The 72,089-nt window shown below is 46.4% G+C and overlaps 2 protein-coding genes and 1 long non-coding RNA gene across 4 annotated transcripts; 1 reads left to right on the top strand and 2 right to left on the bottom strand.

Moving 5' to 3' along the window:
• Positions 1-9,248: 9,248 nt before the first annotated feature.
• Positions 9,249-10,202, top strand: LOC141046794 (olfactory receptor 8U9-like). The gene has a single exon (XM_073541420.1). It carries the CDS (start codon positions 9,249-9,251, stop codon positions 10,200-10,202), a length of 954 nt encoding a protein of 317 aa, XP_073397521.1.
• An 11,689-nt stretch (positions 10,203-21,891) lies between these two features.
• LOC141046723 (olfactory receptor 1f45-like) lies at positions 21,892-24,344 on the bottom strand. The gene has a single exon (XM_073541349.1). It carries the CDS (start codon positions 24,030-24,032, stop codon positions 23,091-23,093), a length of 942 nt encoding a protein of 313 aa, XP_073397450.1. The 5' UTR covers positions 24,033-24,344; the 3' UTR covers positions 21,892-23,090.
• Positions 24,345-31,280: 6,936 nt separating this feature from the next.
• Positions 31,281-35,952, bottom strand: LOC141046724 (uncharacterized). Of its 2 annotated transcripts, none has more exons than XR_012219638.1 (3): positions 35,715-35,952; positions 34,682-34,770; positions 31,281-34,048 (listed from the first exon to the last, which is right to left on the bottom strand). It is a non-coding gene; the product is annotated as an uncharacterized lncRNA (long non-coding RNA). The 2 variants fall into 2 exon arrangements; XR_012219639.1 differs by having other exon boundaries at positions 31,281-31,798; positions 35,715-35,950.
• Positions 35,953-72,089: the final 36,137 nt, after the last annotated feature.

Here is a 72,089-nt window from a genome sequence, read left to right on the forward strand (position 1 = left end):
TGGTCTTGCTTTTAATGTATCTTGGAGGCCGTAATGGCACAGTGTTTATTAAAAACGTAGAGTATGACCCCCTACATGAGATTGCCTCGGCGCGGTGGGGTGGCCCAATTGAATTGATCAATTTTTTTTCCGCTAAATATCTCATTTTGAATACAGTTTGATGTTATGTGCAAATGCACTTTATGTTATGCGTTCTGACCTTGGCAACGCTGGCTTCTCTTTTCTTTTTTTGTACATTGGTATGTGGCTGACCACCACTGTTGCCGTGCGCGCTGGGTTATGTTCGCCATTTTTTCTGTGTTCACTGTGATGGATCTAGGCTGCTGTGCACACATACACAGCAGCCCCACCCTGCCCCAAGCTTTATTTAATTGTGCACCTGTATCTGAACCTGCATTGCCCTTCATCTATGCTTGCTAGTCAGGCAATGTGTGGAGGCTAAACCTGACACGTCTGCATTCAGACCTGGTTGGCCTTCATCCGCACTTGCCTTTTCTGGCATCATGGGAGCGATCCAGAAATGCTCAGGTACGGATTGCATTTAAAGTGGTCTTGCTTTTAATGTATCTAGGAGGCCGTAATGGCACAGTGTTTATTAAAAACGTAGAGTAGGACCCCCCACATGAGATTGCCTTGGCGCGGCGGGGTGGCTCAATTGAATTGATCAATTTTTTTGCTAAATATCTCATTTTGAATACAGTTAGATGTTATGTGCAAATGCACTTTATGTTATGCGTTCTGACCTTGGCAACGCTGGCTTCTCTTTTCTTTTTTTGTACATTGGTATGTGGCTGACCACCACTGTTGCCGTGCGCGCTGGGTTATGTTCGCCATTTTTTCTGTGTTCACTGTGATGGATCTAGGCTGCTGTGCACACATACACAGCAGCCCCACCCTGCCCCAAGCTTTATTTAATTGTGCACCTGTATCTGAACCTGCTTTGCCCTTCATCTATGCTTGCTGGTCAGGCAATGTGTGGAGGCTAAACCTGACACGTCTGCATTCAGACCTGGTTGGCCTTCATCCGCACTTGCCTTTTCTGGCATCATGGGAGCGATCCAGAAATGCTCAGGTATGGATTGCATTTAAAGTGGTCTTGCTTTTAATGTATCTAGGAGGCCGTAAAGGCACAGTGTTTATTAAAAACGTAGAGTAGGACCCCCCAAATGAGATTGCCTTGGCGTGGCGGGGTGGCTCAATTGAATTGATCAATTTTTTTGCTAAATATCTCATTTTGAATACAGTTAGATGTTATGTGCAAATGCACTTTATGTTATGCGTTCTGACCTTGGCAACGCTGGCTTCTCTTTTCTTTTTTTGTACATTGGTATGTGGCTGACCACCACTGTTGCCGTGCGCGCTGGGTTATGTTCGCCATTTTTTCTGTGTTCACTGTGATGGATCTAGGCTGCTGTGCACACATACACAGCAGCCCCACCCTGCCCCAAGCTTTATTTAATTGTGCACCTGTATCTGAACCTGCATTGCCCTTCATCTATGCTTGCTGGTCAGGCAATGTGTGGAGGCTAAACCTGACACGTCTGCATTCAGACCTGGTTGGCCTTCATCCGCACTTGCCTTTTCTGGCATCATGGGAGCGATCCAGAAATGCTCAGGTACGGATTTCATTTAAAGTGGTCTTGCTTTTAATGTATCTAGGAGGCCGTAATGGCACAGTGTTTATTAAAAACGTAGAGTAGGACCCCCCACATGAGATTGCCTTGGCGCGGCGGGGTGGCTCAATTGAATTGATCAATTTTTTTGCTAAATATCTCATTTTGAATACAGTTAGATGTTATGTGCAAATGCACTTTATGTTATGCGTTCTGACCTTGGCAACGCTGGCTTCTCTTTTCTTTTTTTGTACATTGGTATGTGGCTGACCACCACTGTTGCCGTGCGCGCTGGGTTATGTTCGCCATTTTTTCTGTGTTCACTGTGATGGATCTAGGCTGCTGTGAACACATACACAGCAGCCCCACCCTGCCCCAAGCTTTATTTAATTGTGCACCTGTATCTGAACCTGCATTGCCCTTCATCTATGCTTGCTGGTCAGGCAATGTGTGGAGGCTAAACCTGACACGTCTGCATTCAGACCTGGTTGGCCTTCATCCACACTTGCCTTTTCTGGCATCATGGGAGCGATCCAGAAATGCTCAGGTACGGATTGCATTTAAAGTGGTCTTGTTTTTAATGTATCTAGGAGGCCGTAATGGCACAGTGTTTATTAAAAACGTAGAGTAGGACCCCCCACATGAGATTGCCTTGGCGCGGCGGGGTGGCTCAATTGAATTGATCAATTTTTTTGCTAAATATCTCATTTTGAATACAGTTAGATGTTATGTGCAAATGCACTTTATGTTATGCGTTCTGACCTTGGCATCGCTGGCTTCTCTTTTCTTTTTTTGTACATTGGTATGTGGCTGACCACCACTGTTGCCGTGCGCGCTGGGTTATGTTCGCCATTTTTTCTGTGTTCACTGTGATGGATCTAGGCTGCTGTGCACACATACACAGCAGCCCCACCCTGCCCCAAGCTTTATTTAATTGTGCACCTGTATCTGAACCTGCATTGCCCTTCATCTATGCTTGCTGGTCAGGCAATGTGTGGAGGCTAAACCTGACACGTCTGCATTCAGACCTGGTTGGCCTTCATCCGCACTTGCCTTTTCTGGCATCATGGGAGCGATCCAGAAATGCTCAGGTACGGATTGCATTTAAAGTGGTCTTGCTTTTAATGTATCTAGGAGGCCGTAATGGCACAGTGTTTATTAAAAACGTAGAGTAGGACCCCCCACATGAGATTGCCTTGGCGCGGCGGGGTGGCTCAATTGAATTGATCAATTTTTTTGCTAAATATCTCATTTTGAATACAGTTAGATGTTATGTGCAAATGCACTTTATGTTATGCGTTCTGACCTTGGCAACGCTGGCTTCTCTTTTCTTTTTTTGTACAGCAGACAATTACTCGCATTTTCCATTGACTTTCATTGGACTCGCTATTCGTACCAAATACCCGAGTATTACGGTATACTCGGTACGAGTATAGCGTCCGAATACTTCAGTACTTGCTCATCCCTAGTAACCACTTGTTGATTTCTGATCACTTGAATCTCCAGCCCAATCTGCATCCACATAACCTCTGAGAGTGAGATCTCTTGATGCAGATATCTTAAGATTTAACCTTTGAGTTTCTTTAAGATATTGAAGAATTTTCTTAATTGCATTCCAGTCTTTTAGACGTGGCTTGCTTACATGTCGGCAGAGAATTCCGACTGTGACTGTGATATCTGGACGAGCTGTGGTTGCTATGTACAGAAGTGCCCCCACTGCTTGTCTGTAACTCTCATTGCTGGGTAGCAGATCTCCTTCTCCTTCCAACTTTAAGTAGGACGGATCCATTGGTGTTGGTGCATCTTTGGCTTCTGACATTCCAAACTGGTTTAGGATTGCGGAAATTTTAGAACTTTGGTTGAGAAGAAAACTCCCATCTTGCTCTCTCTGTATTTGGATTCCCGAATAATATGTCACATTTCCAAGGTCCTTAATCTCAAAGTGCTGGTTGAGAATTTCACCTAGCTTTGCAATTTCCTTTTCATTGTAGTAGCTCAGTAAGCTCCCATGTCTGGAGTTGGTGAAGAGACTCCATCTCTTCATTAGCGGCATTTATCCACTTCTGCTTCTCGTGAACAGGTAGTTTTTGCATCTCTTGCCATGAGTGTGGCTCTGGTTCATGAAGTGTTCTGACCATATAGGAAAGGTGTCTAGCTGGGATACCTTTGTTTGTCCTTTCTGATCTCCTCACTGGAGGTTGATTTTGTTCTTGTGTGTCTTCCTTGCTGGCTTCAGAGCTTATCCAAACTTCAGTATTTTCTTTTTCGGTGTCTGGGTTTGGTGATTGAGATTCTTGTTATTGCTTCTTAGGTCGAATAACTGGTGTAACTTCATGGAAGTTGAGTGATAGAGAGTTTTCATCAATCACTACATCTCTGCTAATTGTAACTTTGTTGGTTTCTGGGTGCAGGATTCTGTATCCCTTTTGAGTTTCGCTATAGTCCACCAGGACTCCTTGCTTTTCATGAGAATCCAACTTGGAACGTTTTTCTTTGGGAACATACACAAACGTTTTGCATCAACACATTCAGAATCTTCCTTTACAGCTGTTTTAACCCTTTGATGACTGTTCTGCTTTTTAAGAGACAATTCTACAGTGTGATATAAGGTGGCCACTGGCCAGGCTTTTTACAGACAAAATATTGTCTCTTAGATTGCTCTTATATTTAGGTAAATCCTGTGTCTGTAATGCTGTTTCTGCTCTGGATTCATTACTGCTGCTTACATGCTGCATTTTTCTCTTGAATTCATCCACAAGTTTGCCTTTAGCATAAGCCATTGTCAGCTCATCATCTGGCCTTGCATCTAGTGCAGTCACAAGTGTGTCATAACTTTCTGGAAGACCACTTAATATATTTAATCTTTATCTGGAAATCTTTAATTTCTTCTACAATACCCCTGAGACTCTTCACAATCTCTAGGGTGTTTCTTATATAATGCTGCATATTCTGTCCATCACTTAGCTTAGACTAAAATATATAAAGTGCTCTCAGTGAGATAAACAAAATAGGAATCTTGTGGGTGTGATACCTTTTAATGGCTTACAAATAATAGTGAACGTTGTTAAAAAAGCAAGCTTTCGGGTCTGCTTATGTCCCTTCATCAGGCTGATATGACAAAATATTTGAAGAAACCTTATTTATATACAGTTTAAAGCACAACATTTCAATAAACAAACAATGAGCTTGAAGAGAGAATCCTTAATTAGGTAAGATCAGATAGATAGTATGAAAAGTTCTGAAGATCAAAGGGCTGCTTGGACTAGATAGCTCAGAGATGGTAATGGGTCATAAAACCTTCTGACAAATTGAGTCCTGTGTGAATAGAATCAAAGATAGTAATGAATTTATGCTCCCACACTCTCCGATGTGTCTGTGATTTAAAATTGCCTTTTAAAATGACAACTTTCATATTGCCTATGTTGTGTTCTGGACCACAGAAATGTTTAGCCACAGGTAAATGGGTTTTTTTGACTGATACAGCTTCCTTATGAAATAAAGCTTACTGCTGAGATTTGATCTTTCATGCACTTTCTGTAACTCATCCCACATCTTCTTTGCAGTTGCACACTTGCATATTTGCACAATCTGATTATCATATGCAATGAGGAAGATTGTGCTTTGTGCTTTCTGATCCTTCTCTAGCCAATCATCTGGTAATGGATGAGGCACTTGTTCCTGAGTATATTTCCACGTACCTTCTCTTATGAGCAGCATCTTCACCTTGAATTTCCAGGACTGGTAGTTCTGGTTAGTGAGGCTTGGCACTGAGAACTTGACAGGATTGCTGCTAGTAGACATATTCTCTCTTGATCTGTGCTGGTTTTGCTCTGGGCTTGTTGCTGTGTTACTCTGGAGTTGTGGGTCACTCTGGTCCCATAATCTGTTGGCAGCGGATTACTCACGATACTCTCCAAGCGTGTGACAACAGAGCCTCTTTATTCAGGAACAGACAGGAACAATTTATGATAAGCTTAATAGATCAAGAATAAATCATTTGTGTGTCTCTATCTGTGTACCATCTACAGCAGGCTGCTTCTTTCATACAAAGACACAGGAAAACAATACAGTCACATGCTCTCCCTGTGTGAGCCTCTGTGAGGTTTTTTTTTGTTCTAACTTTATGAACAGCATACAAATCTAGCAACTAAACACTCATAGACAGGAATAGAGTTGTTGCACTAAACATATTCCAACACCGGACCACATATTACCATCACATATAAATAATACAATGTACAAGAGAGAATACCACCACACCATGAACAGACCACATATTACCACCACAAGCTTCCTGCACGGTAACAGATTTCAACTGTACCGGTATAGACTGCTCCCCACCAAACTGACTGTTCCCCACCATACTGACTGTTCCCCACCATACTGACTGCTCCTTACCACACAGACTGCTCCTTACCACATAGTCTGCTCCCCACAACACAGACTGCTCCTTACCACACAGACTGCTCATTACCACATAGTCTGCTCCCCACAACACATACTGCTACTTACCACACAGACTGCTCCCACCACACTGACTGCTCCTTAGCACACAGACTGCTCCCCAACACACAGTCTGCTCCCCAGCACACAGACTGCTTCTTACTACACAGACTGCTCCCACCACACAAACTGCTCCTTACCACACAGACTGCTTCCCACCACACAGACTGCATCTTAGCACACAGACTGCTCCCACCACACAGACTGCTCCCTACCACACAGACTGCTCCCCACCACACAGACTGCTTCTTAGCACACAGCAGACTGCTCCCTACCACACAGACTGCTTCCTACCACACAGACTGCTTCTTACTACACAGACTGCTCCCACCACACAGACTGCTCCTGAAGCGATGGCCGGGGGAACCACCACAGTGCAGGGAGACTACGGTACACAAGATGAGGTGGAAACAACAAAGAGTAAATTTATTGAAAGGCAAGGAATGAAGTGGATGAGGAAGGTGCAAACAGGGGTATGCAATGTCAAAAGATAATTTACAATAGTTGTATTCTTTAGCTGGGCCATCAAATAGCATGGTGCTCCAACTATTGCAGATCAATATATTTCAAACAGGCAAAACAACACAATGAATACAGGATGATGCTACTCTAACTGTAGCCTCCCTGGCCTCTGCTACACAGGCCACACAGCTGCTGTGCCCTGTCTATTGAAGCCTATTCTAGGCCCTAACATGTGCATAAACAGGGTTAAAACTCACAGTAACATTGGGGACTCCGTCCAGTCCCAGGGGGCCCCAGCAGTCCTGTATGATGGTGCGCATGTCTGTCTAGAAGATCTGTGAAATGTGGTCTTCTCCTTGCTTGAGGATCCTGGAGATGCTCCTGGAAACTGTAGATTCCCTTCTGGATCTCATTGTGGCTTCTCACAACAGCACAGGACAGCCACCTTTGTTATCCTCAAAGAGTCTATGCAATCTCACAAGTTCAGTCAGTCTCAGGCTATGCATCCTCTTTTCACAGCTCCATGCACCACAGCTCTCTGCAGAATCTTCAACTCAGGATGCACACACAGGTTCAACCCCTCCCCTCTTGGCAGCACATCACAGTCTTTTGCAGGGGAGAGCGGACGTACCATTAAACCAACCAAGGGGGTGCTGTCTCTTAAAGCAGCAGCGTGTCTCTACTGTCCATAACAACACCACCCCCTTACACTCCCCACCACACAGACTGCTCCCCACCACACAGACTGCTCCGCACCACACAGACTGCTCCCCACCACTCAGACGACTTCTCACCACACAGACTGCTCCCTACCACACCGACTGCTCCCTACCACACCGACTGCTCCCCACCACACAGACTGCTTCCCACCACACAGACTGCTCCCCACCACACAGACTGCTCCCTTTGACTCAACTCTCCTGACTCTCTATAGCAGGATACAGTTCACCCATTGTTCAGATTTTTGCTTCCTCTCTGCACTTGTCATAGAGATCTTTAAGTGCAGAGAGAAAAGAAGACAATAGAAGAATCAACATACATAATATTTTATCGGTTTAACCGTAGCTCAAAAATAGGTCTTTTTGTTGCTAAAAAGGACCAAAAAAGGAAGGAACAAAAAAATCTAAAAAGAAGTAAAAATAAGAAATATATATATACTGCTCAAAGAAATAAAGAGAACACAAACAGCCTGTTGCAAATGGAATAGTTACCTTTTTTTTGAGCAGTATACATTGTATTCATATAATTCTATACTTTTTATAAATTAAATTTACAGTATATTTTAGACATTTCAATAGGTACACAACATTGAACTTTCAGACTTGGAAATCCAGGGAGAACAAATCCCAATGAGATGCCAGATTAAATTAATATAATTTGCGGCACCATGAGAAAAGGAGACGTGAGTATAAAGGGTCGAAAATAGCTGCAAAATGTACCTATTGTGATGATGATGAACAATTCAAAGTGAGTGTAATGTTTTATCATTCTTTTCCTATTCTATAGCAAATATGTCTGTTTTTAGGCTGGTATGTTTTTATTGTTTTTTTCTTTCAATCTTTGATATATTTTATTTTTTAAATTTTATTTTTTAAAGATTGGACCTAATTAAGCAAAGAAACACATTTTTCTACATGTTTTCAATTTTGTTGATATGGAGGTCATTTTACAGGAAATATTCCCTATTTTTGTAAAATGAATTCCTGTAATTTTCCATAATTCTTATGTTTTTGGCCACAGATAGGTGCATTGTATTTGTATTACGGACATTTGGCTTCACGATCAATGTTAATTAGTGTCGTAGAACCACAGGAGGTGACATCCGTAATCATGTTTGGGTCACTGTTTTGGCTGGCCAAAATAATACCTACCTCCTTGCAAAAATAGTAGCAACATACAGTGCACAAAGTAATACAGTGTTTGATAGTGCCTATACAATGACTCCATTGCTGCATTCATACAGGGCCCCTCAGAGCTGCATTTCAAAGATTGGTGAGGATTCTATTAGTTGGTCCTCCAAAAATCAGAAGGTGACCGCCTATCCTGTGAATAGGAGCTAAATTGCTAAATTGATAGGGATTAACCCTTTCATTTGGATGATAATAACCAGTTTATCAACATCCATCTGAAATGTGTCCTGTTGTAACTGGTAGTAGTCAATATCGTTGTCTTGTTTGTGTTGAATACGAGTCCCATGTTTGAGCTTTCCATCTTAATACTCCATAATAATTCCTAATTCAAAAGATTATAAAGCCAAGTAATAGTGGCCATGTGCATGTACTGTATAGATAGAGGATAGTCCTCATCTTCTCTGGTGGGGGTCGAGGAACCAGTCTGACATTGGTCATGACACACCTGCTAGAACTGAATGAGTAGTTCAATATTAGCAAGACATTGATGTTACTCTAGAATTTTCACAATGGGGTTCAATATTTTGCTGTTCTTATGTTGTACATGTGACGCTGGCAGTCAATCTAACTAGTTTTCCTTCATACTAAATAAGTTTAATAGTTTTTCCGGTTGAAGGTAGCCATAAGTCTATTGAGTTTAACTTATCGTCTAATATGTTAATCCAGTTCTTAAGCATTTCCTATTTGGTTGATAGACCAAATATTTGAAGAATAGCAAATGTCATATTAGCCAATTATTCTTTCCTCCAGTGACCGATCCATGGCGGACAACTATCCAGCCAACACCACAACAGTCCTATTTGTCCTTTTGGGTCTACCTAACACTCCCCAGCTTCGTTGTGTGTCCTTTGTGGTCTTGTTCAGCATATACCTGATGACATTATGTGGGAACTTGATTATCCTCACAGCCATTGTCTCAGATTCCCGTCTTCATACTCCCATGTACTTTTTCCTGGCCAATCTTTCTTTCTTAGAGATGTGCTACACGACTGTCACTCTACCCAATATCCTCAACAACATAGTAAGGCAAAATAACTTTATTTCCTTTCAGGCATGTTTCTGTCAGATTTATATCTTTACATTCTGTGCCACTTTTGAGTGCGTCTTACTTGCCATCATGGCATATGATCGGTACATTGCCATCTGTATTCCATTAAGATATAAGATCATCATGAACCAAGCAATGTGTCTTCAGCTGGGATCTACCCCATGGATCACAGGCACCTTAAATTCCATCATCCAGACCATTCCAACATCTCTCCTGCGTTACTGTGGTCTAAACAAAATTGACCGACTCTACTGTGAGGTCCAACCATTGCTACAGCTATCCTGCAGTGACACAACCCTCAACAAAATGCTGACCACTGGGTCTGCCTCATTATTTGGGGTCGGGTTTATGGCTTTTATTTTAGTGACCTATATCTTTATAGTTTCAGCCATTCTTCGAATCCCATCACTGTCTGGGAGGTTAAAAGCCTTTTCCACCTGTAGCTCCCAAATCACAGTTGTCATCATGTATTATGGAGCCGTCATATTCATGTACTTGAGGCCAACGTCTAGTGATTCCTGGGGATTAGATAGTGTTATCTCCGCCATGTACTGCATGGTCATCCCTGTCTTGAACCCCATAATCTACAGCCTGAGGAACAAAGATGTGAAACGGTCCATAAAGAATTTCTTGGTGTGGAAGAAATTCACAAGAGGGAGGTCATGACTACCTTACAAATTGTTCAATAGACATGTAGATAAAAATCATTAGGTACAAATATAAATGTTCTAGAAATCTTATTAATTTATTACCTAGATCTACTAGGATAACATCCAGAGCATTTCAATTAATCTCTTTTGGTTTGAAGCTTTGGGCACATTTGTGAGAGGCCCACCATGTTTATATTTGTGCATTTACCAAATGGTTCTACAGCCATGCTTTTCCATGACATGCCCATTTAAAATGGTTATTAGTGTTGAGTGATACCGTTCGATACCCAAAAATATCGTATTGGATGGTATCGCCCGATACGAAAAAAATATCGGGTATCGCCGATTCCGATACCGGAAGTCCCATTCAAGTCAATGGGACTTCCGGTATCGGAATTTAAAAAAGCCCTTTATTTCCTTGTTGGCTAATTCTACGTAATTGAAAACAAATAAGAGTCATGTAGAATGTATTGTGGGAGGTGGAGGAGACATTAAAGGCATAGTGGTTTATTCAAATCACATGGTATAGCATTAATTCCATTTTTTTTTTCAAGACGTTCGGAGTTAAAAAGATATTGACTATGTTAACTTTTTTATATTTTGTCAGATATGTATGTTTCACAACTTCCATGCTCTTCACCTTCTTTTGTACTTCTCCCACACTTTCTCGTTCATGATCCGCAGCAGTAGCATTTTTTTATCAAATTTTTCTTCACCTTATTCATCTTCTTCTTTTTCACCTTCTTCCCATTTTTTTTTCCATTCTTCATATTCTTCTTATTCAGCTATTATTAATTTTCATATGCTATTTCTTCATCTTCTTCCTATTCTTCTTTTTCTTCATTTTCTTATGGTGACAGGCATTCCTGTAGTACTTATCTATAAAAGTTATAAGATTACACCTTACGTTCTGCCTGTCACAAAAGATTTACAACAGGATTTGTCCGCGTTCAGTTTGGCCTGCAGCAGCAGGCATTTTCCAGGGGCACCACGAGGAGGAACAGACTCACCCCATTTACTGCTTAGTCTTCTTCTGCTTATAATTTTGATTTCTTCTATGCTGATTTTTAGTCTTATGCTTAATGTTCTTCTGCTTTCTGTTCTTCTGCTTTTGCTTCTTCTGCTTCTTGTTCTTCTGTCTTTTGTTCTGTATCTTGGTGGTTGTCTTCATGTTCTTTGTCCTCTTGGTCTTATTATTTAGGGTCATATTTCTGGTCTTCTTTGGCGTGGTCTTCAGGGTCGTCGTCATCAGGGTCGTCGTCATGGAGATCAATAAGGATTACCAAAGACAATTTCAAAAAGCTTGATCTTGGAAATGTAGCAGAAGGTACAAGAAGGCTGAGAAACTGGCGAGAACCAGCTGACAGTACTGGAACCCGTAGTGGCAGCAGAAGGAACAATAGCCAATGGCACTACTGAGGAACAGCTGACGGTGCTGGACCCCGGTTACTATGCATTAGGTACCTGTGCTAGAAACCACTACCAAGGACCAGCTGACGTTGCTGGACCTCGGATACCGAGATGGAGGCACCTAGGCCAAAGGCTCTGGCGAGAACCAGCAGACAGTGCTGGAACCCGGATGGGTAGCAGAAGGAACAAGAGCCAATGGCACTACCGTGGACCAACTGACGGTGATGGACCTCGGTTACTAAGCAGAAGGTACCTGTGCTAAAAAGCACTACCAAGGACCAGCTGACGGTGCTGGACCTCGGATACCAAGATGGAGGCACCTAGGACAAAGGCTCTGGCGAGAACCAGCAGACAGTGCTGGAACCCGGATGGGTAGCAGAAGGAGCAAGAGCCAATGGCACTACCGAGGACCAACTGACGGTGATGGACCACGGTTACTAAGCAGAAGGTACCTGTGCTAAAAAGCACTACCAAGGACCAGCTGACGGTGCTGGACTTCGGATACCGAGATGGAGGCACCTAGGCCAAAGGCTCTGGCGAGAACCAGCTGACAGTGCTGGAACCCGGGTGGGTAGCAGAAGGTACCCATCCAAAGCAAAGTAGCCAGGCCGCAAGCCGGCCGCAGTTACCGAAACCCACAGTCCTACAGGGGGTCCATGTCCCATTGGCACTACGGATCCAGCCTTCAGTGCCAGTTCCCGCAGCCCACATAGGAGTCACCTAAACTGCAGGCACCGTAGAGTCGGCTAACCCGGCCGCAAGACGACAGGACAACGGATTGGTGGCATAGTGACCTTGACACTACCCCGAAAAAGCTGGCATGCTGGAACCAGGCTGGGCAACAGGGAGTACCCATGCCAAAGACACTGACGAGAACCAGCTGACGGTGCTGGAACCCAGATGGGTAGCAAAAGCTACAAGAGCCAATGGCACTACCGAGGAACAGCTGACGTTGCTGGACCACGGTTACTAGGCAGGAGGTACCTGTGCTAGAAAGCACTACCAAGGACCAGCTGACGGTGCTGGACCTTAGGATATCGAGATGGAGGCACCTAGGCCAAAGGCTCTGGCGAGAACCAGCTGACAGTGCTGGAAACCGGTTGGGTAGCAGAAGTTACCCATCAAAGTAGCCAGGCCGCAAGCCGGCCGCAGTTACCGAAACCCACAGTACTACAGGGGGTCCATGTCCCATTGGCACTACGGATCCAGCCTTCAGTGCCAGTTCCCGCAGCCCACATAGGAGTCACCTAAACTGCAGGCACCGTAGAGTCGGCTAACCCGGCCGCAAGACGACAGGACAATGGATTGGTGGCATAGTGACGTTGACACTACCCGGAAACAGCTGGCGTGCTGGAACCAGGCTGGGCACCAGGGAGTACCCGTGCCAAAGACACTTCCGAGAACCAACTGGCGTTGTTGGAACCCAGGGACAATCATGGTGAAGGTCGAGGCCTACTTGGTGGCAGTTTTAGATAGTTTGTAGGCTACAACAGACTGTCAACGTGCTCCAATTAGGCATCTGTCTCCACTCTGTTTCCAGGATTTCACATGACCACCAACACCGCCAGTTTATGCGTACAGTAGCCGTCTGCCCAATCCACATGTGTTCCTGTGTTACTGGGGTTCTGTAATGTCAGCAGATCCCCTGATGTGTGTCTGCCACTGTCTCCTGCTCTGTCCACATTCCCACCGCTGCAATGGGAAGGTGGACAGCGCAGGAGACAGTGCCAGACACACATTGGGGGAACTGCTCATGTAACAGAACACCAGGAACACAGGAACAAGTGTGGAATGCGTGGACGGCAACTGTGAGCAGGAACTGGCGGTGTTGGAGGTCAGGGGAAATACTAGAGACAGAGTGGAGACAGAGGCCAAATCAAAGAATGTTTAAATCTGAAGTAGTTACAATTTGGAGGCAGCAGCAGTTTGCCCTCCACACAGCATGGGATCAGCTGACGTTACCGACCCCCACTTTCATCTGAACGAGTGTTTTTTTCTGTGTGGACAGCACTTCCGAGCACCATCTGGCGTTGTTGGAGCCCAGGGACAATCATGGTGCTGGCCGAGGCCTACTAGGAGCCAGGTGTAAATCGGAGGTATTTTGACTTTGGAGGGAGCAGGACACTTTGCCCTCCACACATCAGGGGATCAGCTGACGTTACTGACCCCCACTTTCACATGAACGAGTGTTTTTTTCTGTGTGGACAGCACTTCCGAGCACCAACTGGCATTGTTGAAGCCCAGGGACAATCATGGTGCAGGCCGAGGCCTACTTGGTGGCAGTTTTAGATTGTTTATAGGCTACAACAGACTGTCAACGTGCTCCAATTAGGAATCTGTCTCCACTCTGTTTCCAGGATTTCACGTGACCACCAACACCGCCAGTTTATGCGTACAGCAGCCGTCTGCCCAATCCACACGTGTTCCTGTGTTACTGGGGTTCTGTAATGTCAGCAGATCCCTTGATGTGTGTCTGCCACTGTCTCCTGCTCTGTCCACTTTCCCACCGCTTGCAGTGGGAAGGTGGACAGCGCAGGAGACAGTGCCGGACACACATTGGGGGATCTGCTCACGTAACCGAACACCAGGAACACAGGAACATTTGTGGAATGTGTGGACGGCAACTGTGAGCAGGAACTGGCGGTGTTGGAGGTCAGGGGAAATACTAGAGACAGAGTGGAGACAGATGCCAAATCAGAGAATGTTTAAATCTGAAATAGTTACAATTTGGAGGCAGCAGCAGTTTGCCCTCCACACAGCAGGGGATCAGCTGACGTTACCGAACCCCACTTTCACATGAACAAGTGTTTTTTTCTGTGTGGACAGCACTTCCGAGCACCAACTGGCGTTGTTGGAGCCCAGGGACAATCATGGTGCAGGCCGAGGCCTACTAGGAGCCAGGTGTAAATCGGAGGTATTTTGACTTTGGAGGCAGCAGGAGAGTTTGCCGTACACACAGCAGGGGATCAGCAGACGTCACCGAACCCCACTTTCACATGAACAAGTGTGTTTTTCTGTGTGGACAGCACTTCCGAGCACCAACTGGCATTGTTGGAGCCCAGGGACAATCATGGTGCAGGCCGAGGCCTACTTGGTGGCAGTTTTAGATTGTTTGTAGGCTACAACAGACTGTCAACGTGCTCCAATTAGGCATCTGTCTCCACCCTGTTTCCAGGATTTCGCGTGACCACCAACACCGCCAGTTTATGCGTACAGCAGCCGTCTGCCCAATCCACACGTGTTCCTGTGTTACTGGGTTTCTGTAATGTCAGCAGATCCCCTGATGTGTGTCTGCCACTGTCTCCTGCTCTGTCCACTTTCCCACCGCTTGCAGTGGGAAGGTGGACAGCGTAGGAGACAGTGCCGGACACACATTGGGGGATCTGCTCACGTAACAGACCGAGGCCTACTTGGAGCCAGGTGTAAATCTGAGGTTGTTTGACTGTGGAGGGAGCAGGACACTTTGCCATACACACAGCAGGGGATCAGCTGACGTTACCGAACCCCACTTACACATGAGCGAGTGTTTTGTCTGTGCGGACAGCACTTTTGAGCACCAACTGGCGGTGTCGGAGCCCAGGGAAAATAAGGTAGTAGGCCGAGGCCTACTTGGAGCCAGGTGTAAATCTGTGGTTGTTTGACTGTGGAGGGAGCAGGACACTTTGCCATACACACAGCAGGGGATCAGCTGACGTTACCAAACCCCACTTACACATGAGCGAGTGTTTTGTCTGTGCGGATAGCACTTCTGAGCACCAACTGGCGGTGTCGGAGCCCAGGGAAAATCAGGTAGTAGGCCGAGGCCTACTTGGTGGCAGTTTTTCGATTGTTTCTAGACTATTAACTGTCAACGTACTCCAATTAGGCCTCTGTCTTCACTCTGTTTCGAGTATTTCCTCTGGCTTCCAACCACGCCAGTTGCTGCTCTGAAATGCCGTCTGCACAACCCACACTTGTTCCTGTGTTACTGGGGTTCTGTAACAGCAGCTTCTCCCTAGAGGTGTGTCAGGCAATGTCTCCTGCTCTGTCCACATTTCCACTACAAGTAGTGGGAATGTAGACAAAGCAGGAGACATTGCCGGACTCACCTCTGGAGATGAGCAGATGTTACAGGACCCAGGTAGCACAGGAACAAGTGTGGATTGTGCAGACGGCACTTGAGAGCAGAAACAGGCGGTGTTGTAGGCCGGAGGAAATACTCAAAACAGAGTGGAGACAAATCAGAGAACATATTAAATCAGAGGTAGTCAGAAGTTGTAGGCAGCAGGAAAGTTTGCCGTACACACAGTAGGGGATCAGCTGACGTTACCGAACCCCACTTACACATGAGCGAGTGTTTTGTCTGTGCGGACAGCACTTCTGAGCACCAACTGGCGGTGTCGGAGCACAGGGAAAATCAGGTAGTAGGCCGAGGCCTACTTGGAGCCAGGTGTAAATCTGAGGTTGTTTGACTGTGGAGGGAGCAGGACACTTTGCCATACACACAGCAGGGGATCAGCTGACGTTACCGAACCCCACTTACACATGAGCGAGTGTTTTGTCTGTGTGGACAGCACTTCTGAGCAACAACGGGCGTTGCTGTAGCCCAGGAAATAAAGTTCAGGTCATAGAAACATGAACACAATAGGAGACCTGGATCCTGTTGCCAGCCAATTATTTATTCTGGAAGAGGACTGGCAAATTCAGGTGAGATCCAGGCCTTGTTCATTTTCAGAAAAGTAAGCCGGTCAACATTATCGGCGGATAGTCGCGTGCGACGGTCTGTTACCACACCACCTGCAGCACTAAAGACACGTTCCGATAATACACTGACAGCAGGGCAAGCCAGCACCTCCAATGCATACTGGCTAAGCTCTGGCCATGTATCCAGCTTAGAGACCCAATACTTGAATGGGGAAGAGCCATCTGGGAGTACACTAACAGGGCAAGACAAGTAGTCTGTCACCATCTGACGGAAACGTTGCCTCCTGCTGACTGGAGCCGTCTGTGATGGTGTAGCCATTTGTGGCGGTCCCACAAAACTTTTCCACATTTGGGCCATACTGGCCTTGCCTTGTCCTGCGGCACTGCCTCTGCTACCTCTTTGTGTAGAGCTTCCTCCAATGCCTCTACCCACATGGCTGCTTTGAACAGCACTACCAGCAACACTTGCGGGGGGAATGGAGAACATGATGGCCTGCACAAGTGTTTCTTGGTACTCCCGCATTTTTCGCTCCCGGTTCAACTGTGGTATGAGACTTTGTAAGTTGTCCCGGTAGCGAGGATCTAGGAGGGTGTACACCCAATAATCAGCCGTGTGGAGAATGTTGGCGATGCGGCGGTCATTTAACAAGCACTGCAGCATGAAATCAACCTTGTGCTGCAGACTGCCAACTGGACCGGAAATGCTGTCCCCAGCTTGAGGCAGCATCTCAGCCTGCTCAGCATCACCCCACCCTCGCTGTACACACTGACTCCTCTGGAGAGATGTGTTCCTCCTCCTCCATTGACTCCTCGTCATCCTCCTCACTAAGTGTCCCCTGCCTGGGCCTTTGTGTGGAAGCACGTTGCGCAGACTTGCCAAAAGCAGATGGCATTTCTGACTCCTCATCCTCGACCTCTTCAAAAACCTCCTCACTTAGTGCTTGTAAGGTTTTTTGAAGCAGACAGATAAGGGGGACAGTCATGCTGATTAGTGCATCATCTGCACTGGCCATCCGCGTGGAGTCATCGAAGGCACGCAAAACTTGGCAGATGTCCCTCATAGTGGCCCACTCAGTGGTGGTGAAGTGTGTCCGGCGCACAGTGCGACTTGTTTGCGCCTGATGCAGCTGGTACTCCATTACTGCTGCCTGCTGCTCACACAACCGCTCCGACATATGTAACGTTGAATTCCACCTGGTGGGGAGGTCACATATGATGCGATGTTCTGGCAGGCGGAATCGGCGTTGCAGAGATGCAATGCGCGATCTTGCCATGCTGGAACGCCGCAAGTGAGCACACTCTAGGCGAATCTTGTGCAGCAGTGCATCAAGATCCGGATAGTCCCTCAGAAAGCTCTGCACGACCAAATTGAGCATGTGTGCCAGACATGGTATGTGAGTGAGGTTGCCTAGGCCCAGAGCTGCCACTAGATTTCGGCCATTGTCACTCACTACCAAACCTGGCTGGAGATTCGCTGGCACAAACCACACATCGCTCTCCTGCTTGATGGCATTCCAGAGCTCCTGTGCTGTGTGGCTCCGATTCCCCAAAGAAATTAATTTAAGGACGGCCTGTTGACGTTTGGCCACACCTGTGCTCATATCTGGCCTAACAGGCTCATGCAGTGCTGATTCTGAGGAACTAGAGTAGGAGGAGGACTCAATATGTACAGACTGCATTCCTGCAATCCTTGGAGTTGGCAGAATACGTACAGAGCCACTCTCCAGATCTGTACCCGGCTCCACAACATTGACCCAATGGGCAGTGAGGGAAAAGTATCGTCCCCGTCCATGGCTACTGGTCCACGCATCGATGGTCAGGTGGACCTTGCTACTGACGGCGTTTGGTAGCGCATTTTTAATTTTTACCTCCACATGCTTTTGCAGGGCAGGGACGGCTTGCCTGCTGAAATAAAAGCGGCTGGGCACATTGTATTGTGGAACTGCCAATGACATCAAGTTCCGGAAGGTGTCAGTCTCCACCAGCCTGAATGACAGCATCTCAAGGGCCAGTAGTTTGGCAATGCCGGCATTCAGAGCCAGTGTTCGGGGATGGTTTGCCGAGTATGGCCGCTTTTTCTCCCATGCCTGTGCTACCGATTGCTGGTGAGTGGCCTGGGAGTGTGCTGATGACTGAGAACGTGGTTCAGTGGGTGGAATTTCACTGGGTCTCTGGACAACAGTGGCAGTGGTTCTTCCATGGCGTTCCAGTGAGGAAGCCGAACCAGCTGTGTGTGAGCTGGAGGAAGAGGCCCCAACACGAGCTGAAGAGGTGGTAGGTGCTGCTGAAGGTTGGCCTACATCTTCAGTGTGTCTGTGTAACTCCACCTCGTGCTTGGTACGCACATGTTTCCACATATTTGTGGTATTGAGGTTGCTCACATTTTTCCCTCGTTTAACTTTCTGATGACACAGCTTGCATTTGACAAAGCAAATGTCATCTGCAACTGTGTCAAAAAAAGACCACTCACTGCAAGTCCTGGGAGCGCCCATTTTGTGTTTTGGAAGAGGATTGCTCCTCACGGGTGCCAAAGTGGAGGCTACAGGCAACCAAGTCTGCCCCCGCCCTCTCCCTCCTCTTTTGGCCGTTCGGGGAATCTCTTCCTCAGAGCTGCTCCCACCACCTTCCTGTGGCTGACGCCATGATGGGTCAAGGACCTCATCATCTCCACTCCCCTCTTCAAGCACCGGCTAGTCCTGGGTTGTCTCGCCAGCACCGTACGCACCAGAAATTGGCAGCTGAGTCTCATCATCATCAGATGAGCACTGAGGTGTGCTGACAATAGGCACTGGCCCACCCGCCTCTTCAGATTCAGAGGGACAAAGCAGTTGCGCATCACTGCATACTCCCTCTTCTTCACGCTCTAGAATGCTGCTTGGCTGGCCACCTCTTTCCAAGCCAACAGATTCTGAGAACAGAAGTAAAGATTGAGATGGCTCCTGTCCAGGGCTCTCAGACTGCCTGGGCAATTTGGCAGGTGGTGAAGAGACAGATGGTTGCTCTTCAGTGCTCTGGCCCTGGAAGGATGCGGAAGTCATTGAAGTGGATGCGTTAGCTGCCATCCATCCGACAACGGATTCAATTTGTTTGTCACGCAGCAGTGGGGTACGGCGAGGTCCTACAAAGCTGCGCATGAAGGACTGTTGCCTGGTAAAAGTGGGGGATGCCGGGTCACTGGTGGCCGCAGCAGACACCGAATCCCCACGTCTTCTCCCTGCTGAATCCCCCCGTCCTCTCCCTGCTGAAACTCCATGGCCACGACCATGTGCCTTACTCCCTGCCTTCTTCATCTTGGTAGACTGATAAAGATAGGCAGAAAAGTAAAAAAGGGGTGGCTTAGTGTTCTTATTCCTGAACACCTGCTAGCCAGCATAAGAAACACTAATTTGGCTAAGAGTGTGTGTACTACACTTTAATATGATCTAATGTGGCCTACACAACTGTAAAGTGGAGTGTTTGGTGAACTTTATTTCCTTTTTTTTTGGGGGGGGGAAAGAAAAGGATGTGACCAAAGTTTGAAAGCTATAGTATCACAAACTTTTTGGAGCGATTACAATGCAGGAAGCTAACCTACAATGCAATTGATGAGGCTCCAAAAAATAGGGTGATACTAGTCTGGCTGGCCCTGAAGGGCACAAGCCAGCAAAAAGACTCCTCTATCTAATCCTATATAGTGTTTGCAACCAACCAACGACAATGGATGCGGATGGAAGCACACTAATATAGGAGCAAAAATCTGGATAAATTAGCTGCAAAAAAAGGACTATGTATGAGGCAGTGACGCACGCTGAGCGGACTACAGCTAGCGGTGGCTGTAGAACACACTGTAACGTGAGCTGCACTCACACACAGAGAGACTTATCAGACAGCCAAAAACAGTGCAGAGAAATGGGCTATAGCACTGAAAGGCTGCTGAAAGGCTCCGCTGTCCAATCCTTTAGTGTTAGCAACCAACGTATATGGATACGTATGGAAGCACACTATACAGGAGAAAAAAAAAGCAGCAATAAAAGAAAAATGTGTATGAGGCAGAGACACACGCTGGGCGGCCTACAAGCAGATGTGCCTGCAGGACACACTACACAGCGTGGGTCTGCACTCACACAGTCCTTGCAGACAGCTATTAAAACAGCGCTGCTGGGCTACAAAAATGCTACAGTGGTGGATTATGTACCCTGGGTAGAACAATAGATATGTTTGATGATCGCTATTTCTAACTGTCCCTCACAGTCTTCAACAGCAGCCTGTCCCTAACTGAATTCACAGCAGAGTGAACCCGAAATGGCGGCTGCTGCGGTTTTTATAGTGTATCATGACATCATTTCAGCAGCCAATCACAGTGATGCCAGTAGTTAACATGCCTACATGCCTAACAGGATATGCCCACACTTCTGAGGATCCCCATTGGCTGAATCAAATCGAGCGGGCTCCTAGCATTATGGGAACTTCCGATTCCGGTATTCGATATGAAAAAAGTATCGGAACTAAGTATCGGAATTCCGATACAGCGAATATCGGCCGATACCCGATACTTGCGGTATCGGAATGCTCAACAATAATGGTTATACATTAGCTGTCACACGGCAGCAATACAACCCGACTCCACCATAAACAAGTGCATTGAGCTTTGTTGAGCATTCAAGTTTATCCCAGTATATTGGCATTAGCACTTGCAGTGGATTATTTAATCAGTCTGTGTATTTAGGCAGCAGAAGAGCCCACTCCTGCCACCATTGGGCACCCTTGGAAATTATCATGTGTTTTATGAATTTTTGGCACAAATTACCCTCCAAATTTTTGAGGGTTACATTGTAGAGAGTTTTTGTGCTGTTTTGTTAGTTATAACCTCAATTTCAATATTCTTTTTGTTAAAAGTACATAATTGGTTTTGAATGGGCTTCATAACAGACCGTGATTTTTGCTATAATCTGCAATACCGAAGGTCCTATGTTCGTATGGGGGATTAAAAATGACCTTAAATACATTAAGAAAAAATTATTGAAAAAGCTAAACAAAAAATCCAATCATCCTCATTCTTTGAAATGATAGAAACAAGAAACACATTTTACATATATGACCTCAATTAAAGATATAAATGTGAAAAAAATATTTATTAAAATCAAAGAAATAAAAATATAAAAAATAAGCATATTCTGTATTGCTGCATCCTCAAAAACCTACACTTTCTCACCCACCTCTTTTGCGCCCATCTTTCTCCATCCCCCTCTTCCTTGATTCACAGTTTCAGCATTACAGGAGCCAAGGAAGGATGAGGTTAGATGGAAAACAAATAGATTGGAAGGTGTACTGAACTGTTTGGAAATGACAAGGGTGTACAATGCGCCTGTGCTGTTGTCAATTTGCACTGACAAATTATGTTTATCTCCAAAACCACAGTATCCTTGCAGCAATTTACTTCCCTTTCTCCACTGAAAATGCATGCATGCTCTTCTGTGCTGAGCATGCATGTGTATGAGGTTAATAGGGGGGTGGGGGGAAAGGAACAGATTGAAGGAAACAACTTAAACTAGTGTTCAGCTGGCCAGCTTCATTTTCTAATACCCTACATTGGAATAAAGAGTCAAGTACGCAAAATTGGCAAAAAAAAGGTAAACAGTTCAAAATATATTTTATTAACCTGTATGACTGTATACATTTTCACAAGACCAAGAATACTTAGCAATCATGAACTCTGTGTAAGAAAACTAACTCATTGGTCATAACAACAACTTTGTCATCTTGCAATAGGTATTTATGAGTCATACTGAGGCTCTTAATAAGTTTCCATACATTCAGTCAACCTGGTAAAAGGTTTAATCCCAGAAGAAAAATGTCTCCATCATCTATAGGCTAGGGGTTAACTCACTGATCACTGGGGATCCCTCAGCAATCCTGAGAATGGGGTCTGGATTCCACATGCTCAAACTCTGCTCTATATTGGACTGCAGAAAATAGCAAAACTTTGTACTTGGCTATCTCCGGCAGTCCCATAGACAATGTATGGAAAAGGGGTTGAGCATGTGCAGCTCCATTCCATTAATGATGAGGCTCTCCATAGCCCAGTTCCCGAATTCAGTGCATTATGAGCATGGAATAACTTTTGAGTCTAGTAATAACTATTTAATTTCATATTGGATTATAAATTAATAAAGAGTGGGACGGTGTTCAAAGACGACTAGGAGCCGAAGAGAGTGATGGTAAATTAGAGGTTACTGTAAAGGTAAGGAGCAGTCTGTTGTGGGAAGACACACTCAGAAGTCTCCTACTACTTGCTTTTCCTTGATATAACTGTACTTGTTGTTAACATCAGGAGCTACATCAAGAGTTTTCAAAACATTATGTATGGGCATGATGATGGGAAAAATAGAACTAATTGGTTTATAATTGCAATGACTTTAAGTGAGATGATCTGGGCTTGATTGGCCACCTTTGAAGTGGAAACATGGGTAAGATGCAAATCACTTATGAGATCTCAGCTACTAGACTTCCACTGATCTCCATTGACTTGATGAGAAGTCACCTTGGGACATCTTCATAGTATTAAAGATTATGCATGACAAAAAATGATTGGTTATTTTTGTATTTAGTATATTGGCCTAATTTTCTGTATATCTTTATAGAGTAGACCTGGGCCCTATAATCTTGGCCATATGTACTATAGAGAAGAGAGAGGTCCAGGTTTCTACAATCTGGGGTGGCTATGAGTTTTTGAAGATTTATTGCATCCAGTGCCAACTTAAGTTAGTGGTCCTCCTTACCAACCTCACCATAGTATACATGAACCCAGTCATTAATAAAGTGGTTAATTCCCTCATGCATGACTAATTCTGGCAAAAAGCTTCCTTGAAGCTTGCTGAACATCCTTATTCTTTAAAGTGTAGATAAAAGGGTTCAACATAGGGGCAAGAATCGTGTACATCACACTGGCTATTCTGTCCTTGGTCAATGAGTAGCTAGACGATGGGCGAAAGTACATAAATAGTATTGTCCCAAAATAAAAGGTCACCACGGTCAGGTGGGAAGAGCAGGTGGAAAAAACCTTTCTCCTTCCTTTAGCAGAATGGATTTTGAGAATGGCAAAAATAATGTGGACATAGGAGGCAAAGATGAACAGAAAGGGACCAGCAACCACAATAGATCCTTCGGTGAAGATGACCAGTTGATTGATGGTGATGTCAGAGCAGGACAGTTTGAAGAGAGGCACCATATCACACAAATAATGGTTGATCTCGTTGGACCCACAGTATGAGAGTCTTGATGTCAAGGCAGTATGTAGAATGGCATTTGCTGTAGACAATATCCAGCAGAAGAAAATTAGTTGGGAACTCAGTCTTCTATTCATTATCATCACATAATGGAGGGGGTCACAAATGGCTAAGTATCGATCATAAGCCATGATAGAAAGCAAGAAATCCTCAACGTTGGCAAATGTCAAAAAGAAGTAGACTTGAGCCATACATCCCCAAAACAATATGACCCTTCCTCTCAGATCCAACAAGAGATTCTTCAACATTTGAGGAACTGTCACTAAGCACATACAAATGTCTACGAAAGATAGGTTGGCCAGGAAGAAATACATTGGGCCTTGTAGCTGAGAGTCGGAGAATGTTATTGTAATAATTGCCAAATTTCCAGTTATGGTGACAATTAAGATGAAGAAAAATATTATAAAGAGCCAGAGCTGAAAACTATGGAGATCAGCAAATGTGGAAAGTATGAACTCCATCACTGATGAAGAATTGGTGGCATCCATGTCTCTTGGGTTTGTTCATATATTTCTTAGGCCATGAAACAGTAAAATAATTAAAGTAATTATTTAAACTCAGAGCAAAACAATAAGATATCCTTCATCCTAACATCAAGTTCTAAGTCATGTGGTAGGTACCTCAATGGATTGGGTTGGGTAGACATTTTGGTTGGGGGTAACTGATACATAGACAAAACATGTTACAGTATAATTGAAAGAGAAGTCATAGCTTTGTTCGCTAACTTTTATTAGCAGCACCCAAATGTCACATCTGGATATCATGCCTATGGCTGCCTAAACCAGCTGCAGCCTAAGAAAAATCTTAGTAAGGCTGGTTTCACATTAGCGCATTTTCAGCGCGCGCACGGCCGGGGGTAGCTCCGCCCCCGAGCCGGCTCTCTGCCCGGTGTGCCCGCCCCTTCCTTGTAGCGCCGCCTCCTAGCGCACAGCGGCGCCTGCGATCGGCGCACCCTATCTTTAGCATAGGGTGTGCAGATCGTGCGCAGGCCGTGCGCTAGTTGCGCTTTGACCTGCGCTGCGCACTTTTGACGGTGCGCCGTGCGCGCCAAAATCAAACTTTTCGGATTTTGGCGCGCACGGCGCATCGTCAAAAGTGCGCAGCGCAGGTCAAAGCGCAACTAGCGCACGACCTGCGCACGATCTGCGCACCCTATGCTAAAGATAGGGTGCGCCGATCGCAGGCGCCGTTGTGCGCTAGGAGGCGGCGCTACAAGGAAGGGGCGGGCACGCCGGGCAGAGAGCCGGCTCGGGGGCGGAGCTACCCCCGGCCGTGCGCGCGCTGAAAATGCGCTAATGTGAAACCAGCCTTACAAGCATGGAGGCGAGCAAAGTCACTATGGAGGGGACAAATAAATACAAAGGGTCACCTGGTATACCAACACCACAGTGAGTGTACAGGCCTCTAGAGACCATATTATTTATACTGCTTCTATATTAGTGTGCAGACTCAGCCCCGACATCCCAATATCCCAGAAAGTTACTATATTAACTATGTTAAATGCAACTTTAGACATCTTGTGCATCAAAGCCATGCCCATGATCACCTTTGACTATTTATGCTCAATGGACTCGAAGTGGGACAACAACTCTCTATACATTGGCTATCATACAAGGGACAAATTGCCATATGATGAAAACCACAACGTAATTTTCTTTTGATTTAAATTCGGAAGATTTAGAAGTATTGGATTATTCTGATTATTCTGAGATTTCATCAACACATAGTTCTGACATGGAGAATTCACAAGACGGTATTGAGCATACCCTTATCCGGAAAAATAAACCAAGATTGTATTTGTGTGGTCGACAATATAGTGGCTTCTGACGATTCACCTTCGGAAAATTTTATAAAAAATATCTGTTACATTTTTTTTAACAGTTTTCGGCATTCTTCGAGACAACTTATGGAACCGAGAGAGAGGAGAAGATACAAAGACTAATGCAACATCATCTGAACACTCTCCAATAAACAAGAATAAAGCTTCAGAGAATTAAATAAAATAAATTATGAAAGAAACAATTTTGATTATATGGAAAGGTACTGACACAAACGCTTACAACATCCCAGTCTCAATGTCGATCTCACCAAAAATAACAGAGAATATTTAAGACCAAAACAAATTTTCAACATCCAATACTTTCCATACTCAAACATCCTTTGAAGAGTCTTTGAAAAAAACTACACAAGGATATTTTGTCTTTTAAAAGCTGCTTTGCAAACTTTGAGGATATCAAGAGAAGAAAAAATTAAAAAATAAGAGGTAGCTCAGATTCAGTACAACTGTCTCAATTGAAAAAATAAGTCTCAAAAATGGTCTCATGATTACTACCAAGAGTAAAAGAAGAAAATTGAATTGCTAACGTCTATACTGTAGAATTCCTAGACCGACTTTCCTTTCTAATGGTATAGCAAGAGATACCATAGAGTCCTTCTACTCTGAGTGGATCTGGAACAATCTACCTGCACTGACAAGAGACTCCAAACAGCTACTGTCTCCAGACAACGACTTAACTTTGTTTAAAGATCTTTCAAAAACCACTATGTTAGAATTCGTTATCGTTGGACTCAAACATCCTCCCTACAAGTTACGTACGCATTGAAATCTTTCATCTTTTCGTCTTCAGAGGAGGGCATTGATTTTTTAAAACAACTTGGAATCACTACCTCCATACTTCCACACATCTTCTCTCCCAGATGTCCGCTTCCGCGTGGCTTCTTTCCTACATGATGAACCGCATTTGCTGTTCCTAATTTTCATTCCGTTACTTTAAAAACCAACTTGAATGACCAAGAGACTGGATAAAGCCAATTCCACTTTCTATAGCTACATTTGAACCGAACTTTCCCCCACCAAGTTCTAGGATTACTCAAGGGTACTCCCAGACTCAACAAGTACTCATACATTTTAAGCAATAATCGTTATATTCTTTTTATTCCACTATGTGTACTGTTAGTAATATTTGATTAAGCTACATTTACTACTGACGTTTCTTGCTATGCACATATGTGTCTTGTACTATTGTTTATATGATTATTGTGTCTTACTGACCTTTTCTCAGAAACTGTTATTTTATGCAACATATAACTTAGTCTTATAGCTTTTACCAGTATGTTTAATTGTCTTTTCCCTATCTTTATAGGGTTTGTTCTTTTTAACTGTCCCTTCCCTCCCTTTTTCCTTTTTATTGTCTAGTTTTATATTTTTTGTCTTTCCCCTTTCTCCCTTTTACCCATTTCCCTTCGGCCTTCCCTTTACCTCCATTTCAAAAATTTAAAATTTAATAAATACAGTTAAAACACAAACATAATGTGATTAATGGCATTATACACAGGAGATCTGTACTTAGTATGCAGTGTCAGTGTAAAGGTAATACAGTGATTACTGGTAACATTGTACACAGGACATATATAGTGTGCAGTGTATAGTGTCAGTGTACAGGTAACACACTGACTCACCAGTGACGTCTCTAGGTGAAGTCCTTCATCTTTGCTTTTCATCTTCATCCAGCCAGTGCTTGTCTCTGCAGGAAATAACACCGTTATCTAGCGCACCGCTTGCAGAACACATTACTTAATTTTTTACCAACTTCTAAACTACACCAGATGAAGAAAAAAGGCGACATAGTGTCGCTCTGCACAGTAAAAGGACCGCCTCCCCCATTTAAAACAGTATCCTCAAAAAATAAAATAAATACATCATTACAGTAATAATATCCCTTAATTAGCCCTTATGGTAATAATATCCACAATCCTGGCCTCCGTGTGTCTCATTCCTAGCTCCAGCCATATGTTCTCCCATCCTGCCCTCATGAATATCCATTCTGCCCACATGTGATGTCCCGTAATACTGCCCCATCTGTCCCTTGATCCTGCCCCATCTGTCTCGATTGTATCCATCCTGCCCCATAATCCTGCCCCATCTGTCTCCATCCTGCTCCATGATCCTACTCCATCGGTCTCCATCTTGCCCCATGATCCTGCCCCATCTGTCTCTATCCTGCCCCATGATCCTGCCCAATCTCTCTACATCCTGCCCCATGATCCTGCCCCATCTGTCTCCATCCTGCCCCATCTATCTTCATCCTGCCCCATGATCCTGCCCCCTGTGTCTCCATCCTGCCCCCTGTCTCCAATCCTGCCCCGTGTCTCCCATCCTGCCCCCGTGTCTCTCATCCTGCCCCATCTGTCTCCATCCTGCCCAATCTGTCTCCATCCTGCCCAATCTGTCTCCATCCTGCCCATATGTCTCCCATCCTGCCCCACGTCTCCATTCTTCCCTCTGTTTCTCCATTCTTCTTCCTGTGCCTCCATTCTTCCCTGTGTCTCCATTCTTCCTCCTGTGTCTCCATTCTTCTTCCTGTGTCTCCATTCTTCTTCCTGTGTCTCCATTCTTCCACCGTGTCTCCATTTTTCCTAATGTGTCTCCATTCTTACTACGTGTCTCCATTGCTGCGGGCTCACGGCCTAAGACTGACCTGGTGCTTCACCCAGAGCCGGGCAGTTTCACCCCCTGCCACTTCACTCAGTTTCACCCCCTCTGCCACTGATAAACTGAGCCACGCTTCGGTGATTCTACAGACTGTGACACCGCATGTTCGTCAAACTGGTAACTCAGGATCATGCTTAGGAGAGTCTGGATATGCCACCTTCGTCGGGAGCCAGCTCCTGAACTATCTTTAGGATCATGCCAGAGACTTTACACGTCACCTATGTGGTGAGCCGATAAGATAGGGCCCGATGCAGGCCCCCTCTGTTCATCGGGCCCCATACAGTAAGCAGTAATGCCTTGATGGCGACCCTGATTCTAAGATGGCTCCTTTGTGAATCACTGAGGTATGTAGATAGCTGGAGGTCTTGGTAACGCATACTCTGGAGGGTATGGGGACCTTAACTTGTGCAGCAGCTTGAAACTTAATGAGACAAGAGAATATGTTCATTTTTTTTCTCATTAATGTACACTCTGCACCACATCTTGACTTAAAAAAAAAAAGAAATGTAAATTTTGAAAATGCATTAAAAAAGAAAAACTGAACTATCACATGGTCATAAGTATTCAGACTCTTTGCTTAAACACTCATATTTAAGTCACGTTGGCCATGTGGGGTGGGGTGCAGAGTGTACATTAATGAGAAAAAAAAGAACTTTTTTAAATTTACTAAATGGCTGCAATAAAACAAAAAGTGAAAAATTTAAAGGTGTCTGAATACTTTCCGCACCCACTGTAGTAGTAGAACCTAGAACAAGAGTGATCCAACCTAGTAAGACACCACCCCATATCCTATAAATTCTTACCCATAATAAGGTGCATCGGGTCACATGCCACACAGCCCCAATGCACGTTTCGCATTGGCTTCATCAGTGACCCAATACCATAGGACTGCTCTATGCACTTTACTATGTAATATCATGATATAATTGGGTGGCATATGCTGCTCTCTACCTGATCTCTGTCCTAACGTGTCTCTTCTACTGTCAATCATGATTGTCATTATGATGTTTTTTCAATAAATGTATACCTTTTATATTATTCTTTGGACTCCTGCTACATATTCTCTTGTCTCATGCAGTCTTGGAGTGTCCTTTCTTAATGTTCTGCACACGGACTCTCCACAGGGTTCAGAGCCCTTTTGGCAGACCTGTACTAATGGTTCCTTTCATGCTCTGTGTTTATCTCAGGAGCTTGAAACTTTTTGGGACATATTTGAGGTGAAGAAAAACTAACTGTAAATTCGGCTGGTGGCTTCAATCACAGTATATTGTATACTGCAATGAGAATCAAAGAAGATGACTACTACTATAAAAACATTAGAATACCATGAAAACCCTATTGGTACCTAAAGTGTTAAGTTTGAGTTTATCAGAGTCTGTTGGCTGAATAAGGCTATCTCCGACAGACTTGGCGATAGCCACTGCATCAGGCAGATCTGAAATTACATAGGGGTACCCTGGGTTGTTTCCATGGAGGAGATGCTGGAGATGCTGGATGAGCGAGCCTGAGGTGAGACAAGTCAAACAAATTCAGATGAGTACGAGAAGAAGCAAAACTTGGCAGAATCATAAAGCAAAACCTAGTCAGTGGAATAGTGAAGGTAAGGTACTGTAAGGATAGACAAAAGCAAGGTCAGACAGTCCGGGGGCAAAATCAGGAGGGATCACAGACCAGAGAAGATCAGGAATTCACTGGGCAAGTAACAATAAACAAGGCACCAGAGCCCATGGAGTTTCTAGACACAATATCTGGTACTTAAAAAGGAGGAAGGTGAAGATTTTTATAGGGTGTGGTACTGCCCCATATATTAAAGCATGGAGATGATTACACTTACAGGGCTGCTGTACAACCAGTACACCCATTAGCCTAGCTGTGCAGAACCACAGGTCTCAGCCAGACTAATCCCTGATGGGATAGCGACTGTACCATCCAAAGACACTGGCCACCACATCTCCCTTTTCATCAGTGCGGCTCGCAGGGTGAATTCCAGGGTGCCTAGTGACTCCTACTTAATGTTTATGATTTCCACCAATTCCTGTATAAACCGTTTCTATATGTGATCAGCCTGTCTTGTCTCTGCAGTGCCCACTGGACCTTAGCAGTGACTCTCTGTATTGTTACATTCTTGTTATTGATACGAATAACTCTGCAGTCACCCAAGAAATGGGACCGGTGTATGTGCCCATGGGTAACACTTTTCTTCCCATTCCCCTTCATATCATGTTTATATTGCAAACCTGTTGAACCCAGTGACCTACAGAGCCGTATTTAGAGTTTATGATGCCCTACGCACTTTTCTTGCTGCTTCCCCCATTGGTGAGTATTACTAATGCAGACACTGTCGTTAGTGACTTAGGCTACTTTCACATGAGTGATTTTTGCCATTCGCGGTAGATCCGGCAGTTTTTCCGCATCTGCCGCGTAACGGATCACTTACGGCAACAATGCGTCCGGCCTCATTAATTCCCTATGGGACTTGCGGACATGTGCGGCACTTGCGGTTTTGCCACGATCCGGAAAATGCGGTACTTGCAGCAACGGGAAAAAAACGCTACTAGCTGTGTTTTTGTTCTCACCGCAAGTGCAAAACTGCAAGTGCCGCACATGTCTGCAAGTAGCCATCACTACCTGTCCTTGCACCAATGCTAGCCCATCCCTAACCTTCCCTCTCTGACCTAAAACTACACTATAAAGCTTTAGAAAAACAATTTATTAACTTACATATTCCTATGATAATGAGGGCTCCAGGCTACGGCATAAGTGCATTGTTTTGCCTTCTGAGGACTTCAGGAAGACTGCCTCCATAGGTGGCGCATACGCAGACTGAGATCGCATCTGGACCAAGATCCCAGTCTCCGCATACGCTGCCTTCAGTGGCTCACAGCTTCAGAAACATGGCCGCCAGGAAAACAATGCACTCCACTTAGCTCACCTCCAACATCGGGCCCGCAGCATTGCACCTCTGGGACACCCCCTCCTCCCATTCAGGGCATGCTGCATTGCCCCACTTCTGCCACTGCAGACTTCCAGAGGAAGGGACTGAAGGGACTCGGCCTCCTGTAATCCTGCTTACAAGACAGGAGACCATTATTACAGGACAGGGTATGTTATTACAAGACAGGGGACGTTATTACAAGACAGAGTATGTTATTACAAGACAAGGAATGTTATTATAGGTCTGGGACGTACTTGCAGGACAATGGACGTTATTATAGTACTAGAAACTTTAATACAGGACAAGGGATGTTATTACAGGACAGGAGACTTTTATTACAAAACCGGGGACGTTATTACAAGACAGGGGACATTATTTCAAGACAAGGGATGATATTACAAGACAAGGGACATTATTACAGGTCAGGGGACATTATTACAGGACTAGAAACATTATTACACGACAGGAGACTTTTAGTACAAAACCAGGGAAGTTATTACTGGACTGGGGACTTTATTACAGGGGGGGGGACATTATTATAGGGTGGGGGGCATTGATACAGGACGGGGACGTTAATATAGGATGGGGACATGTATATGTATCACACATACACTGCACAGCGGGCACAGTATACACATATGTATCACACACAGATACACTGCACATGGGGGCACAGTATGCACACAGAGACTGTTCTGTCCTCGCTAAATGAAGCAGACTTCAGGTAGCTTATACAGGCAGCTAAACCGCTATACCGGGGTCCAATAAGGAGACAGTAGGTTGAATCTGTGCTTCATTGAATGTGATGGTATATTGGCGCGGTGAAACTACAAACAAAACCATATATATACACTGAGTCAATACAGGGTACATCAGGGATACATATCATACATAGAACATTATGAATCAACATCTGCAATACTAGCTGAGAAGGGGAAAACTAACTAGGCAGGCTAATATGGGACAGAAATTAGATACAGGAAGCGTGATTACATACCAGCGATGCTGTCACAAGGGGAGAAGAGAAATGAGATGATTCCAGGATGCAGGCTGAGGGAAAATGGTGGACTGGAGGGAAAAAGGGGGCTGAACTAACCATAATCCTTTGCAAAAGGCTACCAGCATGCATTGCACGGAGGGAAAATAGAAGTGAAAGTAAAACACAATAACACTGCGGTTATGACTCTGGTCACTAGATGGAGCCAGAAACACTGAAGACATTAACAAGCAGATAATCAGGATTCTGAATTAAATGTCGGAGACAGAACACTCCCCGTCTGGCATCAAACGGATGTCACTATTCTTTTTCTCCGAAGACAACAATAGGACCAGCTCAGTTGCTGGTCTGGAGAATGTCTTAAGTTCATTCCCTTTGGCCATCCTCAGTTCGACTTTGCGAATGTTGCCATCCTTACTCGGGAATGTCGCGATCACTAAACCAAGTGGCCACTGGTTCCAATGGGCTTGACAGTCTTTCACAGGGACGAGGTCACCAATGCCTAGATTAGGCCTGGTAGATTGCCACTTCGTCCGTGGCTGCAGGGTAGACAAATATTTTTTGCGCCACCTGTCCCAGAATGTATTGGCAAGACTTTGCACCTGTCTCCATTGGCGCTTGTAGAGGTCCTTAGCGCTTAGCGTCAAATCCTCCTAGAGGGGCACTGGATAGTCCTGTTTTCTGGGTGAGGAGAGTAGCTGGAGTCAATGTATGAAGTGTAGACACATGAGGGCGGATTTCAGCATCTGAGTCCTCTCTCACTAGTTCAAAGGTGTCTGGAAAACGTTCCTCAGTGTACAATAATTTTGGTCCTGAGAGCCATGTTGTGCTCCCTAGTCGACTTGCGTCAACTGCTCTAGTTGCGCGATCTGCAGGATTTTGGTCCATGGGAATGTAATACACTGTTTTGGATGAACTGATCTCCTAATTTGTAGCACTCTGTTGTTGACATAAACATAGAATTGTTTGGTTTCATTGTGGATGTATCCCAGGACTATTTTGCTGTCTGAGTAGAACTTGGTTTGGGTAAGGTTGATGTCCATCTCGGATGCGATGAACTGTGCCAACTCGACGGCTAAGACTGCAGCACAAAGTTCCAACCTTGGTATAGTGTGCTCTGGTTGTGGAGCAAGTTTGGCCTTCCCCATAACGAATCCAATGTGGTTCCGACATTTGGAGTCTACAGTTTTGAGATAGGCAACAGCAGCAATTGCTTTGACAGAAGCATCTGCATATACATATAGTCTTTGGCTTTGTATTTCTGTAGACGGCACAGGTGTGTATGGTCTTGGAACATTCGGGTTGGAGAGGGCTGCTAAAGAGTTCTTCCATACTTCCCACTGGATTCTCTTATCAGGTGGCAGAGGTCCATCCCAGTCAGATGTTTCCTTAGTTAAAGTCTCTTAGTAAAACTTTGCCTTGTATAGTAACAGAAGCTGCAAAACCCAAGGGATCATACAGGCTATAGATGGTAGACAGAACCCCTCTGCGTGTGAAAGACTTTTCATCCTGGCTGACCTGAAAGGTAAAAGTGTCTGACTGCAGATTCCAGAGAATCCCAAGGCTGCGTTGCATTGGTGTGGGGTCTGACCCCAGGTCCAGGTCTCTGAGACCGTTACACAAGTCTTGTGAAGGGAATGCTTTCATGAGTTCTTGGCTGTTTGAGGCTATTTTGTGAAGCCTGAGGTTAGAGCAAGCAAGCATCTCTTGGGCTCTCCTGAGAAGACTGATGGCAGTCTCATTTGAAGGCATGGCTTTCAGACAGTCACCAACATAAAAGTCTTTTTATATGAATTGTCTGACGTCTGATCCGTATTCTGCTTCTCCTTCTTGAGCTGACCTTTTGAGACCATAAATGGCAACTGCAGGAGAAGGACTATTGCCAAAGATGTGCACTCTCATGTGATTCTCTGTGACTTCATTAGTAGGATCATTGTCTCCGTACCAGAAGAATCTTAGGAAGTCTTGTGCACTGCCACAGATGTTCTGCGTGGGTTTGCAGCTGGTGACGGTGTGGCATATGACATTGCAAAATCAAAGCTGGGATCATTTCTGATTGTCGCTTGTTAGTGTATAAAATCTACAAAAACGGAGAAGGGAGAGAATGGAACACTGTGTTTGTACAGTATTTGTATGTGGAACCACGTGTGAGCCACCTCTCCTGTAGATTACAGAGCAACTTTGGACTATAGGGTTAACACCTTTGGCTGTGTCAAGGAGTGCAAGTCCTTGTAGGTCACCTTCACATTTGGCAACTAGGACTTCCTTTAGCAGGTCACCTAGTTCTCTAAGTTTCTGGAGACCTTTGTTAGATATTTTAGGAAAGTCATCGATTCTTTTGAACAAGGCTCTCTCTATTACCTCTGCTGAGCCGTAGCACTCATCTAGCCTCTTCCAGATCTCTTTAAGGCCAATTTGAGAGTGGTTTATATTAATGTCTCTGATCCTTACTGCATGTTTGACTGACTCTTCACCCAGGTATTTGACTAAGAGGTCTATCTCTTCCCTGTGTTGTAGCCCCAAGTCTCTAGTGACATTTTGGAAGGAAGCTTTCCAAGCTCTGTAACCTTCAGTGTGGTCAGTGAATTTCATGAGTTCCTTGGCAACCAGATCACGTCGTGTGAAGAACTTAGCTAATTCTGTTGTGAACCGGTTGTCAGCAGAGTATACTAGTGATGGGTCACCCTGATAGTGATGTGAGGTGCGTTCATACCTGTTAGTATCCTCAGGGTGGCGCCAGCTGGTGTCATATTGCTTCAGTCTGACGTGCGGTGTGTCAGCAAGGCAATTCATGTTGGTTACCTGGTGAGGGGCAAGGTAGTCATTAGCAGAATTGTTTTGCTCCACGTTTTCCTAGAGCTGAGCCTCATGATGACTCTCACTCGCTTAACTGGATGTGTCATATTCTTGGTTATAGTTTGGATCAGGAAGTTCATTAACATACTGAGATGTGCGTTGTGGCGAATCTTGCAGTGGCAACTTCAGACTTGACGTACTGCTTCGGCTATGCAGCTCAGGGTTGAGCACGGCTTCTCTTTTTACTGCTAGGCTCTCTAAGGTGGCATCCATACGTGCCTTCTTTAACTGCGTCTTTCTCTCTTGCTCATCTCTCTCTAAGCATAACCTTCTTTCTTGCTCATCTCTCTCTAAGCATAACCTTCTCTCTTGCTCATCTCTCTCTAAGCATAACCTTCTCTCTTGCTCATCTCTTTCTAAGCATAACCTTCTCTCTTTCTCAGATAATCAGGATTCTGAATTAAATGTTGGAGACAGAACAGATACACTGCACAGGGGGCACAGTATACACATATAAATACACCGCACACACCGAACACAGGGCAGTGACACTGGTGCTCAACAGTCTCTGGTGAACAGTAGAGCTGGGCTCCTCCCAGCCTCAGTGGGATACCCCGCTACCCTAGCCGGACACAGCACACAGGAGCCGGTCTGTGTCTCCCGCCCCCCTCAGAGAGCCGAGGTTGCGTCCACTTGGCCCGGAACAGGCGCTTCTGTGCTATGTGATTTGCCGGCATTCTCTGGCCTGTGGTTCGCTGCGGCATTACTAACAGCAGAAAGTGAGCGGAGCAATGGGGGAAATGAGGAAACATCCCATCTCTTGGCCTACTGAGGCCCACCAGATCCTCGGCCTGTCCTACATTCAGCGTCCCGCAGCAGTGTGCCACCAGTCGGCATGTGCACCTCACTGCAGGCCGAAACCTCTCTCTGGCCCAGTGTTCTCCACTTACCTTTCCAAGCTGCTTTTTTTTCTCTCCTTTCTCAACCCTTTTCTGTTTGGCTGTCAGATTCCAGGACCTCCCCAGCCGGCTGCGATCTGGACCGGGAGAACTGAGCCGCTCTGGATCTCCTCCTTCCAGGCAGGTGAGTTTAACAGACACTGACTGCACACAGTGTGGGTGTGTCTGCAGTGCAGGGATGCAGCTGCCAGCACCCGGACTTTAACCCAGCAAACAGCAAGCAGCCTGAACCTGCTGCTGGGGGAACTGGACTATAACAAAAAAAAAAAAAAACCTTGCCTTGCTCAGGTGCCGAACCCCGCATCCTACCGCCCTAGGCAGTGCCTCAAGTGCCTAGTGGCAAAAACAACACTGGTCACCAACACTGCCAGCTATCCACAATGTCTCATGCCAACCAATCATAGGCACTCGGCAATGTCAAGCAGACAAAATGCTTCAAAACAGTGCCCGACAGCAAGCCAAAGTGACTCACAGCAGTACCAGCTAACCACATTGACTCACAGCACTACCAGCTAGCCTCAGTGACTCACAGCAGTACCAGCTAGCCTCAGTGACTCACAGCAGTACCAGCTAGCCTCAGTGACTCACAGCAGTACCAGCTAACCACATTGACTCACAGCACTACCAGCGAGCCTCAGTGTCTCACAGCACTACCAGCTAGCCTCACTGTCTCACAGCAGTACAAGCTAGGCACAGTGACTCAGAGCAGTACCAGCTAGCCTCAGTGACTCACAGCAGTACCAGCTAACCTCAGTGTCTCAAAGCAATACCAGCTAGCCTCAGTGTCTCACAGCAGTACCAGCTAGCCTCAGTATCTCACAGCAGTACCAGCTAGCCTCAGTGTCTCAAAGCAATACCAGCTAGCCTCAGTGTCTCACAGCAGTACCAGCTAGCCACAGTGTCTCACAGCAGTACCAACTAGCCTCAGTGTCTCACAGCAGTGCCAGCTAGCCACAGTGACTCATGGCAGTACCAGCTAGCCTCAGAATCTCATAGCAGTACCAGCTAACCTAAGTGTATCACAGCAGTACCAGCTAGCCACACTTTCTCACAGCAGTACAAGCTAGCCACAGTGTCACACAGCAGTACCAGCTAGCCACAGTGACTCACAGCAGTACCAGCTAGCCACAGTGTCACACAGCAGTACCAGCTAGCCACTGTGACTCGCAGCAGTACCAGCTGGTCTCAGTGTCTCTCAGCAATACCAGCTAGCCTCAGTGTCTCATAGCAGTACCAGCTAGCCACAGTGTCTCACAGCAGTACCAACTAGCCTCAGTGTCTCACAGCAGTGCCAGCTAGCCACAGTGACTCACGGCAGTACCATCTAGCCACAGTGGCTCACGGCAGTACCATCTAGCCACAGTGGCTCACGGCAGTACCATCCAGCCTAAGCGTCTCACAGCAGTACCAGCTAGCCTCAGTGTCTCACAGCAGTACCAACTAGCCTCAGTGTCTCCACAGCAGTACCAGCTAGCCACAGTGACTCACGGCAGTACCATCCAGCCTAAGCGTCTCACAGCAGTACCAGCTAGCCTCAGTGTCTCACAGCAATACCAGCTAGCCTAAGTGTCTCACAGCAGTACCAGCTAGCCACAGTGACTCACGGCAGTACCATCTAGCCTCAGTGTCTCACAGCACTACCAGCTAGCCACAGTGACTCATGGCAGTACCAGATAGCCTCAGTGTCTCATATCAATACCAGCTAGCCACAGTGACTCACGGCAGTACCATCTAGCCTCAGTGTCACACAGCAGTACCAGCTAGCCACGGTGTCACACAGCAGTACCAGTTAGCCACTGACTCACAGCAGTACCAGCTGGTCTCAGTGTCTCACAGCAATACCAGCTATCCTCAGTGTCTCACAGCAGTACCAGCTAGCCACAGTGTCTCACAGCAGTACCAGCTAGCCTCAGTGTCTCATAGCAGTGCCAGCTAGCCACAGTGACTCACGGCAGTACCATCTAGCCTCAGTGTCTCACAGCAGTACCAGCAAGCCTCAGTGTCTCACAGCAGTACCAGCTAGCCACAGTGACTAAAAGCAGTACCAGCTAGCCAATGTGTCTCATCAGTACCAGGTAGCCACACTGTCTCACAGCAGCACCAGCTAGCCACAGTGACTCACAGCAGTGCCAACTAGCCTCAGTGTCTCAAAGCAATACCAGCTAGCCTCAGTGTCTCACAGCAGTACCAGCTAGCCACAGTGTCTCACAGCAGTACCAACTAGCCTCAGTGTCTCACAGCAGTGCCAGCTAGCCACAGTGACTCACGGCAGTACCATCTAGCCTCAGTGTCTCACGGCAGTACCAGCTAGCCTCAGTGTCTCACAGCACTACCAGCTAGCCACAGCGACTCATGGCAGTACCAGATAGCCTCAGTGTCTCATATCAATACCAGCTAGCCTCAGTGTCTTACAGCAGTACCAGCTAGCCACAGTGACTCACAGCAGTACCAGCTAGCCACACTTTTTCACAGCAGTACCAGCTAGCCACAGTGTCACACAGCAGTACCAGCTAGCCACTGTGACTCACAGCAGTACCAGCTGGTCTCAGTGTCTCACAGCAATACCAGCTAGCCTCAGTGTCTCACAGCAGTACCAGCTAGCCACAGTGTCTCACAGCAGTACCAACTAGCCTCAGTGTCTCACAGCAGTGCCAGCTAGCCACAGTGACTCATGGCAATACCATCTAGCCTCAGTGTCTCACAGCAGTACCAGCTAGCCTCAGTATCTCATAGCAGTACCAGCTAACCTAAGTGCATCACAGCAGTACCAGCTAGCCACAGTGACTCACGGCAGTACCATTCTGCCTCAGTGTCTCACGGCAGTACTAGATAGCCTCAGTGTCTTACAGCACTACCAGCTAGCCACAGCGACTCATGGCAGTACCAGATAGCCTCAGTGTCTCATATCAATACCAGCTAGCCTCAGTGTCTTACAGCAGTACCAGCTAGCCACAGTGACTCACAGCAGTACCAGCTAGCCACACTTTTTCACAGCAGTACCAGCTAGCCACAGTGTCACACAGCAGTACCAGCTAGCCACAGTGACTCACAGCAGTACCAGCTAGCCACAGTGTCACACAGCAGTACCAGCTAGCCACTGTGACTCACAGCAGTACCAGCTGGTCTCAGTGTCTCACAGCAATACCAGCTAGCCTCAGTGTCTCACAGCAGTACCAGCTAGCCACAGTGTCTCACAGCAGTACCAACTAGCCTCAGTGTCTCACAGCAGTGCCAGCTAGCCACAGTGACTCATGGCAATACCATCTAGCCTCAGTGTCTCACAGCAGTACCAGCTAGCCTCAGTATCTCATAGCAGTACCAGCTAACCTAAGTGCATCACAGCAGTACCAGCTAGCCACAGTGACTCACGGCAGTACCATTCTGCCTCAGTGTCTCACGGCAGTACTAGATAGCCTCAGTGTCTTACAGCACTACCAGCTAGCCACAGCGACTCATGGCAGTACCAGATAGCCTCAGTGTCTCACAGCAGTACCAACTAGCCTCAGTGTCTCACAGCAGTACCAACTAGCCTCAGTGTCTCACAGCAGTACCAACTAGCCTCAGTGTCTCACAGCAGTGCCAGCTAGTCACAGTGACTCACGGCAGTACCATCTAGCCACAGTGGCTCACGGCAGTACCATCAAGCCATATAAGCATCTCACAGCAGTACCAGCAAGCCTCAGTGTCTCACAGCAGTACCAGCTAGCCACAGTGACTCAAAGCAGTACCAGCTAGCCAATGTGTCTCATCAGTACCAGGTAGCCACACTGTCTCACAGCAGTACCAGCTAGCCACAGTGACTCACAGCAGTACCAGCTATCCATAGTTACTCACAGCAGTACCAGCTAGCCTCAGTGTCTCAAAGCAATACCAGCTAGCCTCAGTGTCTCACTGCAGTACCAGCTAGCCACAGTGTCTCACAGCAGTACCAACTAGCCTCAGTGTCTCACAGCAGTGCCAGCTAGCCACAGTGACTCATGGCAGTACCATCTAGCCTCAGTGTCTCACAGCAGTACCAGCTAGCCTCAGTATCTCATAGCAGTACCAGCTAACCTAAGTGTATCACAGCAGTACCAGCTAGCCACAGTGACTCACGGCAGTACCATCTAGCCTCAGTGTCTCACGGCAGTACCAGCTAGCCTCAGTGTCTCACAGCACTACCAGCTAGCCACAGCGACTCATGGCAGTACCAGATAGCCTCAGTGTCTCATATCAATACCAGCTAGCCTCAGTGTCTTACAGCAGTACCAGCTAGCCACAGTGACTCACAGCAGTACCAGCTAGCCACACTTTTTCACAGCAGTACCAGCTAGCCACAGTGTCACACAGCAGTACCAGCTAGCCACAGTGACTCACGGCAGTACCATCTAGCCTCAGTGTCTCACGGCAGTACCAGCTAGCCTCAGTGTCTCACAGCACTACCAGCTAGCCACAGCGACTCATGGCAGTACCAGATAGCCTCAGTGTCTCATATCAATACCAGCTAGCCTCAGTTTCTTACAGCAGTACCAGCTAGCCACAGTGACTCACAGCAGTACCAGCTAGCCACACTTTTTCACAGCAGTACCAGCTAGCCACAGTGTCACACAGCAGTACCAGCTAGCCTCAGTATCTCACAGCAGTACCAGCTAACCTAAGTGTCTCACAGCAGTACCAGCTAGCCACAGTGTCACACAGCAGTACCAGCTAGCCACAGTGACTCACAGCAGTACCAGCTAGCCACAGTGTCACACAGCAGTACCAGCTAGCCACTCTGACTCACAGCAGTACCAGATGGTCTCAGTGTCTCATAGCAGTACCAGCTAGCCAGTGTCTCACAGCAGTACCAACTAGCCTCAGTGTCTCACAGCAGTGCCAGCTAGCCACAGTGACTCACGGCAGTACCATCTAGCCACAGTGGCTCACGGCAGTACCATCCAGCCTAAGCGTCTCACAGCAGTACCAGCTAGCCTCAGTGTCTCACAGCAGTACCAACTAGCCACAGTGTCTCCACAGCAGTGCCAGCTAGCCAAAGTGACTCACGGCAGTACCATCTAGCCTCAGTGTCTCACAGCAGTACCAGCTAGCCTCAGTATCTCACAGCAGTACCAGCTAGCCTAAGTGTCTCACAGCAGTACCAGCTAGCCACAGTGACTCACGGCATTACCATCTAGCCTCAGTGTCTCACAGCAGTACCAGCTAGCCTCAGTGTCTCACAGCACTACCAGCTAGCCACAGTGACTCATGGCAGTACCAGATAGCCTCAGTGTCTCATATCAATACCAGCTAGCCACAGTGTCTCACAGCAGTACCAGCTATCCACAGTGACTCACGGCAGTACCATCTAGCCTCAGTGTCTCACAGCAGTACCAGCTAGCCACAGTGTCACACAGCAGTACTAGCTAGCCACAGTGTCACACAGCAGTACCAGCTAGCCACTGACTCACAGCAGTACCAGCTGGTCTCAGTGTCTCACAGCAATACCAGCTATCCTCAGTGTCTCACAGCACTACCAGCTAGCCACAGCGACTCATGGCAGTACCAGATAGCCTCAGTGTCTCATATCAATACCAGCTAGCCTCAGTGTCTTACAGCAGTACCAGCTAGCCACAGTGACTCACAGCAGTACTAGCTATCCACACTTTTTCACAGCAGTACAAGCTAGCCACAGTGTCACACAGCAGTACCAGCTGGTCTCAGTGTCTCACAGCAATACCAGCTAGCCTCAGTGTCTCATAGCAGTACCAGCTGGTCTCAGTGTCTCACAGCAATACCAGCTAGCCTCAGTGTCTCATAGCAGTACCAGCTAGCCACAGTGTCTCACAGCAGTACCAACTAGCCTCAGTGTCTCACAGCAGTGCCAGCTAGCCACAGTGACTCACGGCAGTACCATCTAGCCACAGTGGCTCACGGCAGTACCATCCAGCCTAAGCGTCTCACAGCAGTACCAGCTAGCCTCAGTGTCTCACAGCAGTACCAACTAGCCTCAGTGTCTCCACAGCAGTGCCAGCTAGCCAAAGTGACTCACGGCAGTACCATCTAGCCTCAGTGTCTCACAGCAGTACCAGCTAGCCTCAGTATCTCACAGCAGTACCAGCTAGCCTCAGTGTCTCACAGCAGTACCAACTAGCCTCAGTGTCTCCACAGCAGTGCCAGCTAGCCAAAGTGACTCACGGCAGTACCATCTAGCCTCAGTGTCTCACAGCAGTACCAGCTAGCCTCAGTATCTCACAGCAGTACCAGCTAGCCTCAGTATCTCACAGCAGTACCAGCTAGCCTAAGTGTCTCACAGCAGTACCAGCTAGCCACAGTGACTCACGGCAGTACCATCTAGCCTCAGTGTCTCACAGCAGTACCAGCTAGCCTCAGTGTCTCACAGCACTACCAGCTAGCCACAGTGACTCATGGCAGTACCAGATAGCCTCAGTGTCTCATATCAATACCAGCTAGCCACAGTGTCTCACAGCAGTACCAGCTATCCACAGTGACTCACGGCAGTACCATCTAGCCTCATTGTCTCACAGCAGTACCAGCTAGCCACAGTGTCACACAGCAGTACCAGCTAGCCACAGTGTCACACAGCAGTACCAGCTAGCCACTGACTCACAGCAATACCAGCTGGTCTCAGTGTCTCACAGCAATACCAGATATCCTCAGTGTCTCACAGCAGTACCAGCTAGCCACAGTGTCTCACAGCAGTACCATCTAGCCTCAGTGTCTCACAGCAGTACCAGCTATCCACAGTGACTCACGGCAGTACCATCTAGCCTCATTGTCTCACAGCAGTACCAGCTAGCCACAGTGTCACACAGCAGTACCAGCTAGCCACAGTGTCACACAGCAGTACCAGCTAGCCACTGACTCACAGCCGTACCAGCTGGTCTCAGTGTCTCACAGCAATACCAGATATCCTCAGTGTCTCACAGCAGTACCAGCTAGCCACAGTGTCACACAGCAGTACCAGCTAGCCACTGACTCACAGCCGTACCAGCTGGTCTCAGTGTCTCACAGCAATACCAGATATCCTCAGTGTCTCACAGCAGTACCAGCTAGCCACAGTGTCTCACAGCAGTACCATCTAGCCTCAGTGTCTCACAGCAGTACCAGCTAGCCACAGTGACTCACAGCAGTACCATCTAGCCTCAGTGTCTCACGGCAGTACCAGCTAGCCTCAGTGACTCACAGCCCTACCAGCTAGCCACAGTGACTCACGGCAGTACCAGATAGCCTCAGTGTCTCATAGCAATACCAGCTAGCCTCAGTGTCTTACAGCAGTACCAGCTAGCTAGCCACAGTGTCTCACAGCAGTACCAGCTAGCCACAGTGACTCACAGCAGTACCAGCTAGCCACACTTTCTCACAGCAGTAACAGCTACCCACAGTGACTCACAGCAGTATCAGCTAGCCACAGTACTAGCCACAGTGTCTCATTGAAGTACCAGCTAGCCACAGTGTCTCATTGCAGTACCAGCTAGCCACAGTGTCTCACAGCAGTACCAGCTAGCCACAGTGTCTCGTAACAATTCCAGCCAACCAGAGTGAGCCATACAGTGTAAATCAGCTACTGTAACCCATGGCAGTGACAATGGAGCCCCCCATAATTTGCAGCACATCTGTGATTTCAGGTAAGTTTACGGAATATGCTGTCATGTGTTTGTACATAAGGAATACCATTACTCCTTGCAATTATAGATCTTGTATCATGCAATGTTCTCTAAGGGTTCTATCGCTAATCTTCAGTTGTCTTTGAGTCACTCGTGTACACTAACTGGTGTGATGTTTATGATACACAACACATGCAGACATGAGGGATTCCTGCTACCCTCTTTCTATACAGACCAGGTTTAGAAGCAGCAGCTGCATGGAAGGCATTATAAAGCAGTACTGAGCAAAGTGGCTGTAAATCCATCTCTGGTGTGCCATAAATACTTACTAGAAAACAGCAGCTTGTTCTGTGCATTCCTCTGCCTCATTGTATCACTTTGTTCCTCCCTTCTCCCCCCTTTCTGTAAACTTCATTAGGCAGCTGTTATATCCGAAGGTACCGGTGCTTTGTAAGTGTAGATAAGGTAATATGTGTAACTCAAAATATAGTTTATGATGAGGGTCTTCTAGGCTCCATACATGATAAAACCTTATCTAGATGCCTGTTATTACACCCAAGTATTTATCAAGATCATGGCCAGTCGTGGTCTTATCCTTGCTGGGAAAATCATTGGCACAATTGACACTTGTACTGGTGATTGACTTGGAAATGGAACAGAATGTCCCAGCTATCATATGTTCTTCAGGACTGGGCTTATGGTTCTGTTGGTACCACAAAACTTTCAGCTGTGAAGCCCCATAATGATGAACTCACCAGCATCTGCTTAGCCTTAAGCGGGCAGACAGCACCACATTGGTTTTCCCATATATTATATCAGTACAGCTTACACTGTATTGTATTCTCTTGGCGCCGTTCTGTTGAGACTCTTTAAATCTGTGCAGTACATAATGAAACTAATTGATCTCTGGAAAATAGATTAATGGAAATACTTAAAAATAATGATAATTGGAAATACGAGCTACTCAGTCGTAATTACCTTCACTTATTAACATCTGAAGTAAACGACTATCTCGATAAATCATATGAACTCAGACATTCTGGGTTATATTTGGCTCATCCTTGAAGACTATAGAGAGATTCAGAATTCAAAATGGATGCATGGATTTCTCTTATATTTCAGTCTCTCTGCTTATGTCCAATAGAGAGGTTCTGGAGCACTCTTTGGAGAACTCCAACTCTTTCATGACTTTCATTTCTGGAATTCTATGAAAAAAGCAAAAAAATGGTGTAGCTGCATCAATAATATATTCTTACAGATCTCACCAAAAGGTATGATATACAGCAAAAGTGAGAATTAAAATTTAACCTTTAATACAACAATTAAAAAGATAACATGAAAGTGCCACCCTTGTGAAAACACAAATAAAGTGGTTGCATAATTACCCTAGAGCAGTCAGATGCCATCTGACTGAAAAAAACAACCACCTCAGGATAAAATAAAATCTATTCTGCAGTAGTCCGAAAGTCTATATACGCACAGAATAATGTTGCAATTATAATTAGCTGGTACACAGAAACGGAAAACCAACCATAGAAAAAGCAAACATCATAATACTGGTTGCATATACAATGATATCTATGACAGAGAATATCAATATGTAGACATAAAATAGAAAAAAATTGGAACGTTCTCACCAATTTAATTTAGCCATAGAAGGAGATGATCCTGGGTTATAAATCCCACCTCAGGAGAGAGGCCGACATTACCCTGTCAATCCCTATGGGTCTAGCAGTAGTCTAAAACACCCATTAACTCCCGCCCTTACAAGTGCAGTCCACAGCTATCCCTAAGCTGGACATGCCCTGCACTTTCCCTCAGAATATCACCCAATGCGTTTCTTCCAAGCTGAATCATCAGGGGACTAGCTTGAGCTGGGAAAAAAAGTGCTAAAGAGCTATGTAAATATATGCCCTCTGCTAGCTGTACTGTCCTGCAGAGAGTACAGATAGCAGAGGGCATATGTTTATATAGCACTTTAGCACTTTATTTCCTAGCTCAAGCTAGTCCCCTGACTACTGCTAGACCCATAGGGATTGACAGGGTAATGTCGGTCTCTCTCCAGACGGCGTTTAATACTCCGGAGGGACATTTTGAGTACCTGGTGATGCCTTTTGGGCTCTCTAATGCCCCTTCTGTCTTCCAATCTTTTATGAACTATATTTTCCGGGACTTTGTGGATAAGTTTTTGATCATTTATCTGGATGATATTTTGATCTTTTCCAGTGTTTGGGATTCTCATATGGAACATGTCCGGACTGTGTTCCGGATTTTGAGGGAAAATTCTCTGTATGTTAAGGGATCGAAGTGCCTCTTTGGTGTAAAGAGGATTTTGTTTTTGGGATTCATTTTGTCCCCGTCTGCTATTGAAATGGACCCGGCCAAGTTACAGGCCATTTATGATTGGGTTCAGTCCATTTCTTTGAAGGCTCTCCAGAAGTTTTTGGGTTTTACTAATTTCTACCGTAAATTTATAAGTAATTTTTCTGGTATTGTTAAACCACTGACTGAATTGACCAAAAAGGGCACTGATGTGGTGAATAGGTCTCCAGAGGCAGTTTCGGCATTTCAGGAGTTTAAGCAGAGATTCACTTCTGCTCCGGCTCTACGGCAACCTGATGCCTCACTCCCATTTCAGGTGGCGGTAGATGCTTCTGAGATTGGTGCAGGAGCCGTTTTGTCCCAAAGAGATCCGGTGACTTCTAAGATGAATCCCTGTGCCTTCTTTTCTTGAAAATTTTCCCCATCTTAACGTAACTATGACGTGGGGAATCGGGAATTGTTGGCCATGAAATGGGCATTTGAAGAGTGGAGACATTGGTTGGAGGGAGCTAGACATCAAGTTGTGGTCCTCACCGACCACAAGAATTTGATTTATCTTGAATCAGCCAAATGCTTGAATCCTAGACAGGATAGATGGGCCTTGTTTTTCACGCGTTTTAATTTTGTTGTCTCTTTTCTTCCAGGCACTAAGAATGTTAAGGCGGATGTCCTTTCTAGGAGTTTCTTTGTGGATTCTCTTGATGTGACCGAGCCTACTACTATTCTAAATGAGGGTGTAGTTCTTTCCACCATCTCATCTGATTTGAGACGTGCCCTGGAGGACTTTCAGGAGGACAAACCTGAACATTGCCCTATGGGAAAATTATATGTCCCTGATCAGTGGAGGAAAAGAGTAATGTCCGAAATTCATTTCTCCTAGTTGGCTGGTCATCCAGGTATTTTTGGTACCAGAGATTTGGTGAGTTGGTCTTTTTGGTGGCCTGCCTTATCTCGTGATGTCAGGAATTTTGTGCAGTCTTGTGGGACTTGTTCTCGGTCCAAGCCCTGTTCTCGTTCTAGTGGGTTGTTGATGCCCCTGCCGGTGCCCAGGGGGCCATGGACTCATATCTCAATGGATTTTATTTCTGATCTTCCTGTCTGACTGTTATCGGAGTGATCTGTGATAGATTTTCTAAGATGGTCCATCTTGTACCACTCCCAAAGTTGCCATCGTCTTCTGAGTTGGTGCCCTTGTTTTTACAACAGGTGGTTCGGTTGCACGGGATTCCTGAGAACATTGTGTCGGACAGAGGAGTCCAGTTTGTTTCCAGAATTTGGAGAGCTTTTTGTTCCAAACAGGGAATTCAGTTATCTTTCTCCCCTGCATTTCATCCACAGACAAATGGGTAGACTAAGAGAACAAACCAGACTTTAGAATCCTATTTGAGATGTTTCATATCTGCTGATCAGGATGACTGGGTCTCATTTTTGCCCTTGGCCGAATTTGCACTATACAATAGGGCTAGTTCTGCCACTTTGATGTCGCCCTTTTTTGCTGTAAGTTTGGGTTTCAGCCTCGATTTTCTTCAGGGCAGGTGGAATCTTCAGCCTGCCCAAGTGTGGATTTTGTGGTAGAGAAAATGCAGCAGATTTGGGACCAAGTGGTGGATAAGTTGTCCCACTCTCAGGAAAAAGTCCAGCAGTTTTCCAACTGGCATAGGACCATTGGTCCCCGGTTTAAAGTGGGTGATATCGTTTGGTTGTTTTCAAAGAATATTCCTATGTTGGTTGCATCTCCAAAATTCAAGCCAAGATTCATTGGATCTTATAAGATTTTGGAAATCCTTAATCCCGTTTCTTTCAGTTTGGCTCTTCCAGTTACGTTTAATATTCATAACGTGTTCCATAAATCCTTGTTGAAGAGGTTTGTAGAGCCAGTAGTTCCCATGGCGGCGCCTCCTGTATTGGTTAAAGGTGATTTGGAATATGAGGTAGAGAAAATATGGGATTCTCATTTGGCTAGATGGAGACTCCAGTACTTGGTCAAATGGAAGGGTTATGGCCAAAATTCTTGGGTCTCTGCTTCTGACATTCATGCCGAAAGATTGGTTCGTGCTTTTCACTAGGCCCATCCTGACCGGCCTGGTGGCGTGGATGAGGGTTCGGTGACCCCTACTCAAGGGGGGTACTGTTGTGAATTCTCTCTCTGGCTTCCCTCTGGTGATTTCTGAAAGTACTGGAGCTGGTCAGATTGACAGAGGGGTTGCGAGTTCTCTTTCTGGGCTCCCTCTGGTGGTTACTGGAGGTAGTGGAGATGATCTGATTGACAGAGGCTTGCCACCTGATAATGAGGAAGACGATTGGAGATCTGGGATTTAAGACAGCTGACTCCCTCTATCCCTGCTGATTTTCTTCCTGTGCCCTCTGAGGTCTGATGTCTCCTGCTCTTTCCCTGCATGGTTCAACTAAGTGGTTCATTTGCTATTCTGTTTGCATTTGATCTGGTTTTGTCTATCTCTTCTTTGGGCGGGTCAGCTAGCTCCAGCTGGAGCTGTGCTGAATCACCGCCCATATGTTACTTCTTGTGCCAGTTTGTTTTGTCCCCTGTTATATTGGTCTCATTTTGCTTTGCTTTCAGAATATACCAGAGTGCTGATATAGTGGGGGCGAAGTCGTGCGACTTCAGTGTTTTTTGTGCATCAGACGTGTTGGACTTTTTGCAGGGTTTTTGCGTGATTGCAGACAGTGTCTTTCCTTTCCTGTCCTGTCTAGTCAGTATGGGCCCCATCGTTTGCTCAGTCTATTTTTCTGCCTGAGTTTGTGTTTTCATCTTGTCTCACCGACAATATATGTTTGGGGGCTATCTATTCCTTTGGGGTCTGCTCTGGGGCTGTTTAGATTTCCCCTTTCTTGCTTTAGGCTTAGTTAGCTCTCCGGCTGTGCCGAGGCATCTAGGATCATCGCAGGTACGCTCCACGGCTACTGTTAGTTGTGTGGATAGGATCAGGGGTCTGCAATCCGCTTAGTTACTGTGGAGGAACACACACAGACCCGTTCCTCCCACGTCACCACCATGACGTAACTACACAGGCACAGCTCTCCGGTGCTCCCTTTGTCTCTCAGGTCAGTAAGGGAACTGCACCTAGAGCAAATGGTCGCCGGGGAGGAGGTCATGTTACCCGCTGGGGGTTCTAAGATTCGTGATCAGAGTAAAAGCATCAGCCCAAGATTAAGTTTATAGTTTAATTGCCTTAAGGGCGCACTAGATAATTACAGAAATATACAGTAAATTTGCAGTCAGAGAAAAGATATAACAATAAGGGTACAAGACTTAAGATATTAAGCTGGAGGTCAATTTACCAGATTGTAGGGTCATGTGGGTGCTGGGGAGCTCTGCAGTCCACAGGTACAAGAATCTTAGTTGCTGGACAGACCCCCAAAGCATGGGCCGCTGCTCCCCTCGGCAGGTCTGTCCCCAGGTCCTTCTTAGATCGTCATTGTCCAGATCTTCTGTGTGAAGGAATGAATGTCTGCCAGGGGCTGCCAATCCTTAAACCAGTACCCACACCTTTTGACCCACCTCGTAGGTCCGCTCACAAGCATTCTGGTCGTACCACCGCTTCTGGTCAGCCTGGGCTTGGGCCATATTGTCATGCACCAGCCGTGTCAAGGCCGTCATTCTGTCCCGGAAGCGCACGACATACTCAATGACCGACACTCCAGCGGTAGCCAAATCCCCTTCCCATGCTTCCTTCACCAGAGCAAGGGGCCCCCGTACACGTCGCCCGTACAGGAGCTCAAAGCGGGAGAACCCTGTTGAGGCCTGTGGGACCTCTCAGTAGGCAAACAGCAGGTGTGGGAGATACCGCTCCCAGTCTCTCCCGTGGGAGTCGACCAACATCTTCAGCATCTGCTTTAAGGTGCCATTGAATCACTCACACAGGCCATTGGTCTGTGGGTGGTACGGACTGGCTACCAGATGTTGCACCTGTACCTGCTTACAGAGAGACTCCATCAGCTGCGACATGAACTGGGTCCCTCGGTCGGTGAGCATTTCCTGGGGAAACCCCACTCTGGAGAAAATCTCCAGTAAGGCAGTGGCCACTTTGTCGGCCCGAATGGATGACAAAGCTACCGCCTCCGGGTACCGGGTGGCATAGTCCACTACCGTTAGTATGAAGCATTTCCCGGAGCGGCTGGGAGTGGACAGAGGTCCAATGAGATCCACAGCCACCCTCGAGAAAGGCTCTTCGATGCTGGGCAGAGTTACCAGTGTGGCTTTGGGGCGCCGCCCCGCCTTCCCCACCCTCTGACAGGGGTCACACGAACGGCAGTAGGCAATCACCTCGGTCCTCATTCCTGGCCAGTAGAAAGGCTGAGCTAGCCTGGCCCTGGTTTTAGCGATCCCTAGGTGTCCGGCCATGGGAATCTTGTGTGCGATCCGCAACAATTTTGCCCTGAACGGATAGGGTACCACTAACTGTCGGTCCCTGGGCCACGCCTCCGGTGAACCCTGCTGGACCGTTACCCGGTACATCCGTCCCTGGTCCCAGACCACTCGCTCGCGGTTGGACTCCAGGGGAGGCTGTGCCGCCTGCTCCGTGAGAGCTTTCAGGCTAGCGTCAGCTTCCAACGCTGTCTGAAATCCCTGACTCGATGTGGCAAGAATTGACGAAACTGCCACCTCCTCTGTCAGCTCCCTGGGATCTGTCTCCTGGCCGCTGTCTGACTCGGCAGCCACCTGGTCGGAGAGAGGGGAACCGTCGGACCTCCACGAGGCTCCTTGGACTCCGGCGCTCCTACTCCTGGTAAAAGCGGCCACGACCGCTGAGCCCACAGGTAGCGCCTGCTTCCCCTCGGCCCCCGACCAAGTCGCCGGGTCAGGCAGACTTCCCTGGACTCCTGACATCCCGGATGTGGGGAACTCCTGCCCTGGGGTCTTACCTGGTGGCTCCTCTCCCGGGACGCCCCCTCCCCCATGGCCTGTTCCTCTTTCTGCAGAGGTCCTTGACTCAGCAGGCTGGATTCACTTAGGGGCCCTACACTGCCCATAGCAGCCCCTCCCTCCACCTCTGAGCTCTCCCCTGCAGGCTTCTCACCTGTCCTCACTGTGAGCCCTGTGTGTGTAGTGTCAGTGCATGGCTTACCATCAGGTTTCACTCCCTCCTCCACTGTTGGAGGCACATTCAACACATTAACATTAGCATTCACAGTAGAGTCATGACATTCTTGGGGAGCCGGACTTGGGGGTTCAGTGGTCACCCACTGAGTCACTAGCCCCCCCCCAAATCGGTCCCAAGCAACACATTGGCAGGAAAATTTGGCATTACTCCCACCTCCATTGTTGGAGGCACATTCAATACATTAGCATTGGCTGTCACAGTAGGGTCATGACATTCTTGGGGAGCCGGACTTGGGGGTTCAGTGGCCACATACTGAGACACTAGCCGCCCCAAATCGGTCCCAAGCAACACATTGGCAGGAATATTTGGCGTTACTCCCACCTCCCGCATTCCCCTCCCGGCGCCCCAGTCCAAAAACACCTTGGCGACGGGCAGCGCCGGTTCAACACCTCCAATTCCGGAGATGGAAAGGGTTTTCCCAGGCACCAAGTCTTGAGGGGACACCACCTCAGGACGTACAAGGGTTCGTTCAGCGCCTGTGTCCCGCAGTCCCATGACCGCTGAGCGGACGATGGTGACGGGTTGGTAATTGTCCAGGGACCTCCCACCACCCCCTCCCACACACAAAACAGTGGACGGTTTCTGGGACAGGGATGGGGCCTTATGGCGCTGGGGACACGCAGCCTTAAAGTGTCCCGGCTGGTTGCAATGATGACAACGTCTGGGTTCTGCTCCTTGCCTGGAGAGGGCAGCAGGGGGGTACACCCCTTGCATTCTGGGGGCTGGGGGGACAGGGGCAGGACTGGGCTTACCCCCTCTCCAGGTGCTGCTGGCAGGCTTCTTCGGCTCAGAGGCCCTGTTGTTGGCATACTCGTCTGCCAGGGCGGCTGTAGCAGAAGCCCCTTTTGGTTTCCAGTCACGGAGGAACTGCTGGAGGTCCTCTGGGCAGTTCCACAAGAACTGCTCCGTGACAAACAGTTCCTGGACCTCCTGGCGGGTGGTGAGCTCTAGACCCGAGGTCCAGTGCTCCGCAGCTCTCAGCAGTGCCCGCATGTGGTCGGTCCAGGTGTCCTTTGAGCCCCGCTGCAGGCTCCGGAACTTCCTGTGGTACGATTCCGGGGTGAGGTTGTAGTGCTGGATCAGGGCCCGCTTGATGCTGTTGTAGTCCTGCTCCTCACCGGCAGGTAAGTCCCCCAAAACTTCCAGGGACTTACCCCTCAAACGGGGGGTCAGGTACCTCGCCCACTGATCCAGGGCCAGATGGTGTTGGAGGCAGGTTCTTTCAAAGGCCAGCAGAAAGGAATCCAGGTCTCCATCCTTTTCAAGCAGGGGGAAGTCCTCCGCCCGGACCTTGGAAGCCTTGGTCCCTGGTGGGGCTGGAGCGTCCAGCGGGAGCCCGTGCTGAGCCATCTCCAGTCGGTGCCGGCGCTCTGCAGCTTCACGGCGTTCAGTATGCTCACGCTCCGCTGCTCTCTCGGCCGCCGCTTGCTCACGCTCCGCTGCTTTCTCTGCTGCCGCTAGGAGTCTGTCATGGGCGTCGTCGTTACCAGCCTCGAGTTGTGCCATAGCCGCTTGGAAAAGGGCCTCCGATCTGGACAGGCTGGGGTGGGCAGGTGGTGGGCTGTCCACTGCGGGACTGAGCACGGGGGTCTGGCTCCTTGGGGAGCCCTGGCTGAGCTCCCCTTCGCCTTCATTGGTATTGTCCTCCACCACCTCCTCATAGACCATAGCATTGGCCTCCCCCTTTGTCCTACTCCTGGTGCCTTCCGCCATCTTGGGAACCTCTGGTTACTGACACAGCTGCAACCCTGGCCTCGCACACAACTTATTATATTTGCACTCTGACCGTCTAGTGCTGGGCTGACCTTAAGACCCCAGCAGTGAAAGTTACCGCTGGTAGTCTCTAGTGTCTGGGAGTAGGGGTCCCACGCACACTATTACTCTGATCCCACCGCTGCCACCAAGTGTGGAGGAACACACACAGACCCGTTCCTCCCACGTCACCACCGTGACGTAACTACACAGGCACAGCTCTCCGGCGCCCCCTTTGTCTCTCAGGTCAGTAAGGGAACTGCACCTAGATCAAATGGTCGCCGGGGAGGAGGTCATGTTACCCGCTGGGGGTTCTAAGATTCGTGATCAGAGTAAAAACATCAGCCCAAAATTAAGTTTATAGTTTAATTGCCTTAAGGGCGCACTAGATAATTACAGAAATATACAGTAAATTTGCAGTCAGAGAAAAGATATAACAATAAGGGTACAAGACTTAAGATATTAAGCTGGAGGTCAATTTACCAGATTGTAGGGTCATGTGGGTGCTGGGGAGCTCTGCAGTCCACAGGTACAAGAATCTTAGTTGCTGGACAGACCCCCAAAGCATGGGCCGCTGCTCCCCTCGGCAGGTCTGTCCCCAGGTCCTTCTTAGATCGTGGTGGTTTACCCCCACATATGGGGCATCAGCCTACACAGGACAAATTGCACAAGTTTTGGGGTCCAATTTCTCCCATTACCCTTCTGAAAATAAAAACTTGTGGAAAAAAATATGATTTTTTTTATTTTTATGACTACGTTATAAACTTCTGTGAAGCACTTGGCAGTTCAAAGTGCTCACCACACATCTAGATAAGTTCCTTGGGGGGTCTAGTTTCCAAAATGGGGTCACTTGTGAGGGATTTCCACTGTTCAGGCACATCAGAGGCTCTTCAAATGGCATGGCATCCGATCTCAATTCCAGCCAATTTTGCATTGAAAAAGTCAAACCCTGCTCCTTCCCTTCGGAGCTCTGCCATGCACCCAAAGAATGGCTTACCCCAACATATGGGGTATCAGCGTACTCCAGACAAATTGCACAATAACTTTTGGGGTCCTGTTTCTGTTGCAAAAATAAAAATTGGGGGTGAAAAGATCCATTGTTCTTCAAAAAATATGATTTTTTAATTTTATGGCTCTACGTTATAAACTTCTGTGAAGCACTTGGGGGTTCAAAGTTCTCACCACACATCTAGATAAGTTCCTTGGGGGGTCTAGTTTCCAAAGTGGTGTAATTTGTGGATGGTTTCCACTGTTTAGGCACATCAGGGGCTCTCCAAATGCGACATGGCATCCAGCCAATTCTGCGTTGAAAAAGTCAAATGGTGCTCCTTCCCTTCCAAGCTCTGCCATGCGCCCAAACAGTGGTTTACCTCCACATATGGGGTATCCGCGTACTCAGGACAAATTGCCCAATAGCTTTTGGGGTCCTGTTTCACTTGGGAAATAAAAATTGGGGGTGAAAAGATCATTTTTTTGGAAAAAATATGATTTTTTTAACTTTACGGCTGTACGTTATAAACCTGTGAAGCACTTGGAGGTTCAGAGTTCTCACCACACATGTAGATAAGTTCCTTGGGGGGTCTAGCTTCCTAAATGGGGTCACTTGTGGGGGGTTTCTACTGTTTAGGCACATCAGGGGCTCTCCAAATGCAACATGGTGTCCGATCTCATTTCCCGCCAATTTTGCATTGAAAAAGTCAAACAGCGCTCCTTCCATTCTGTGCTCTGCTATGTGCAGAAACAGTGGTTTCCCCCCCACATATGGGGTAACAGCATACTCAGGACAAATTTCACAATAACTTTTGGGATCCAATTTCTCCTGTTACCCTTGGTAAAATGGACCTGAAGTACTTTTTTGTGAAAAAGGGTTAATGAACTTCTTGAATGTTGGTTTGAGCACCTCGAGGGGTGCAGTTTTTAAAATAGTGTCACTTTTGGGTATTTTCTATTATATAGACCCCTCAAAGTGACTTCAAATGTGATGTGGTCCCTAAAAAAGAAATGGTGTTGTAAAAATGAGAAATCGCTGGTCAACTTTTATCCCTTATAACTTCCAAAAAAAAAATTTGGTTCCAAAATTTTGCTGGTGGAAAGTAAACATGTGGGAAATGTTACTTGTTAAGTATTTTGTGTTCCATATCTCCGTGATTTAAGGGCATGAAAATTCAAAGTTGTAAAATTGCGAAATTTTCAACATTTTCACCAAATTTCCATTTTTTTCACAAATAAACGCAAGTTGTATCAAAGAAATTTTACCGCTAACATGAAGTACAATATGTCATGAGAAAACATTGTCAGAATCACCAGGATCCATAGAAGCGTTCCAGAGTTATTACCTCATAAAGGGACAGTGGTCAGAATTGTAAAAATTGACCCAGTCATTAACGTGCAAACCACCCTTGGGGGTTAATGTACACTCTGCACCCCACTTGGCCTGGGGCAACTCTTAAAGTCTTATGTATTGCAGTACTGCCTTTATGCTGATGACACTCAGATCTACCTCTCTGGCCCAGATGTCAACTCTCTGCTGTCCAGAATCCCAGACTGTCTATCAGCCATAGCCTCTTTCTTCTCCTTTCGCTTCCTCAAATTCAATGTGGACAAGTCAGAACTCAACATCTTTCCTTCATCTCACAGATCTTCCTTACCTGACCTATCTATCACAATTAACGACATCACGCTTTCCCTCGTACCGGAAGTCCGCTGCCTCAGAGTAACTCTTGACTCTGCCCTGTCCTTCAAATTGCACATCCAAGCTCTTTCCACCTCCTGTCGCCTCCTGCTCAAAAATATTTCTAGAATCCATCCTTTCCTTGACCCTCAATCTTCTAAAATGTTTGTGCATGCCCTCATCATCTCCCGCCTTGACTACTGCAACATACTTTTCTGTGGCCTCCTTGCTAACACTCTCGCACCTCTCCAGTCGATCCTTAACTCTGCAGCCCGACTAATTCATCTCTCTCCTTGCTACTCCTCCGCTTCTCCCCTCTGCAAATCTCTTCCCATTCCCTCAGCGTATCCAGTTAAAATTACTAATAATGATCTACAAGGCCATCAATAACCTCTCTCCTCCATATATCTCTGAACTAATCTCCCAATATCTTCCCTCACGTAATCTATGGTCCTCCCAATACCTCCTTCTCTCCTCCACACTTATTCCCTCCTCACCCAACCGCCTCCAAGACTTCTCCAGAATATCCTCCATCCTCTGGAAATCTTTGCCCCAACATGTCCGACTATCAACCACATTTGGATCCTTCAGACGGAACCTAAAAACCCACCTCTTCAGGAAAGCTTGCAGCGTGCAATGACCCAGATGGCAGATGCGGTTTAACAATGATAAATGTAAGGTTTTAGATATGGGAAGAAGGAATCAATATCCTCGTTACACACTGAATGGGAAACCACTGGGTAAATCTGACATGGAGAAGGACTTGGTGATCCTAGTTAATGATAACCTTACCTGGAGCAACCAGTGCCTGTCAGGCTGTCAAGGCAAACAGGATCATGGGGTGCATTAAAAGAGGTCTGGATACACATGATGAGAGCATTATACTGCCTCTGTACAAATCCCTGGTTAGACCGCATATGGAGTACTGTGTACTGTGCTGAGGAAGGATATAATAGAACTAGAGCGAGTACAAAGGAGGGCAACAAAATTAATAAAGGGGATGGGGGAACTACAATACTCAGAGAGATGTTGGGAATTCCCTGGTTCAGACTTCTGAGCTGAAGCTCCCCCTGCTCCCATTGGTGGACGATTGGAGGTCTGGGGTTACTGATTGGAGTATTTAAGTCTGCAGACTTCCTTCAATCCCTGCTGGTGATTGCCTTCCTGTGCATTCTGAGGTCTGATATCTCCTGCCCTGATCCTGCATTGTTCAGCTAAGTGCTCATTTGCTAATCCTTTGCATCTGATCTGTTTTTGTCTCTCTCTGCTTGTTGTGCGGGTTCAGCTTGCTCCTCTGGGGGCTGTGCTGGACCACCACTCCACATGTTGCAGCCTGTGTCAGTTTGTTCAGTCCCCTGTTATATTGGTCTCTTTTGCTTTGCTTCTAGTTCATACCAGAGTGCTGATATAGTGGGGGCAAAGTCATGTGACTTCAGTGGGTTTTTTTTGTACATGAGACGTGTTGGATTTTTCAGGATTTTTACGTGATTGCAGACAGTGTCTTTCCTTTCCTATCCTGTCTAGTCAGTTTGAGCCCCATCATTTGCTCAGTCTATTGTTCTGCCTGCGTTTGTGTTTCATCTTGTCTCACTGACAATATATGTTTGGGGGCGATCTATTCCTTTTTGGGTCTGCTCCGGGGCAGTTTAGATTTCACCTTTCCTGCTTTAGGCTTAGTTAGCTCTCCAGCTGTGCCGAGGTGTCTAGGGCATCATAGGTACGCTCCATGGCTACTGCTAGTTGTGTGGATAGGATCAGGGGTCTGCAATCCGCTTAGTTACCAACCTCCCTGGTTTTCTGGTGGCTTAGCCTGTTCCTGCCATCCTCCTCGGTGACCCATTCATAACAGAGAGATTAGCAAAATTAGGATAATTTAGTCTAGAAAAAAGACGACTGAGAGGTGATCTAATAACCATGTATAAGTATATAAGGGGTCAATACAAATATCTCTGAGGATCTGTTTATACCAAGGAAGGTGACGGTCACAAGGGGGCATTCTCTGCGTCTGGAGGAGAGAAGGTTTTTCTACCAACATAGAAGAGGATTCTTTACCGTTAGGGCAGTGAGAATCTGGAGTTTCTAGCCTGAGGAGGTAGTGACGGCGAACTCAGTCAAGGGGTTCAAGAGAGGCCTGGATGACTTCCTGGAGCGTAACAAAATTGTATCTTACAGTTATTAGGTTCATTAGAAGGATGTAGATCTGGGGATTTATTCTGACGGAATATAGGCTGAACTGGATGGACAAATGTCTTTTTTTGGCCTTGCTAACTATGTAACATAGTAACATAGTTATTAAGGTTGAAGGAAGACTATAAGTCCATCTAGTTCAACCCATATCCTATCCCAACTTGCCCTAACATGTCGATCCAGAGGAAGGCAAAAAGCAACCATGTGGCAAACAGTAAGTTTCACATTGGGGAAAAAAATTCCTTCCCGACTCCACATACAGCAATCAATCTAGCTCCCTGGATCAACGCAATGTCAAAGAAACTAGTGTATATAATCTGTAATATTATACTTATCAAGAAAGGCTTCCAGGCCCTTCTTAATAAGTTTTAGTAGGGAATCACTCATTGCAACATCATATGGCAGAGAGTTCCATAGTTTCACTGCTCTTATAATAAAGAATCTGCATCTGTGATTATGCTTAAACCTTCTTTCCTCAAGAAGTAGAGGATCCCCCCTTGTCCCCATCACAGGTCTAAGAGAAAAAGATCATTAGCAAGGTCTTTGTACTGTCCCCGCCTATATTTATACATTGTAATAAGATCACCCCTAAGCCTTCGTTTTTCCAAACTAAATAACCCCAGGTGTAATAACCTGTCTTGGTATTGCATGTTACTATGTCTCCTCACCACTACCGGAGCTACCGACTCACCAAAACCGGAGTTGCTGCAACCCCGCAACCTACTGTCACCTTCCCCACCATCCCATAGAATGTAAGTGTAGGAAGATGGACCGGGTCGGTGGTACCTCTCTCGCGTCGGTTCCGGAACTATTGGGGCTGTCACCATTGTTGCCGGGGGGAAAGCTTTCTGACCCAGACGAACCTTTGCACTCGACTGTAGGGGGCGTGACAGAGATAAAAGGGACTCTGCGCGGGAAAGCGGGACACCTGGTGGGAAGACAGAGCGTGTAGCGGGAAGACAGAGCGCGCAGCAGGAGACGGTTGATTCACTCTCCATGGAGCTATGCAATAATCCAGGCCCACACTGCAGCTCCCCAGCCCGTGCGCACACTGACTATGAGCAGCTCATACCCGTGTGCTCGCTCACCGAGAATTCGTCCCGCACCATCCTGCTGAGTTATGTTGCCGCACAGCCTATGTCTGACCAGGTGAATCATATTGAGCCAGTTTGCTTTATCCACGTTTCCGCCACAGACTACTTCACATCACGTATATCGCCCCGGGAATGCAGGACCTCGCTTTGGAGAACCAGGATATGCCGCTTCTGTCAGGAGACAGTGCCTCAACTTTCTTCATGATCAGGCCAGAGACTTCACGCATCACTTGCAGCACCACCAAGAGATTACAAGTTTCCCTCGCCCAGAAACCATCAGACTGATAAGTTTACCTATTAAATAAGCATTCGTTCTTTCCCTGTTATAAAAATTAGTTTTTACTCCTTTCTTAACTCTTTCTCTCTTTGCGTGGAGTATCCCTTGTAATAAACCCTTGAACTCTTGCTCTGCCTCCTGCTCGTCACTACATCCTGCGTTCCTGCTATTCTACACTAGCCCGCAAGGATAGGCCAGACAGGATGGATTTCCCAGCTCAGAAAGAGTGCAGTCACACCCATATATGCACAGAGTGCACAATGAAATGAATAAAAAACGAGTCTGAACTGAGAAAGTAAGTTAATGTGTATGCACAATGTAAGTGCATATTAACACATGACCATTACACAGAGAAAACAAAAACAAAAAAATACAAATATGCTAAAATTAAAAATTAAAAAATAAACTGCAAATAATGCATAAAGGTAAAAATAACAATAATAATAAGGGTATTTAGTAAACATAATTTTGATCAAAAGAATGTACAAGCCATCCCGCCACGTCAAGGCAACCCATGTGGGACAGTCCTAACTCTAGTATTTAAAACCTTTCCACTTGCCAAGTGACATGAATGTGAACAAGGATCGAGGGACTGAACCATCCGTGGCGGGATGGTTTGTACATTCTTTTGCTATACAAATCCTTTGCACTAGTTGCACTTTATTGTATTTTTCACATTTTATATTACATTCAATTTTTGCAATGCACATATTTTTGCCACTTACACTTTATACAGTTGTGGCCAAAAGTATTGACACCCCTGCAATTCTGTCAGATAATACTCAGTTTCTTCCTGAAAATGATTGCAAACACAAATTCTTTGGTATTATTATCTTCATTTAATTTGTCTTAAATGAAAAAACACAAAAGAGAATGAAGCAAAAAGCAAAACATTGATCATTTCACACAAAACTCCAAAAATGGGCCAGACAAAGTAATGGCACCCTCAGCCTAATACTTGGTTGCACAACCTTTAGCCAAAATAACTGCGACCAACCGCTTCCGGTAACCATCAATGAGTTTCTTACAATGCTCTGCTGGGATTTTAGACCATTCTTCTTTGGCAAACTGCTCCAGGTCCCTGATATTTGAAGGGTGCCTTCTCCAAACTGCCATTTTTAGATCTCTCCACAGGTGTTCTATGGGATTCAGGTCTGGACTCATTGCTGGCCACCTTAGAAGTCTCCAGTGCTTTCTCTCAAACCATTTTCTAGTGCTTTTTGAAGTGTGTTTTGGGTGATTGTCCTGCTGGAAGACCCATGTCCTCTGACAGAGACCCAGCTTTCTCACACTAGGCCCTACATTATGCTGCAAAATTTGTTGGTAGTCTTCTGACTTCATAATGCCATGCACACGGTCAAGCAGTCCAGTGCCAGAGGCAGCAAAGCAACCCCAAAACATCAGGGAACCTCCGCCATGTTTGACTGTAGGGACCGTGTTCTTTTCTTTGAATGCCTCTTTTTTGTCCTGTAAACTCTATGTTGATGCCTTTGCCCAAAAAGCTCTACTTTTGTCTCATCTGACCAGAGAACATTCTTCCAAAACGTTTTAGGCTTTTTCAGGTAAGTTTTGGCAAACTCCAGCCTGGCTTTTTTATGTCTCGGGGTAAGAAGTGGGGTCTTCCTGGGTCTCCTACCATACAGTCCCTTTTCATTCAGACACCGACGGATAGTACGGGTTGACACTGTTGTACCCTCAGACTGCAGGGCAGCTTGAACTTGTTTGGATGTTAGTCGAGGTTCTTTATCCAACATCCGCACAATCTTGTGTTGAAATCTCTTGTCAATTTTTCTTTTCCGTCCACATCTAGGGAGGTTAGCCACAGTGCCATGGGCTTTAAACTTCTTGATGACACTGCGCACGGTAGACACAGGAACATTCAGGTCTTTGGAGATGGACTTGTAGCCTTGAGATTGCTCTTGCTTCCTCACAATTTGGTTTCTCAAGTCCTCAGACAGTTCTTTGGTCTTCTTTCTTTTCTCCATGCTCAATGTGGTACACACAAGGACACAGGACAGAGGTTGAGTCAACTTTAATCCATGTCAACTGGCTGCAAGTGTGATTTAGTTATTGCCAACACCTGTTAGGTGCCACAGGTAAGTTACAGGTGCTGTTAATTACACAAATTAGAGAAGCATCACATGATTTTTCGAACAGTGCCAATACTTTTGTCCACCCTCTTTTTTATGTTTCGTGTGGAATTATATCCAATTTGGCTTTAGGACAATTATTTTTGTGTTTTTTCATTTAAGACAAATTAAATGAAGATAATAATACCAAAGAATTTGTGTTTGCAATCATTTTCAGGAAGAAACTGAGTATTATCTGACAGAATTGCAGGGGTGTCAATACTTTTGGCCACAACTGTATATATTAAATACATTTTGTTGTGCACATTATATGTTATACACTTGCTGTATATAAATTTCTTCTGTCACTACTATATACTGATATTGCCACATATATTCTACAAGGGGAAGAGTCCTGAGGAATTTGCATATTCCCATTGCCTTCTGGGATAAGTGAAGAGTCTCCGCGAGCTCAACGATCACTGGATTTTGGCCGCTGCAGCTGAAAAGAGGAAACTGGTAAACCGCGCTCCGAATTAGGGCTCATTTTTCATCGTTTTGAAATCTTTTTAACAATAACAATATGGAAGAGGCCAGGAGCCATTTGGTGAGCTGCATTTCATGCTACATGTTCACAGACTTACCAGTGGAAAAGCCAAACTTCACATGCCACAAATGCAAGCTTGTGTCCCTGTTGGAGGAAAAGTTGCAAAATCTCGAAGAGAGGTTAGCTACATTGAAGATCATTAAGGAAGGTGAAGAGTTCTTAGACAGAGCAGAATTATCTCTTCATGTTACAGAAAGAGAAGAAAATTGACGTGCACCTGAAGAAACAGAGGAATGGAAGCATGTGACCCAGAGAAGCAGGAGGATCGGGAGGCAGTCAGCACCCATACTGCTCAGGAACCAGTACCAGGCTCTCACGCAGAAGAACGATGAAGAAATACATCAGGATAAGACTTTGACCACAAGTAGCAACCTTGTACGCCTTCAGAATCCTCCTGTATGGAGAAAGAAAAATGTTGTGAAGAAGAAACGGAGAGTGGTGGTCATGGGGGATTCCCTGTTGAGAGGAACAGAGGCCGCTATCTGCAGACCGGATATAACCTCAAGAGAAATGTGCTGTCTTCCGGGTGCAAAAATTAAAGATATGTCTGACAAGATATCAGGACTCTTCAGACCTACTGATGACTACCCATTCCTGCTAATACATGTGGGGACAAATGACACAGCAAGAAACGACCTGGAAACCATCTACAGTGACTTTGAAAACTTAGGTAAGAAAGTGAAAGAACTGGGAGCGTAGATGGTCTTCTCTTCCATCCTCCCAGTGGATGGCCATGGAACAAGGAGGAGGAATAAAATTCTGCAGGTGAACAACTGGCTACGTCGATGGTGCCGTCAGCAAAGATTTGGATTTCTGGATCACGGAGTGAATTACTTATACGATGGACTACTTGCTAGAGATGGGATGCACCTTACGAAGACTGGAAAACATGTATTTGGAAGTTGCCATGCTACAGTCATCAGGAGAGCTTTAAACTAGAACAATGTGGGAAGGGAAGCAAAAGGCCAGAAAAAGCCATACACCTGACAAATGCTATTGAGAACTCTGCTAATAGAAATGGAAAGGAAGAACAAAGACAAAAGAATCTAATTAATAAAAATATTGGAGAAAGAGAAACCAATCACAAACTAAAATGTTTCTATACTAATGCACAAAGCATGGGCAACAAACAAAGAGAATTGGAACTACTAACACAGGAAAAGAAGTATAATTCCATTGGAATCACTGAAACTTGGTGGGACAAAACACATGATTGGAATACAAGGCTAGAAGGATACAACTTATTTGCTAGGAACAGACTTGATAAACGAGGAGGAGGTATCGCATTGTATGTTAGAAACGCGTATATCTGTACAGAGATTGAAGCATCAGAGACTGGGAGTTCTGTGAAAACTTTAGGCAAGAATACAAGGACAGAACAATGGAAAGGACACCATTGTAGGCATTTACTACAGGCCGCCTGTACAAGCTGAAGATATAGATGAACTCTTTATGCATCAAATGGCCAAGTTCTCCAAAAAATATGACATAGTTGTCATGGGAGATTTCAACTATCCTGACATTTGTTGGGAATCTCTCTCAGGCAAAACTAACAGGTCAAGGAAATTCTTATCCTCTCTTGCTGACAACTTTATCTTCCAAAAGGTAGGGGAGAAAACAAGGGGAACTGCTACCTTGGATCTAATCCTTATAAACAGGGAGGAAATGGTTGAGGAGGTAAAAGTGGCTGGGACCCTAGGAGGTAGCGACCATGCTATTTTAGAATTTTGGATAACTAGAGAAGGAAGACCTGTGAAGACTCAGACGTCAAGGTTAGATTTGAGAAAGGCAGATTTTAAGGGATTCAGAAAGAGAATTGGAGGGATCCAATGGCTGGATATCCTTAAGGACAAAAATGTCCAGGAAGGATGGGAAATCTTGAAAAATGAAATTCTCAAAGCACAATTGTTAACAATTCCAAAAGAGGGAAGAATAGGAAGCATTTAAGGAAACCAGGATGGATGAACACAGAACTTAAGCACATGCTAAAAAGGAAGAAAGAAATGTTCATAAAAAGAGGGAGGCATATCTAAAGAAGAATATAATGCTATCTGCAGAACTTGCAGGGCACAAATCAGATTATCTAAAGCTGACAATGAATTGAGGCTTGCAAGAGACATCAAAAGCAATAATAAAGGATTTTGGGGATATGTCAAAAGTAAAAGAAAAGTCAAAGATGCTATAGGATTTTTACAGGATGAAAATGATGAAATGGTAAGACAGGATGTTGAGAAGGCCGAACTTTTAAATTCCTATTTTGCATCTGTTTTCTCTCAGAAAGAAAATGTAACATCAACTGTTCTTCACTGTTCTATTAAGGGAATAGAAGGATCCAGGATATCTATAAACAGAAAGATAGTGAGGAAACACTTAGCTAACCTAAATGAATTCAAGTCTCCAGGTCCAGATGAATTAAACCCAAGATTACTGAAGGAGATAGCAGAAGAAATGTTTGAACCACTCTCCATAATCTTTGAAAATTCTTGGAGAACAGGAGAAGTCCCAGAAGACTGGAAAAGAGCAAATGTTGATCCTATTTTCAAAAAGGGGAAGAAGGTGGACCCAGGCAACTATAGGCCGGTGAGTCTGACTTCTATACCAGGAAAGATCTTTGAACAAATTATTAAACAACATGTATGTAAGTACCTGGATAAGAATGAAGTGATTAAACAGAGTCAGCATGGGTTTGTAACTAATAAGTCATGTCAGACTAACTTAATTTCCTTCTATGACAGAATCACTGATTGGGTGGATCAGGGAAATGCTGTAGATATAGTATATCTTGACTTCAGCACAGCATTTGACAAAGTATCTCACACAATCCTTATTGAGAAAATGGCTACGTATGGAATGGACAAGGCAACTGTTAGGTGGATTCATAACTGGCTTAGTGATCAGATCCAAAGAGTGGTCGTAAATGGCTGCACATCCAGTTGGAAGAATGTCTCAAGTGGGGAACCACAGGGCTCTGTCCTGGGCCCTGTATTGTTCAACATCTTTATCAACGATTTAGATGAAGGAATTGAGGGTAAACTGATTAAATTTGCTGATGACACAAAGCTAGGAGGGATAGCTAATACTAGAGAAGAGAGAGAGGATTCAAAGAGATATACTGTAAATAAACTGGAGCAGTGGGCAGCAACTAACAGAATGATTTTTAAAAGGGAAAAATGCAAAGTACTACATCTGGGCAATAAAAATGAAAAAAGCATATACAGAATGGGAGGAATAGGGCTAAGCAACAGCACTTGTGAAAAAGACTTGGGTATACTAATAGATCACAGACTGAATATGAGTCAACAGTGTGATGCAGCAGCAAAAAAGGCAAATGCAATTCTAGGATGTATTAACAGAAGCATACTGTTATGCCGCGCTCACCAGGAGGCGGGGCTTCGGCCCCCACGTCACTCCCTCCGGTACAGCGGTCCCACAGGGGTCCCCGTCGGGTGCGCACGCGCAACTCTCGTCCCCGGGTCTCCTCCTACATGCCACGTTTGCGCTTGCGCGCTCCTGTCAGTGCTGTATAGGGCTCGGTCCTCTCTATGGTATTGGAGGACCTGACCCGGAACCTCTAGTGGTCATGTGCTTTCTGGCTAGGTCCTGACCCGGAACCAGTAGTAGTCATGTGCTATATCAGACGACCTCCCCCTAGGGAAGGTGCCTGATTATTGTTGTGCTTCCTGGCTGGGTCAGCTTTGTCCCAGCCTGGCTGTGCGCTGTTCTCAGGTCCTCTGCTCTGTCTGCTATTCTGTGGTGCTCCTAGCACTTGCTCTGAACCCTTGTTGCTTCATGCTCAGTTGTGCCTCCTGGCACATCCTCTCGTATCCTGTCCCTTGTTTCTTGCTCCGCCGTGCCTCCTGGCATTCACTCTATTCCTGTGTTCTGTTACTTGCTACATGCCTTATGTGCCCACGTGTACCCGTCTAGCACTACCCTGTACTCAGCGCACTCCCGTGTACTCTCCTGTGTTCCCTAGTATCCTTCCATCTTCCAGTCACACAGTCTCGTATCTCCTGTGAGCCGGCCGCCTGGTGCCAGCAGTCGTGGTATCGTATCCCCTGGGGCTTGCTCCTGACACTCCCTGTATAGGGGGTGGTCCTCACTAGGCTAGCTCGCCCTGGGAGGGTTGGTGCCGCGACCCAGAGGGTCCACTCCAGGAGTCGCTAACACTCTAACACTCTAACACATACAGTCAAGATCACATGAAGTCATTATTGCCCTCTTCTCCTCTTTGGTCAGAACTCATCTGAAATACTGTGTCCAGTTTTGGGCGCCACATTTTAAAAAAGATATAATCAAACTGGAGCAAGTTCAGAAAAGAGCGACCAGAATGGTGACCGGTCTGCAAACCCTGTCTCATGAGGAAAGGTTGCAAGATTTGGGAATGTTTAGCTTGCAAATAATACAGCACAGTACAAAAAGAGGACTTGAAAATCCTCCAATAATGAGAACAGCAAAAGAACAACAAGGTTTACCCATACAGGCCTCCAAACAAATGCACTATCAGGATGCAGTGGACCCATATAATAAAGATGGCAACACAGGTGCAAAAATACCAAACAAGCAACTGCTCCAGCCTACCAATACATGGAGGGGCAATGGCCTGGTATGTTGATGCACAAAACAACTTGTATGCGGCGCTGTTCACACTATGGCCCGCACAGCATCCAGGCCAGCCTAGTACCAACACCCTTCTATTAGTTCAGGCGGGCTGCCCAGCGCTAAAAAAATGTGGAGTATTAGCTGATATTTTGGCCAAAATACGTGAGCCCGTAACCTACCTATTATTTAGTGTTAGGTACCCGTAAGCCTGGAGATCTTTGACGTAGGTTACGGGCTCACGTATTTTGGCCAAAATATCAGCTAATACTCCACATTTTTTTAAATGTGTTTTTTGCACTTTTTATTCGGGGTGCAGTTGGGCCCATTTGGTCTTGTAAACTGCGGTGTCTGTTGTTCACACGGCATGCATTTTTTTAGCGCTGGGCAGCCCGCCTGAACTAATAGAAGGGTGTTGGTACTAGGCTGGCCTGGATGCTGTGCGGGCCATAGTGTGAACAGTGCCGCATACAAGTTGTTTTGTGCATCAACATACCAGGCAATCGCCCCCTCCATGTATTGGTAGGCTGGAGCAGTTGCTTGATTGGTATTTCTGCACCTGTGTTGCCATCTTTATTATATGGGTCCACTGCATCCTGATAGTGCATTTGTTTGGAGGCCTGTATGCGTAAACCTTGTTGTTCTTTTGCTGTTCTCATTATTGGAGGATTTTCAAGTCCTCTTTTTGTACTGTGCTGTATTATTATTTAGTGTTAGGTACCCGTAAGCGTGGAGATCTTTGACGTAGGTTACGGGCTCACGTATTTTGGCCAAAATATCAGCTAATACTCCACATTTTTTTAAATGTTTTTTTTGCACTTTTTATTCGGGGTGCAGTTGGGCCCATTTGGTCTTGTAAACTGCGGTGTCTGTTGTTCACACGGCATGCATTTTTTTTAGCGCTGGGCAGCCCGCCTGAACTAATAGATGGGTGTTGGTACTAGGCTGGCCTGGATGCTGTGCGGGCCATAGTGTGAACAGCGCCGCATACAAGTTGTTTTGTGCATCAACATACCAGGCAATCGCCCCCTCCATGTATTGGTAGGCTGGAGCAGTTGCTTGATTGGTATTTTTGCACCTGTGTTGCCATCTTTATTATATGGATCCACTGCGTCCTGATAGTGCATTTGTTTGGAGGCCTGTATGGGTAAACCTTGTTGTTCTTTTGCTGTTCTCAATGTTTAGCTTGCAGAAGAGAAGACTGAGAGGAGACTTAATAACTGTCTACAAATATCTCAAGGGCTGTCACATTGTAGAAGGATCATATTTATTCTCATTTGCACAAGGAAAGACTAGAAGCAATAGGATGAAACTGAATGGGAGGAGACACAGATTAGATATTAGAAAAAAACTTTTTGACAGTTAGAGTGACCAATGTGTGGAACAGGCTGCCACGAGAGGTGGTGAGTTCTCCTTTAATAGAAGTCTTCAAACAGAGGCTGGACAGACATCTGTCTGGGATGATTTAGCGAATCCTGCTTTGAGCAGGGGGTTGGACCAGATGGCCCAGGAGGTCCCTTCCAACTCTACGATTCTATGATTCTACAACCCTGGTTTATAGTGCCCCATTTCCTTTCTAATATACAGATGAATACTGTGTATTTTTATTTATATTCATGAATTGTTGACTGCATAAACTAAAAATAATGTTTTTAACTTGGTATATTTACATTAACAATAAAATTTATAATTTTATATATTGGTTTTAGTCGTTTTTTTTCTTTCTGGTGTTCATAGGTTGTGTTTCCGATGGTCCGGTTCTATTCAGGTCCATTTTTTTTGCTTTTAGTGCGATTCTGGTGTGGTGGTTTAGACTTGATTTTACATTCTGACTTTATATATATATATATATATATATATATATATATTTATTAATAATATCACATATTTCTGGCATTCTGGGCTTAAGTTCCCCGATCTTTGTTATTGATTTTTCTGTCCTGAGCATTGCAGAGTCGGAGAGACGCTGAGTGTACCGGATGTGCGGCGGGAACGGGAGAGGTGAGAACTTGATTTTTTTTTTCATATGTATGCAGCATTACATGGAGCCCATAATGTGCTGCATGGAGGAGCATTAAATGGGGCCCGTGATACTGAATAGAGGAGCATTAATGGAACCCATTAAACTGTATTTAGGAGCAATAATGAGGCCCATAATACTATATGGAGGAGAAAAGGACCCATAATACTGTATCGAGAAGCATGGGGCCCATAATACTGTATGGAGGAGCATGGGGCCCATAATACTTTATGGAGGAGCATGGGGCCCATAATACTGTATGGAGGAGCATGGGGCCCATAATACTGTATGAAGGAGCATGGGGCCCATAATACTGTATGGAGGAGCATGGGGCCCATAATACTGTATGGAGGAGCATTACATGGGGCCCGTGATGTGCTGTATGGAGGAGCATTACATGGGGCTCGTGTTGTGCTGTACGAAGGAGCAGGTATGGACTGGGACTGAAATTCAGCCCTGGCATTTGCAATCACAGAGGCCCATGCTGTCCCCGTCTCCAAGCACCAGATGGGATATATTAGTAATATTACCCTGGATGGAGGAAAGCAAGATTTACTAAAAGACCAATATTTGTAATGATACCCGTGGCCTGCTGGTGTAAGTGACAGAGCAGGGCCGCCATCAGGGCATTACAGCCCCCCTTACTGGTGTATGGGACCCGGTGATTCTGGGGTCCCGAGCACGCTGGGCCCCCCCCCCGATATTTTGTTCAGGCAGCAGGTGCTTTTATTAACATCACCCCGGGCCCTCCTGGCAAAAGGAAATGGGCAGGCACTGTAGCTTTAAGCTACAGCCCATCCCAGTGCATTATGGGTCCAGCCAGCCTCTCATGATGTCACTCATCACACGCTGCTCTGCAGCTCTGCTCCACTTCCTCATTCCGGAGCAGAGCGAGCAGCGTGCACGATGTGCGCCACATGGGCCATGGCTGGGAGCGATGGACGGGGGGCGGATACTGGACAACAGGAGAGAAGAGGCAGTGGCGGAGTGCACAGGCAGCGGACCAGACATGGAGGTGGCAGGTGAGCGAGCAGATGAGTAGTCAGGGCAGGGAGGTCCCAGTGCAGAGCCAGCCGCACTGCAGCAGCATTCCCACCACAGCCCCAGGGCAGGCAGGGGTCAGCCACACTGCAGCAGCATTCCCACGGTGGGGGCAGAATGTGAGACACGGGGGGCTGCGGGCAGAATGTGAGACATGGGGGCAGAATGTGAGACATGGGGGAAGAATGTGAGACATGGGGGGCAGAATGTGACAGTGAGACACAGGAGGGGCAGAATGGATACGGGGGCAGAATATGACAGTGAGACACAGGAGGGGTCAGAATGGATATGGGGCAGAATATGAGACACGGGAGCAGAATATGAGACATGGGGGGCAGAATGTGACAGTGAGACACAAGGGCAGAATGTGAGACACGGGGCAGAATGTGAGACACAGGAGAGGGCAGGATGCGAGACACAGGCGGCAGGATGGGAGACACATGGGTCAGGATGGATGCGATGTAGACAGATGGGGCAGGATCGGGAGATCATATGGGGCAGAATGGATACTCATGAGGGCAGGATGAGAGAAAATATGGCTGGAGTCTGGAATGGGACACACGGGGGTCAGGATGGGGAATATTATTACCATAGGGGCTAATTAAGGGATATTATTACTGCATTGATGTATTTATTTTATTTTTTTGAGGATACTGTTTTTAAATGGGGGAAGGTCCTGTTACTGTGCAGAGCGACACAATCTTTTGGCCAAAACAAGAGCTGCTGGCTATGTGTGTGATCTGGAGATGGGAACTGTTAATGTGTGATTGGTGAGAAGTGGAGTTTTTCCAAGAGAGAGCGGTGGGACTGTGGACAGTTCGAGGGGTGGATGGCGGGGCTGGGTTGGAGCCTGGGCGGAGTCTCAAGGGGGCCCCGAAAATATTGCCAGTATGGGGCCCCAAAATACCTAGTGGCAGCCTTGTGACAGAGTCAGCGACTTTGTGCTCTATCACAACTGTTAACAGTATGGGTGTCTTGAGAACACCATTTCTGTTAACAACATAGCAGACAAGGCAGCTCATGTGTTGTCCAGTGACAAGCCCAAAACATCACTGCTCTAGAGGAGACCTGCATGGAGGAATGGGCCAACATACCACCAACAGTGTGTGCCAACCTTGTGAAGACTTACAGAAAATGTTTGACCTCTGTCATTGCCAACAAAGGATATATAACAAAATATTGAGATGAACTTTTGTTAATGACCAAATACTTATTTTCCACCATAATTTGAAAAATAAATGTTTAGAAATCAGACAAGGTGACTTTCAGGATTTGTTTTCTCATTTTGACTCTCATAGTTGTGGTCTTCCTATGATGTCAATTACTGGCCTCTCTCATCTTTTTAAGTGGGAGAACTTGCACAATTGGTGGCTGACTAAATACTTTTTTTCCCCTCTGTATATTGTAAATAAACACACAGCCAGAATAAAGTCCTTTAATTGAAAGAATGACACAGACTCCTCAATTAATCTAAATCAAACCATACTCATGTCATCACCCATTCCACTGAAGCCATGGTCTCCTGTAATAAAACAAAAATAAAAAACAACCATACCTGCCTGTCATTCTTTCCCACGCCATAATCAACGTCTGGGGATAAACAGTTTTCAACCTGGACAGTGCCAAGATGCGAACATCCAGCCTGAGAATCACTGATGAATGAGCTGCTACGAGCGCAGCCTCAGTGACTAGCGGTGACGTCATTTAGGTTACTGCAGGTGCTGAAGCTGCATTCCCAGTCAGGCCCCTGAACTGTGGTGACCTTGGTGAGATCAACGCTGCACTGTGAAAATTTTTCTCACTGTGCAACTCGAGTTGCATGGAAGACGTTGACCGCTATGCATTCTAAAATTTCATCGAGCACAAACTTTGCTATGGCGATTGGTGGAGCAGAATAACAAGAAGGTCCTTTCCATCGTGGGCGTAGAAGGAATGAAAGTGTGTGGTATTTGCAGGTACGCAGGATGCAGTGATGAGCCGAAGACAGAGCAAGGGTTAAACTAGACTTTTATATATGTAAAGAGGAAAGCTAACAATGGTTTTTCCATGCAGGGAATCCAGATACAAATACACAAGTAACAAAATGCTAAACAGTACGGCGAGGGGTGATAACTATATGGCCGCGCTGTGGCCGGCTACGGGTCCTTGGATTAACTATAAACACAAACGAAATGTCACTTACCGATCTCTGATGTCCTGCAGGGTTTTAGTCCGGGAGATGTCTGATCGGCGTCTCAGCTGCCGGGTCCAGCCAAAGAAGAGTTGTCGCAGGCTTCGGGCGTTCCTACGCCCTGGTGCTGGGGGAATGATACAGGCCCCAGGCCAGTTCCCCTCCGCCGGGCTTGCCCCATTGGGCGGTGAGGCAGAGGCAGCCGCAGGTCTGGGTGTGCAAGCTGCAGCCGCGGTATGGAGCATGACAGTGGCAGCCGCGGGTCTCGCCGCACAGGCCTCAGCCGCAGTATGGGGCGGGTCTCGCCTCGTCTGGGTCCAACTCTACCTCGGTGATCCCCTTTCCTTCTCGTCAGATGAGCAGCGAGTATGGAGTGTAGCCTGTGACTCGATGAACCCGATTGTTGTATACCCAGACCAGCTCAGGGATGTATTCGGGCAAACGGGTTTTTCGGTCGTCTTCCAGGTTACGCAACATTTGGATTAGGGTCCGATTAAATCGCTAGCAGGCTCCGTTCCCCTGCGGGTGGTATGGTGTGGTCCAAGATTTGTCAATGCCGTACAGGCGATGTAGCTCCTCCATTACTTTCCATAGGAAGCAAGCGTCCTGATCTGAGTGAGTACGTTGGGGGCAGCCATACACTTGAATAAAGTTCTTGCAAATGGCATAGGCCGCGGATTCCGCCGATTGGTCTCTGGTGGGGATTACCACGGCGAATTTCGTAAAATGATCCACCATAACTACCCCTGGAGAGCCGGACCGATGGTCAGGTAGTCTATCATTAGCAGCTCGAGGGGCGCCTTTGTTCCTATCGTCTGTATAGGAGCCCTTTGCTCCAGTGGTTTGGTCAG

The sequence above is a fragment of the Dendrobates tinctorius genome, unplaced genomic scaffold (genome assembly GCF_039654945.1).
Source record: "Dendrobates tinctorius isolate UK_male_01 unplaced genomic scaffold, ASM3965494v1 ptg000120l, whole genome shotgun sequence".
Classification (NCBI taxonomy): Eukaryota; Metazoa; Chordata; class Amphibia; order Anura; family Dendrobatidae; genus Dendrobates; species Dendrobates tinctorius.

What these genes read in the sequence shown, in the direction of transcription:
- LOC141046794 (XM_073541420.1), top strand. Translation starts at nt 9,249, where the DNA reads ATGGCGGACAACTATCCAGCCAACACCACAACAGTCCTATTTGTCCTT.
- LOC141046723 (XM_073541349.1), bottom strand. Translation starts at nt 24,032, where the DNA reads ATGGATGCCACCAATTCTTCATCAGTGATGGAGTTCATACTTTCCACA.